This window comes from Prorops nasuta, unplaced genomic scaffold (genome assembly GCF_024137725.1).
Source record: "Prorops nasuta isolate Cenicafe-Biocafe unplaced genomic scaffold, Cenicafe_Pnas_1.2 PNAS00002, whole genome shotgun sequence".
In the NCBI taxonomy this organism is placed as follows: domain Eukaryota; kingdom Metazoa; phylum Arthropoda; class Insecta; order Hymenoptera; family Bethylidae; genus Prorops; species Prorops nasuta.
The window spans coordinates 11242598-11314686 of NW_027116799.1; positions in this window are offsets into that span (position 1 = coordinate 11242598).

The following is a 72089-nucleotide window of genomic DNA, read 5'->3' on the forward strand; positions in this document are numbered from 1 at the left end:
TATATCAGACTGTCCGTGTCGGTATACATCGCTCTACATTTACCGCCGAATGTAGGAAGCATATAGTCATAGTGAAATTCGTACAAGCAAATTTTTGAAATATCTAAAATACTCATTCCCACGTAAATGGGTTTATCAAATTTCGCGGACAATTTCGACAATTGAATCGCGACCAAAGTCTCGTTGAAAATCGCGAGACTGTGAAAATTCGGTTTGAAAATCAGGCTTTCCGCCCCGTATCTTCCCTCCCACTTGGTTGCGAGCCTCACGTCAACTCTATTCCTCACGTTCTCCATTGTTTTACCGAAAACCGCGTTGTTCATCAACTTGAAGAGTTTCCTCTCCAATTCGTTAGTGGACGCGGTGCGCAAACGCGTGTTCAGCTCGATGTAATCGCGTAGCCAGGTGGACTGCTGAAACTTTAAACCGCGATGTATACGCTTCAGTACCAGTCCATTACGCATACATTGTTGCAGAGCGCGATAATGTATTACGTAACGGGTCTTATCGTTTAAAGTGGCCAGCAGCTTCTCCTGGCTTGCGCCCGGCGGCTTCTCGTGCACCATGCAGAACGGTAGGTCCGCGTGTTTGTCGTGAAGCTCGCGCGGATACTCCAAATCGACCTCCAAAATATAACCCTCGGGATAATCCGTGGGTATAGCGGAGACATCGAGATTGGCAGCGTCCTCCATCCATTGGAATCCATGGGTGGGCAGCGGCTGACACATTGCCCACCCATACAGATTGTTTACGTCGTAATACATGAGATATTTCGACGGTTCCGCCGGATCGTAGTCCCGCATGTACCGATTGTTGGCCCTCTCGTAACGATGGGAGCACTGACTCAAACCACCGCGTATACCGCGCTCCACGAACAGCAACATATCCACGTCCGTGAAAAGCTCCAGCCTGATTCCCGTATGCTTCAACATCACGTCCCAGGTGAAGCCCGGTAGCGTATAATAATGGGCTGGATCCAAGTTATAATTTAGCATGCAACTATCGCGAAAACTTTCGAAAACGTCGGTCAACAATAGGACATCGGTCTTCAGGTACAGGTCACTGTACTCCCCAAGTGTGCGCATCTGGAATTTGGTCCATACCTCTACGGCATGATTGTATGCTTCCTCGCTGATATCGCTGTCGGTCAGTCTGTTGCGAAACGACTGGCTCGGTGGTAAAGCCGTCTCTTCCAATCTAGCCGCGCTATCTATATAGTCGTAAGGAAAAATACCTTTCCTCATAAGCAAGTTGAACTGCTCGACGCTCAATTCCGAAAATTGTGACCTCAAATTTGTCAGCTGAGATTCCGCCAAGTACGAGCTCAATTTGTCCAGACTGGAGGCCATAAATTTGAACGAATCGATAAATCTCAGCCGTATATTATAATTTCGCAAATATTTGGTGAATGAAATGTATTTTTCCTTATGTACAGGCAGCAGATATACCTATCCCTCGTACAAATTAGCGATAGTCTCGAGAATAAAATGCGAATCATAGCCGGAAAAATTGTAGAAAATCACTGGAATGACATGCGAATCTTTAAAATTTAAATTACGATTATTGTGAGCCGGTCCTCTATATCTGCCGGTCAGATGATCGTGATCGCGAATTCGTAGTTGATTCGGAAGAAACGGCTTTTTGCATATATGACAATTGGGGTCATTATAGTGACGCGATCTTTCGGTAAGACTAAGATCACGCATGGGTACGGTAGTGCCCAGTTTCTCGCTCGCGATACGCTCAATGACCTCGAGCTCGCGTACGAACCATTCGATGCAGTCGACACCCCGATAAGCATCGTATCTCGAGAGTGACGCATCGCGAGCACTTTTTAAATAATAAGCTACACTTATAGGTTCATGCTTCTGATAAATATCACTATTGTTCGATTGTTCAACTTTCGATAATATGCACTCGAGATCCGCGTATACGACGAATGGCACTCGCTCCCCATTTTTGATGTTCTTGAAGGAAACCCAGCGATCCTCGGACTCTCTCGGTAGTATCAATCGGAGATTATCGTTGAGCCGCGCGCAATCCTGCTCATGCGAATCCAGCTCCTCCACTGTACAAAAGTAGTGGAGACATCTAAAAATAAATCATATGCAGTTATATTTGTATTATTATTATTAATACATACCGATCGCAATATATAATGTGCAATTTTGCTCTTGGTGAATTGACTTCGCACCAATCTCGACAGATTCCTTATGCACATGAAATGTGCAGCTCCCTGTTCATCGTTGACGAGAAGAAGATTGGCATGCCTCGATCTCTTCTTCTTCGTCACCTGAAGAGGTACGATTTTTGCATCGATATCATTCTCCAAGGTAAAGATGTTGACCGACACGTCATTATCCGTCTCGAATTTCGGGATCTGTTTTAGCGTAGTCGGAAAGGTTATGCTACCGACGTCTAAAACCGTCCGAAAATGTGGATAAGAGGACGTACGATTTGGATGAGCCGTAGATTTTACCGGATAGAGTGCCGCCGTCACGGACCACGCGAAACATGCATTATCGCTGGTTTCTAAATTTATCAGAGCTTTCCTACTTGTGATAGCAGATGGCAGATTAATTCTACAACTCGCGTGCAACGGGTTAAAACGATTAATGTTAACTAATAAATAATTGATTTTTTGTAAAGCCCATCCACTATCACTCTCTTGAAATTCGCTTAATTTTTTCATAATAACGTCTAAAATATTTTTCCTATACCGATCACTAAAATTATCAGTTTTATACAATGTTGCGTTAGTCGTACTGATGTTTTTTTCATCACTATTGTCCTTGGAGATGAATTGTCCGTTAAATACACAATTAACCTTAACACTATTTGCACTAACAAATACCTTATCTATACGCACACGCAATAATACTTCCGCGTCTACTAAAAAATCCTTAGGCTCTATATAATTACTGTTAACTACCATACCGCTGCATATTCGACTTCGAAACGCCGAATCAAGCTCCTCCCAGGTAAGTCCTTGTACGTCATTGCTACAACCAGCGCCTGATTTAATATGATGCAGTTCTCCCTGCGCTCGTAGCAATAGAAACATTATAGACGCGATTTCGGCGAAATTCTTTTGACGCGTTCCAACGGGCAAAGCTCGATCCGCGTTGCTCAATCGTCGAATATGCTCGCGACAATCCAGTACCCACGTATCGTACTCATTTGCGCTATTAATTGTAAAAAATTTTCTTCGCAATTCAGTCGACATTTTGTGTGTGTTTCTTAAAGAAATGACTCTGTCATACGGTGAACAACAACAACAATAAATTAATAATTGCGAATGCGTCTCTCGCGAAGAGTAACGCTTATATATATATCGAATAGAGAATGGAAGTAGGGGTATCTACACATCCCATTGTTTCGTCCGAGATGCATACTGACATTGATATACATTGTTTATTCAGAAGTCTTTTATTCCTTTATATATTGATCATATACAGATTTCATAAAGTAGACATTTTGCAGTGAACATATACCATAATGATTCATACACTTGGGTAACGGTGGTTCGAAATTTTTACTCCATCCAAGACTAAATTTACCCCACTCACACTCCTTCGCATTGTATATATTTTCTAAGTTGCAAATTTTTCTCAACCAATCATATTTCTCCCGTCCTTTCACGAAAATCCAATCCTCCTCCTCGTATGACGTTACATGCTTTCTTATTACATCTTTATACTTGTAATAAGGTGAATGACCGTCGGTCCAATTGAATCCATGGCGATTAAAATAAAGCCAACTTTAAAAAGAAAAAAAAATACTTACTCATTCTGTTTTCTCTCGAGATCTTTCAACCAAGCTTCTTGAAATGGTGGTGAAAATACATTGTGATACACTTCATTATCACGCAACACCGCAAATTCTTTAACTATAAAACTTTTGTCGTTCAATACAAAACCTTGAAAATCAACGAATGTCGGTGCCATTATCGTCGTCAGTCGCTCCATGCAATACTGAACGATCTTTTTTTTTTATCGCATTTAAGAAATTTCTTTTCCCCCTCCATCAGGGGAACCAATATGCTAAACGTATTAAAATTCAATGTTTTGGAGGGGATAATTTCTAAGATTTTTTCCCATTGTAATTAAGAAACAATGGACTCCTTATCAAATGTAACTTTATATTTTAAAGAAACGATAAAGTCTTTCTCTCGACGAAGACATTTCTTCGGATGCTTCATTTCAGTTCTTTTCTTCGTCGAAAATAGCGCGAGCGCAACGATGCATAGAATAACTCACATAATGGATATAGAAGCTTTCTTAGTTTATAAAAAAGAACTTAAATATAAAGATATAGCTATAATTGATTTAAAAAGTAACCAAATTTCTTACGCATCTTTTCGTTTGCGTGACACTATGAAGAACCTTAGTGAGAAAGAGAAAAAACCGTGTGGTATTTGCTCAATATGGTGCATGGTATAAAATACAGTGATACGGGATTCGAGAAATACGAGCAGGAGGATGTAGAAGATTTTATTGGAGATTGCTTAACCTGCGAGAATCCCGTAGTAGCCTACAAGGGAGGGAATATTGAAAGAAATATATTGAATAGGATGAATGTGGAAAATATCAATTTAGAAGTGTATGGTTGTCCTAAGTTTAAGGATTTAATTAAATTATATGATTTTGAAAAAACACCGTGTAATTTACACGTTCGAGAAACGAACTTGGACAATGAACGTATCCACTGTCCTTACGAGGAGGTGTCAGTTTTTGCCAAGTGGATAAAAGCAAATATGTGATTCTTTGAAAACTATTTAGAGAAATAAAGAGGAGAACACAAGTCCTCAAATCTTCATTCAATCTTATACCGTTGTCGGTGCTGCACACAGGAAAAAAAAATGAGCTGCGAAAAGTGTAAATTAATCATGATTCAAGAGGATATTGTTCCTCTTTCACCCACTCTTCCCAGAGAATTGACAGAGGAATACGTCAATCGAATTAACGATTTTTTCAATCGTTACTTCGAAGAGTATGAACGGAAACTGCATCTTTATTTGCATAAAAACTGTAAGTATTTATTTTTTACATTTTTTCATAATTATTGTTTGTTTGTTTTTTTTTTTTTAATAAAGTGAAGAAAGACGAAGAGAAACAGGCTGAGGAAAAAGATATTGAGTCAAAGGACACGAAGAAGGAAGAGGAGGAGGAGGAAAAAGATATTGAGTCAAAGCAAACGAAGAAGGAAGAAGAGGAAGAGGAGAAAAAAGTAGAGGAGGAGGATATTGAGTCAAAGCAGACTAAGAGGGAAGAAGAAGAGGAACAACCACATTTCTATTTCTTTTACTATTAAATTTTGTGTATAATATTTAAAAAAAAAACATGAGAGAAAAAGTAGAGGTTAAATAAAATATTATTGAAAAAATATTATTGTAAATATTCCCCTTCCTATTTCATCAGGAGTAAACGGAAAGAAATCTAATACGTTTTGATTAAGAGATGTAACTCAATCTAGAGTAGAGATAGATAAGGATTATTCGTACTGGAGAGCAATCTCGACTTCAGTAGTGTTTCTGACAGTAGACGAAATGGATTCAAACAAAAAAAAAATCAGTTTGCCAGACAAAAAAATGACATTATTGGATTATCAAGAAACAGGAAAGCCTGTAGCCATCGTAAAGCCATTTAGGATTGTACAACAGCCAATACCGCAGTTAGTTGTACCAAATAGATGGAGACTTCTGCAGCAGCATCAACCACTTCGTAGACCTTTAAATGCACCGCTGCAGCCTGATGCTGCTGGTGCTGCTGGTGATACCGATCATCAACCTATACCACGTATTGTAAGCTGTGCAATATGTGGTCTACGTGAGCATAGGGGTCGTGATTGCATTTAACAGCCACAATCACGAATCGGTAAGAAAAGTTTAAACTCTTCTAACATTAAGTACTTCACGAAATTAAAATTTAAGACTAATAATAAATCATTTTCAATTTTTTAATCGCAGATTCTGCTGCTGGTGCTGCTGCTGCTGCTACAGTTTAGGAGCAATATTATTATGTGTATAATATTATTATTATTATTTTAAAATTATATAAGTTTTAATTAAAAACTCCAACGATCGTTCAACTCGTAACCCCCATCTCCCTGCTCCTCACCCTTGAAATCACGCGAAAAATGATAAAACAATATTATTATTATTAACATTCGTCGTATCAGAATGCTAGTTAAAATATTGAGATCATCCAAAGTATGGACGAGGTAGTGGAAGATAGTAGTGAGATGGAAGAGGAGGAAAATAACGTGTTGATAGCTATTGTGAGGTGGCGAAAGCTAATACGTATTGATAGAGAAAATAATAATACGTATTGTTAATATATTTCGTATTGAGCTTACATCTCTTCCATTCTCAGTCTACCGAGTTTGCTTAACGTGATAGTTCCTACAAAAAAAAAAAAAAAAAATGGGTGTAATTAAATTGTACAGATTATTTACTGAACAAAATATTGATAACATTCTAAATATGGAAGAATCAGTGGAGGAAGAAGAAGAAGAAGAAGTAGATTTGGAAGGAGATTGGGGTGAAATTGAAGACGAGGATAACAACGTGTTGACCGCAATTGTGAAAATGTTGAGGAAGAAGCTTCAGCGGCAACAATCCTCACAGTCCGATGGGAATAATGACGATAATGATGATGATCGTCTATCAGATTTTAGTAGTGAAATGGAGTGGGAGGGTATTGATATGGAACAAGAACTATATCCAGAAAACGTAATACGGTTCGACGAGGATGCAGACGTTCTCCAGCTACTGTCCGATTCATCTACGGAGACCACCCACAATCGGTAAGAATCGATGAAAGAAAATAAAAATTTTTTTGGCATCGAGTGCTTGGATAAGTAGTATAATAAATATTTTTCCTTACTTTTTTCTCGTAGATGATACCGCTCCTACTGCTACTGTCACTACCATCTGCCGCTATTTACTTAAAATAACCAATCAATAATGATGTCAACATTTTTTCCCAGTATTTATTTATTGTATAAATAAAACCTTCAAAATAAAAAATTATACTTCCTTTTTTTTTTATCAACCTTACAAATTAGAATTTGCATTTAGAGGTACAAATAAAAATATACGAGGATGCTAGTAGGTCTCTATTGACATTCTCTTTGACTGCGTTCCACTTCTCGGAAAGGAAGCTAATACGTTTTGATAAAGAGAAGACTAATATGTATTGATAAAGAGGAAAGAAAGGCATCAGATTAACTAAAAAATACGTGCGTAATCGGTCAGTTCATATTTCATTGGAAGATCGTTTTGCATCTGAGCGACTAGTGACGAAAAATCTTGAGATCATTTTAACGCTAGCGATCAAAGTGTAAAGAACAATGTTGTGTGACATACCGAAAAAGCAAGAAAATGATTTGTGGGAGAATGTGGAGGTGGTGCAGGTCATTGATGATGACCCAGATTTTGCCGCCTTAGTTGAACAACTTATGGAGATAATTAATGAAATGGAGGAACAAATGGAGCAAGAGGAGCAAGAGGAGGAAAAGGAGCAAGAGGAGGAAGAGGAGCAAGAAGAGAAAAGAGATGAAGAGGCGGCGTAAACCTAAAAATCGCGTGCTGAATTTTTGTAAGTATACTTACTTTGTTAAAAAAAATAGAGCTATTACTATGCGAAAAGTAACAACATGATTTCAATTATGTCTAAGGTGAGAAATATTGGCTACGCGATCGGAGTCTTTCGTCACGGGAACACAAGCTGCGCGCAAATGGAGCCTGAGGTAGACCTTACTTCGACGAGGCAAAGTGAACCATTTTGATTTTAGATGGAAGAACTACTCAAAAACGCAGAGCCCAGCTATCTCGCTGCAGAATATCAGAAAAAAAAAACAACGAAGTACTAAATCCATCAATTTCAACGATCGATTAATTTTCTATGATTTTTCAATGTGTACTGCAAAGATTGTGAAAAATATATATATTTTAAATAATAAAGTGCGTTTTTTATGCTACAAGGCTGTTTCACCAAAATCTACGTATATTTATACGTTCCCTCAATTCCTTTCATAATAAATTAATTTTACAATATGTGTTCTCTCTCTCTCTCTCTCTCTCTCTTATATCTTTCGCGTAAAGGGCTGGGACGTTTGGCGGACCCGTTGCGAACACCGGCTGGAATTTTTTATTTGAAATTAGGCATACCAATGGATGAAATAACAAAATAGGCAGATAGGCGCGCGATGTACTACTTAGATTCGCAAACTTCTTATAAAATTATACCACGTTATCAGTTCCAAGAGATCTAACGATATAAATAAACCTTTTTGTTAAAGGCTAAACAGTTGGAGTGTCACGTGATTTATTTTCCCCCACCACCGGGGTGTCACGTGATTATTTTTCCCCCACCACCGGGTTTCCCCCACCACCCTGGAGTGGGGGCAATCCCCCTCCGCTAAGAAGTGGGGGTATTTCCCCTACCTCCCCTTCCCCCGCGAAACCCTGACCCCCTCGCCACCCGGTCCCAGAATCCCTATAGCCACACTACTTACCGAATTCCTTTAGAAACTGTCGGCAGCTGGCCTGACCCATACTTCTCATCCTGGAAACATTGACCTCCACAGGACAATGTTTCATCTAAGGGGGGAGGTGTAACGTAGGGGTCAGCCACCTCGCCGGACCAAAGTAGATCGCACACGTCCGTGTGCAATACCGGTGGTATTGCACATTGCTTACACCCGGAGTTCTTTTCCGGAAATGCGTTAAACCTTGGGCATCGGCCGTGGATGTGGAGACTTTTTGGTCGTCATGTGTCGAAAGATTATGGCGTTACTGACGACACATGACTTATTAAGCCTCCTACATATATGCGAGTTCCGCGACCCTCAAGTCGAGTCTTATTCTGTGCAAGCTTAGCCGCTGCCGCATCATCCGCGTTCCAAGGTCGTAACTCTAGTGTTCGTTACACGGGAGCAGAGTACTCCACCATATTCTAACAAATCTCTTGCCCAGTCGCCGTGTACTGGTAGTTAAGTCTAGTATAATTCAATCCGAAACAAGTCGTGTGGAAATTGTCGCGAGTGTACATCTTTCAGTCGTGCCTAACACGTACCGTTCTGGAAGACAAGCACAACTACTACGAACTGATCATAATTAATTAAGTGCGAGAAATCCACAACCATCGGAGAGTCTAGTCTCTCCAATAGGTGTGACAATTAGTAAATAATCCTGCGAATGCTGATCCAGCATTATTAGCGTTTACTGTAAGTATAATTGTAATACCTGAAAATACATAGTCTTGTGTCAAAACTGCTGTTCCAACGTATGTTTTGTAACGTTGTGTTCCCGCAGCGTTACAATAGCTGCCATCTAGCGCTTTGCTAATCTCAAGCGCTAGATAGGCGGGTCGCGTGCGAACTAGGGAGTTATCAACCGATAAGTATTGATCTAGGATCGATAACTTGTCGGCTTCCTAGTGTCGCGCGATGGGTGTAGCGGGGCAGCGGCGGGACAGGCGCAGGGCCTTACCTGCTCCCGCGAACTGCCCCGACACACGTAGTTTAGAAGTCAAAGGTGACACATAGTGCCTAGAAGTGCCCCGCCGCCGACAAAAGTGCGACCCCCAACGACAGCCGCCACACAGGGCCCAAAAAAAAGAGGAGAGGTACAGCGACTGCCAGGGAGCCGCGAACCCATATCGGACGACGGGACACCCCCAGCCCTTCGGGCCAGCTACCAAGGGCGAGAGCGAGAGAAAGACAGAAGAGAGCCTGCCTATCGTAAGCAGACATTTGGGTGATTATTCGTTTTGTAATAAAGTCCAGTGACGTCCCGGGGTGTGCTAGGGCTTTAGGGCTCGTAGCACCGACCGGTTGTATAGGGAACCGCTGGCCCTGCTCACCTGTCACGGGTAAGCGGGCAACCTAGCGGAGTGGTCATTCCGTCGGACTGGTAACGAACATCTTATTGTGTACAGGCGCGAATTAGTAAAAGTGTTCGCGATTGCATCGATTAGTTGTGAGTTGACCGTTGACGGGAACGTTCCCGTAATTCGTTTCAAGGCCGCGGACTTAGTATAATCCCCGTGAGGACTAGTGACCTTAGAGTCCTCGACGTAAACAATCCGGGTCGTTGTTGTGTTTGAGTACGCGGGAACGGAGTCAGTGCGAATAACCGTCGGGTGACGCGCACGCGCGGGGATAGGGACCCATCCGCGTAACGTCGCGTCGTGGTTAGCCTACGAATCCGCCGGAGGCGCGCGAGTACCGCGCGACTCGGCGGGACCGCCGCGAACGCCAGCTAGTGGCTCGAGCGCGGGGCTAACTACTACGTCATCGGGGCTTCAGCCGCGTTCGCACGACTTAGGCCGCGCCCACATTTAGGACCTCGCGTAACACCGTTATACCACGTGCGAAGGATCGGGTATTGTATTAAGCACCGATTTTATAATAAAGAGAGTTCAATCGAAATTAGCGAGTTAGTGTATTAGCACCCCACCCCCTATATTCGCGTACGAGGGTTAGAACCCCCTCTGTACCAATAAATATTCGGGAATTATTAAATAATTACATCGAAGGCGCCCGGGTCTTATAGGAAGTCGCCTATTGGGACGCGAACGCAAGCGGTGGGGGGAATCACTCCTCCCTCCCCGCCTACACCATCCCTTGGATTAGACAGTAGCGTCACAGTTTATACATACTATCATTCACCCCGAATCTTGCCAATTCATTACATTCTTACCGCTCGGAGTGTAATACTATAGTTCATTGTACTGATAGTCGAAAAGCTCAATCGACGTTTCTACTGACCCAGACTGTAGTGTCGAGACAGCGCGAAACTCGACCGAAAGGCGGCCACGACTACCCAGTACGTAACAGCGGTGACATCGCTGCGTACGATGGACGCTTCGTCTCCGGAACAGCTACCGCTGTCTCCCGTTGGGCCTCCCTGGCCCGTTTACGCTCTACTCGGGAGAGCTTTCGGACAGGGGTGTCAACGCAGGTGCCTCGGCCACCTCGACCGCTGCCACGACTTCGTGGTAGAGGTCCAGGTCCGCTCGGAAGAGAGCAGCCAGCAACTCAACTAGACAACGTCTAGGAAGACCCTGATTCCTCCTGTTACGTACTGGATAGTCGTGGCCGCCTATCGGTCGAGTTTCTGCTGACTTGACACTACAGTCTGGGTCAGTAGAAACAACGATTGTGCTTTGCGACTCACAGTAAAATGAACTAAAATATTACACTTCGAGCGGTAAGAATGTAATGAATTGGCAAGATTCGGGGTGAATGATAGTATGTATAAACATACGTTGGAACAGCAGATTTGACACAAAACTAAGTATTTTCAGGTATTACAATTGTACTTACAGTAAACACTAGTTATGCTGCAACAGCTTTCGCAGACTTATTTACTATTCGTCACAACTACTGGAGAGACTAGACTCTCTTATGGTTTTGAGTTACTCGCACTAATTAACTATGTTCAGTTCGTAGTAGTTATTGTTATCCTTCAGAACGGTACGTGTTAGGCACGCCTGAAAGATGCACACTCGCGATGATTACGATTTGGTTCGGATTGAATATTACTAGACTTAACTACCAGTACACGGCGACTGGGCAAGAGATTTACTAAACTATGGTGGAGTACTCTGCTCCCGTGGAACGAACACTAGAGTTACGACCTTGGAACGCGGATGATGCGGTAGCGGCTAAGCTTGCACAGAATAAGACTCAAGTTGAGGGTCGCGGAACTCGCATATATGTAGGAAGCTTAATAGGTCATGTGTCGTCAGTAGCGCCATGATCTTTCGACACATGACAACCAAAAAGTCTTCACATCCACGGCCGACGCCCAAGGTTTGACGCATTTCCGGAAAAGAAGTCCGGGCGTCAGCATTGTGCAATACTACCGGTATTGCACACGGACGTGTGCGATCTACTTTGGTTCGGCAAGGTGGCTGACCCCTACGTTACACCGGTAGTATCCCATATGGCCGAACAGTATTATGGTCGAAAGTTATTATGGCCGAAAGGTATTATGGCCGAAAAAGTGCTATAGTTAGATCAGACAATCTGTCGTAAGATTGTTACCGACAGAACAACATTTCTGTAGGTAACTTGACAGTTAGGGCCGGTGTCGGTAGTAATCAGGCAAGCCTCATATCCAACATAAGAAGTAAAAATCTGAAAAACTGCCAATCAAAATGTGTACTTTCAGATTTTTGCAGTTATGTTGGTTATGAGGCTTGCCTGCTTTTCGTACTGACACCGGCCCTTAGCCGGAGAATAAGTATATGATACAGGCTGTTCAAAAAGTATGTACGGGTGATTCTCTAACGGCGGGACATAGCCTATCTCCCGCCGTTAGAGAATCACCCGTACATACTTTTTGAACAGCCTGTATCACATACTTATTTTCCGGCTAACTGTCAAGTTACCTACAGAAATGTTGTTCTGTCGGTAACAATCTTACGACAGATTGTCTGATCTAACTATAGCACTTTTTCGGCCATAATACCTTTCGGCTATAATACCTTTCGGCCATAATACTGTTCGGCTATATGGGATACTACCGTTACACCTGCAAGATTTTTTTGATGCGTTTAGGAACCATACCTCCCCATTGATTTTTCCCCGCCTGGACTAGCTTCTACATTGAGTGACTGGAAAGAGTATAGGATATGTATGATAGGCTATGCTTTTTTAAATGCCTTAAGGGGGTTGTCGTGGTACTGCCGCATCAATAATTATGCCGACAGCGGTAATCGTATTCTTATGCTCCTACTTCTTTCTTCGAAACAAAATTTTTGGTAGGAATTGTACACGCACACACAGCTGCGCCTTGTCTGTGCATACGTACACTAGTTTATATAGGATAGTACAGCGGTTTGGCAACGTTGCATTTTTACCTAGCCTTACGAGCAACTGTTAGTACTTAGTAGTATCCAAACCAAATTTACCATTTATTATTATTAATTTATTGTTATCCTTTATCCATTTTCAATTTTATAAAATTATAAGATTTTATTCATTCTTTTTCTTAAATTATTATGTATTGTACTCTTAATGCACATTCAAAACTTATGATCTTCGCGCTGATATTTCGAACGTACGGCGTTGCCAAGTCTCCGTTCTGACTTCCCACCCATGTCTTACGCACGATGATAATTTTACGAAAGGGTACTCTTTCGAAGGACATATCTCGCAAACTATGAAGGCACATGTTTCCATTTTGAAACATGTTATTCTACTCAACTTTCTCAACATAATGTCGATTTTTGAAACAAATGGTAAGAAAACTTTTGCTATTATTAATGAAACTCTAACTTTCACAACGGTTTGTCCATAAGATGCAATGTATAAGCGTGTAACTTTATGAATTTTTTTCTCAAAAACTATGAAGCCTACCTTCTTGAAATTTTAACATGGGGTAGATATTAATGAAATAAACCAATATAAATTTTTTCAAAGAATTCTTAAGAAAACGATATATTGCGACAACCCCCTTAAAGAGAAAGAGAGAACCTTATATCGCGTTCAACGTGATTTCTTCAGGCCTTCGTTTCTTATTTTCCTATCTCGGACGTCGCCATTGCTCTTCTCTCTCTAACTCATGGATTTCTATCTGCGTCTTCGTCTAAAAGAATTCTACGCCACTGGGTGATTTTTTGGTGAGTCTATACCACCGGACCTATCTGTGAGACTTGTAAGAGTAGTGAAAAGTGCAGAAATGTCAGTCTGACAGCGCGGATTTTTAATCAAACGAGTGTTAGTGTAAATTGTTAAAGACTTTCAATTTGTTGGAAAATATTAATCAGTTATACTGAAGTTATAAAATTTTTAAAGGCTTTTCTGGATTATCGTAAAAAACAGGTATAATAAATTTTTTATACTTCTAAAATTTTATATTACGTATTAAGGAAAAATGTAATATAATTCTTGTCAAAATTAACTTAATATATAAATGTATCAAACAAATAGATTCATAAATTTATATAAGAAATACATAATAAAAAATATTTTTGTAATTTTTTAAATTAAATGCAGATCCTTGTGTATTTATTATCAAATATAGTTAATTGGTAAAATTAGTGCTAATTATAATGTCTCTTTTTCCCAGGTGTAAAGGTTCTACGGAAGATCCTACCAAGAGTAAAATGCATACGTCATGCTGATTTCAACCAGAGGAATTAGAGGAGACCGGGGCTAAAAGATTGATTTTCGGAATTATATGGATATTTGTTAATTTATTAAAATTGATATACCTTTTTCGTCATTTTTAAAATTTGTTAAATATTCTACAATAATTTATTAATTTGTCAAAAATCATGACATCGATGGACATGTAAGAAAATAAATAAGTTACTGAAATAAGAGTATTGCTTAACCTTAACTTACAAATTGCTCGTTTAGCCCCAAAATGGGGTTTCATGAACTCGATAAGGGGCTACATGAACCAATGGAAAATATACTATTGGGGCTAAATGGAAAAACTATAAACGATCTTGATTAATTACTATATATATATTTATAAATGTAAATAAGGAAAAAAAAAACAACATTCATTGTTATTATATACTCATATATATAGAAAACTTTATTTAAATAAATCCAAATTTTTAACATTTATAAAACTTTAGCATAATTTTATAAAAATACAAACACTTAATATATATAAATTAATACTTCAATATATACTTTATAAAAAATAAAGACTAACGTCTATGCAATTATAAACTGAATGGGTTCATCATAAACTGTTTGTGTATGTGGAATAATGATCGATTGCACTTCTTGATCTTGTATTATAGTCCAGTCGGATTAGACTTAAAAAGGCCTGTTTTGGGAAAAAATTAGAAGAGGGCAAAAAAAAATTGGAAAATGTTCGGAAGGGTGTCAGGATATGAGGATAATAGTTTGCGGTCAGTTTCCGATTGTGGAACATTGTTTAAAAAATCGAAGAAAGTGGAAAAATCAGTTTTTTACGTATAACTTTTAAACCATACATGCTATTGAAAAAAAGTTTGATTCGTTTTTTAAGTACTAAAAGTACCTACAATTGTCATAAGTTTCATTGAAATCCGTTTATTTGTTTATTTGCAAAATTCAAAAAACTGCCGATTTTAGCTTTTTTTTAAATTTTCCCTAACAAATTTAGTTTTGCTTCTAGAAAGACTTAACTCAAGATTTTTGAAGATCTTTATACACTTTATAAGTGGTAAAAATTTTGACTCAAAATATTAATTAGTTTTTGCTAAAGTCTATTTTGCATCTAAGAAAGGCTCTCGCTAGATTGTACATAACTTTTTTTTGAGACGTCGTAGAGAGTTCGCCGTGTGTTCATTTTACTCGTAAAGAGTTCTGCTACAACGCACAATAAAGTAAAAGTTGATTACTGAAGTGTAATTTGTTTAAACATTCAGTTGAAAATTAAGTGTTTTAAATGTTAAAAGTTAAAAGGTAAATTTTTTTAGATGATATTTTCATATCGATTACTCTATTACTACGATTTTTCTGCAAACTTTAAGCCGTTATTTATTGCTCTACGATGATTTGGAGCTGAGATAAATTTTTTTTTCGATAAATCATTGTAGCTGTGTTTATTAACATTAAGAGCTAAGATTTATCGGGTACTGTAGAGTAAGAGTTTAACTATGATATCTAATATTTGAGCAACCGTGAATATGAATATTTTAGACATTTTATTGACAAAGGCGGCAGCGCGTTTTCGTGCATGGGCCGTGGCGCGGCCGAGGAATGGGGGGCACGCGCACGGCGGTCGCGCGACTAAGCGCGTCCGAGCGTCTTATATTTGAAGAGGCAACAAAAATTTGCTTTTTCTCGGGAACTAATAATCCGATTTTAATGATTCTTTTTTTAATTCGGGGTACAATGAAAAAATAATTACAACCACCGGGTTAGTTTTTAGAATAAAACATTATTTCATCGAAAATTTTAATATAACTTAAGTTTTGGCATTTTTATTTTATTTTTGCGATCGTATAGATATTGTTTATGCGACGGCAATTAAAGAAAATCCAAAGTATTGTCTACACTGTTGAATTCAAGTATACCTTGTGATTTATTGGGCTCACAACGTATTCCCCAAATTTTGTCTGCTAATTTATACATGAACGGTGCCAGATATACGAACGGAGCAGGTATACAATCGAATATTAGCAGACAAAATTTGGGGAATACGTTGTGAGCCCAATAAATCACAAGGTATACTTGAATTCAACAGTGTAGACAATACTTTGGATTTTCTTTAATTGCCGTCGCATAAACAATATCTATACGATCGCAAAAATAAAATAAAAATGCCAAAACTTAAGTTATATTAAAATTTTCGATGAAATAATGTTTTATTCTAAAAACTAACCCGGTGGTTGTAATTATTTTTTCATTGTACCCCGAATTAAAAAAAGAATCATTAAAATCGGATTATTAGTTCCCGAGAAAAAGCAAATTTTTGTTGCCTCTTCAAATATAAGACGCTCGGACGCGCTTAGTCGCGCGACCGCCGTGCGCGTGCCCCCCATTCCTCGGCCGCGCCACGGCCCATGCACGAAAACGCGCTGCCGCCTTTGTCAATAAAATGTCTAAAATATTCATATTCACGGTTGCTCAAATATTAGATATCATAGTTAAACTCTTACTCTACAGTACCCGATAAATTTTAGCTCTTAATGTTAATAAACACAGCTACTATGATTTATCGAAAACAAAAAATTATCTCAGCTGCAAATCATCGTAGAGCAATAAATAACGGCTTAAAATTTGCAGAAAAATCGTAGTAATAGAGTAATCGATATGAAAATATCATCTAAAAAAAATTTACCTTTTAACTTTAACATTTAAAACACTCAATTTTCAACTGAATGTTTAAACAAATTACACTTCAGTAATCAACTTTTACTTTATTTTGCGTTGTAGCAGAACTCTTTATGAGTAAAATGAACACACGGCGAACTCTCTACGACGTCTCAAAAAAAAGTTATGTACAATCTAGCGAGAGCCTTTCTTAGATGTAAAATAGACTTTAGCAAAATCTAATTAATATTTTGAGTCAAAATTTTTACCACTTATAAAGTGTATAAAGATCTTCAAAAATCTTGAGTTAAGTCTTTCTAGAAGCAAAACTAAATTTGTTAGGGAAATTTAAAAAAAAAGCTAAAATCGGCAGTTTTTTGAATTTTGCAAATAAACAAATAAACGGATTTCAATGAAACTTATGACAATTGTAGGTACTTTTAGTACTTAAAAAACGAATCAAACTTTTTTTCAATAGCATGTATGGTTTAAAAGTTATACGAAAAAAACTGATTTTTCCACTTTCTTCGATTTTTTAAACAATGTTCCACAATCGGAAACTGACCGCAAACTATTATCCTCATATCCTGACACCCTTCCGAACATTTTCCAATTTTTTTTGCCCTCTTCTAATTTTTTCCCGGAAAAAGTCTAATCCGACTGGACTATTATCTGAAAAGGCAATTCTACTTCATTATTACAAGTTACGCTATTATATAGAAATGTATCATTTGTTAAATCTGCTAAAGGAGCTGCTTTTCTTTTTCTTAATATAGATGGCACTTTTCTTACAGTCTTGTTACTCTTAAGCTTTAATAAGTTATCTTTGTGTTCTTTAGAAGTAACAATTAAAGCTTTTCCTTTTTTACTTCTCTTTAATGAATTTTCATCAATGCAGTGACCCGTTGAAGCTTGTACAATTTCCTGGTTTCTATTAGCAGCATCCAATTCTGGTTCCATGTCTTCTGAATTGTCTTGAGCTTTTTTAATATTTATTGAAAGTAAGAACGTATTTATGGTAACATCTTTTCTTATTTACATTCCTACTTCGTCTAGAATTTTTTCAATTGAGGCTCAAATTCTATAAATAAATATTAATGATTAAATCACGATAATAATGATATAACAAACTTGTTGAAACAATAGCTAATTACCTCTTTGTTCATTGCTTGAAGTAAATGAACTACTAGTAGAAGGCGTAGTAGCAGCAATAAAATCAAACTCATTAAAAACATCTTTATTCAAGGGATAAATTCCACATTTTTTAAATCCATTAATAGCAGTTTCCATAGTAGCAGCTTTAGTGAATGCTTTACCAAATAAAGAGAAAACTTCCTTTGAAGTAACAGTACAATTTGCATGCATACGCATCCACTGATTTACTTCTGTAGTATAATAAGTGCTTAAAGGCTTCATAAATGAGACATCAAGTGGTTGCATACGATGGGTACAATGAGGAGGAAAGCACAATATAACAACTCCATTTTCTTCAGCTATTTCAATTACATTAATGTTTTTTACATGAGTAGCATGGCCATCCAAAAGCAGACGTACTGGATTTTCCTTTGAAGCATTTGAAAATTCTATAAATTTGATTAGCCATTTTTCAAAAATATTATTTGTAATCCATCCAGATTGTTCGAATTCAGCCCAAGCTCCTGGGGGTGCTCCTATTAACAGATTATTATCAACTGTTTTTCTTGGAAAAATTAATAAAGGTGGCATGTATTTTCCATCTGCAGAAAAACAAATTTCTGCTGCAATATTTTTACCCCTTTCTGCAGAAGTTTTAATTCCTACTTGGCACCTGCCTTTTAATGAAACAATTTTTGTGGAAGTACTTTTTGGTACGATAGAAATCCCAGATTCATCTACATTATATATATTATTTGGCTGAAAATTATGCTGCAGATATAATTGTTCTAATAGTTTAAAAAACTCGTTTACCTTTTCCCTGCAAAAACTATTTGCTCGGGCAGCAAAGGTTGGTTCACTTTTGCGTAATGAAAGTTGGGGATGTCTTTTTAAAAACCATGTGAACCAATCTTGACCAGCTGCACCTACACCAAATATTAACATAAAAATTTCAAAACATAATTTTAATTAAGAGGGACATAATCATTAAATTAAAATAAATACTGTTAATATTATTAAAATTCTTGGGTAAACCCAATTTCTTAGCTACATTAAAAACATATTTCCTGATTTCTAATGCTGTCAAACTATGCATTCGTTGCTTCAAACTTATGATTCTTTTCATTATTGCCTCTTCTTGTTCCATGTAAAAACACAGGAGTGTCCAAGAGCTAGATATAATTAGATTAATTATTATATTATGAAATGGAAAAAAAACTTTATCAATAACCCACAAATTCTAAAAATGTTAAAATTATTATTTTATATTATAATTGTACAAAAGTTGAGACACGTTTTTTATAAATAATTGTTTCCTTACAATCACTGCTTCGGTATTCTTGGACTTTTCGTTTTAAAGTGGTTATTGGCACTTTGAAATTTTTCGATGCATTTGCATATTTTTCATTTTTATTACAAACGGCTTCCACTCCATTTTTCATGCTAATTTTTAACTAATTTTGTCTGTTAGATTTTCTTTTATAAGTACGTACCATATTTATCAATAATTTATACAATTTTTCTATAATTTGTAACAAAGTTCCCCGTTACGTTTACGAGATACCGAATAAAGAATATAAAAGCTACCGAACAGAGGATATTATTAATCCCTACGTTACCGACTCGTGAGATAGGCTCATGAGTGGATTATAGCTAACGTCAAAGATAGACCCCGTTGACAGGCAGAGGCCCGTATGAAAAGACCGGCGCTCCAAGAAACGATGTCCAGGTTGTCCTGAGAAGTAAGGCAGGGCCATGCCAAACAACCCAGGCAACCTGAGATAAGGAGAAGCGGCCTCGGGGAGTCCTAAAAAGAATGACCGTGTCTATAAGTCCCCACGAGGAGGGGAGATAGAACATCGAATCTGGCTTGAACGCTGGTTACGCGCTTCAAGCAGACTGCGCGAATATCGTGCGCAGACTGCCATAACAGGCAGTCGGAAAGCGACCGTAGGACTGTGCTGATGTGTCCGTACGTGCTGGTGAGCGCGTCACGCGGCACTCGAAGACAGCCATGCGTCCGTTCGCGTACATGAGGCGTGTGCTATAGGCCAGCCTGCACGTACGCCACGACTGGATACCGGCCAATGTATAGTGGGTTGTGCAAGGGGGTAGTTAGCCCGTTGGAATGTGTCCCGGTGCCCTCCGTAATCCCATAGGCTTGCGCTATGACTGGACGGGCTGCGAACATTGCCTCCGTGGTGGTCCGCTTTTGGCAAACTCTATGCTTGGCAATGATACCGCATGTTCCCGCACTCCTCACCACCACCTGTGTGTGGGTGGTGAGGGATAGATGTATGCCCCCCAGCAGATAGGTCTGCGAGGCTCGGACTTCCGCAAGGAACCCTCCCCTCTCTCCACGACCTAGCATACTGAGCGACCCTGGCTACCGCTACCGTCCAAGTGCATGGCCGTAGGGCCATATGAAATGCATATGAAAGGGAGTCGAAAGACTCACAAGATAACGTAGGGTTGTTGGCCACCCAACTGACCAACTGGCGCCCTGATATTGATGAATAAGAACCGGCGAAGGTAATGGAAGATCCGCAGTGTGAGTGGCCCCTCACACTGACGGGAATAACGTTACAAATTATACATATAATATCTCCAGTACTGCATTCTGTCTGAACCAATTTCGTAGGACCAACCTGACCAAAGCAAAGTGAGGTTAACTTGGTCAAAACTGCATGGTTAGAAAGGGTTCATAAAGCCCCATTTTCCACATCCATTAAACCCCAAATGTAATACATTTTTATAAGATTCTTTTCAGGCTTAATATTTACAATATATAAAAAAAAAGTTTATTGAAAGGAAAAAGCTTAATCTTTAATTAAACACAAATGTAAAAAGTGGAAAAAATAATTATTTATATTTTTTTAACATAAAATACATGAGAAATCAATTCTTCAACGGAGATTAAATCAGTAATTAATTTTAATTTAGTAGTAAATCAATTAACCCTTTTTTTTAATTTCTTAGATTTTATTCTTAAGTTGGTAATTTTCGTTAAATTGATCATTATTATAGCATATCTAATAAATTATTTGTTCAAATCCACACAGCCCCGTCATCATTTAGCCCCGATGTCCCCTAAGCAACGCTAAGTAATGGAACACAGATTCAGTTAGTGTAATGTAGCATGCTCTCCATATCTATAATAAGCCAACCTGTTTTCTTAGATAAATAATATTATTGATAACCATATATAAAATGTATTCAAATATGATCCTTTGTGGTTTCTCTTATGTTTCGCAGGTCAAATTTTCTAACAAATTTGATGAGCTACATCCAATCGATGAATAAAAAAGAAGCCAGGCTATGTGTCAATTCTGCTGCTTCGAATTTGGAATCGCCATGCAGGAATGAAATGATAATATTAAAAAAAGATTTGTTATTCAGGTATTATTTAAATATGATCTACCTCTTAGGGTTGCCAAACTACACGCACTTAAAGGAGAGCCTATCTTTTTGACAATTTTACCAAGTGGTCCTAAACTTTTGGCCTGCAGTGTATATGTCAATTAAATAATAAATATAACGATAACATCATCTATATAGAAGCGAAACAATGAAAATAAGTAATCATTTTAATATTTTTCATGCGATAGAACATACAGTGAATAAATTTGGGAAACTGAAAGCAGTATATTTAAAAATAGAAGGCTTCCATTGCATTAATTTGTCTATTTTCTAGTTTATATCACTGAAAAGAAAATACAAATGGCACTAATTTACTTGAAAAAAAGCCCTGATTCATAGTTGAAATGGGGATGAATTTCAAAGCAAATCCTTGAAAGTGAAGGGCTTGTAGGTGATTTTAGGCATAAAATGTTAGAAATATAAATCAAATAGTTAATGAAAATTATAATAAAATCATGTAGATGTGTAAATATGAATATAATTCATGATTTCAATCATTTACATGTGATGGGGCATACAGTGAATAAATTTAGGAGACTGAAAGCTGTACATCCATGAAGAGAAGATTCTATTGCATTAATTGGTGTAATTCCTAAGTTATATAAATGAAAATAAAATATAAATGGCACTATTCTGTTGAAGAAAATACCATAATTCAAAGTTGATATTGAGAGTAACAACTAAAAAAATGATGGATAAATATCAAGAGACACGGTAGTGTCTCGACGGCAAGTACACATATATATAGTTGAGCGCTACTGTGTAACTTATACAGTAAGTTTAGCCGTCCCAATTTTTAAATCGACGCATCTCTGTAAATTATGCATTGTCACGATTTAACCATAGCATATCTGAATAAGGTTTTCAAAGAGCTTTCGAATGAGACCTCGGACATTAAAAACGGTACGCGCAATCCAGAGATCTCGTACTCTATTGTCTATATATATACCGAAATATTACGATTCTTCTTTTTCTCCTTCAATCCTCGGCAGATGCCTTCGCCCTGAATTTAGTCACTTTGACGTCATTTTTCTACTACTGCTCTGCCAACCAATTTTTGACTTTGACAGTTTTGCTCTCTTTAATGATAATGAGGTTGTATTTAGTATTGTCTCGGTCGAGTTTTGATCTGACGTATTGTCAACTGTGTGTGTATCTAATTAACCTGACGCAGTGAGGCTAGTTTGTGGTTAAAAGTGACAATTTAGCAAATCCACGAAAACCTCCAATTAATTATAATAAGAGGAACCAATAATTAGATAAGTATAGCATTCTATTTTACAATATAGAATGCAATAAGTTTTGTGGTACTTTGTGAAGTTTCTTTTTCAGATTAAATGAAAATAAAACAGCCCTTTTTTCATTGCGGAGGATAGAACTGACTGGATAACCTGATATTTATATTCATAACTTTGCTAATGAAAAGTTTACTTTAAATATTAATGTGCATCAATCAGTATCAGGATTATATTAATAGGTAGAAATTGTTAAGGTATTCGAAAATCATATATGCTATACTTTAAGGCATTAAAATCAATAACGAAATGCATGTTTCAATGTTTCTTTTTTTTAAATTGATATGGATACCAAATGTCCAAAAGATTATATCCTACATTTGAACAATTTTCCTGGAGACAATAAAACTTTCTTATTACTATATACGATTAGAGAAAAGTAGATAAATATTTGCTTAACGTTTTATTTAATATTCAATGATAATATAAAAGAATATTGAAACCAAATATTTACCTCTACGCCTCTCTAATTAAAGTAAAAAGAAATTATTATCGTCTCCAAAATATTGTATAAATTTGATATATGTTCTTTCAGCAAAATAGTATGAATATGTTATTAATAAATAATAATCTAGCATTCCCGAATTTATAAAATAAATAGTAGAGTCTGTATTTTCATGAAAAGAAGTCTTTTGCAAAAGAACTGTAGTCCATTAATAAGCACAGTTAACTCTACGTATAATTTTCAAAAGATGATAAATATATATAATAGTGTCAGCAATATCGCATAAGCCAAGAAAATTAAATAGTACAGCTAGTAAAATATTTAAGATTAAAGAATATAAACTGTAGAAATAGCTGTTCATCTATTACCAAAATTAAATTAAATGGTTGCGAAATTAACAGGGTATTTGCAAATATCACATACTGTACACCATCTTAAACACATCTAACTATCAAGTTGGATAAAAAGTAATAAAAATGGCTTTTGCATTATGTATGGTGTATAAGGTAACAATAAAAACATCTTTGAGTTGACTTTAAAAAATTTTAACGAATAATATGTAATAAGTTCAACAGATTTCAGAAAATATATTAAATAAAATATTTAATAACTAGCAAAATTCTACTAGATATTAGGCTATAAATTTCTATGGACAAGTAACGTAGTGTATTTCTTTCATTTCTTATCTAGCTTGTGCAATTATTAAATTCTGTATTGAAGTATACCAAATCCCACAAAAAAAGCTTCGCTCTTAAAAAAAGGACAGCAAGTACATAAGTCGTATCTAGCATGATTAATATATAATGATATAAAACATTTTAATTAAAAAAAATAGTGAAATCCAAATGTTAGGCAAGTATAAATTTTTACCATGGCGAAAATTGAAATTTGGAAAAAAGTAAATAGTAATACAAAAATTACTTGCCGGGCCCGTAATATTCATGTGTAAGTCGTTATCTTGCTATACAGGGTTAGCCAGATAATTCGCCCCAGAAGGAGAGGACCCGCTTGAACCGCGTGGTGAGGGCAACGCGTAGGATTGGCCGGTGAGAGAAAGAGAGCGGATGAGTGAGCAGAGCGAGACATCAATAGTGCTCACGTCGCTTCTCTGTCACTTCTAGCAGTCTCTCTTTCTAGACGCCAGGTCGGCTTGATCCATTGGCTGCTAGAGAGAGAGGCTAATAGAAGCGAGCGAGAAACATCGACGCAGCAGGCGTGTGTGTTAACATAGCAAAAGCATCCTCCTCTCTTTCTCTCTCCCTCTCTCTCTCCCATTTCTCTTCCATTTATAAAACACCACGTACGATGCTCAAAATCGCGTACAATCTCAATGTTTCATGTGCATGCGTTTCCCAATTTTTATGATTTAAATATTGAAAAGCGTAACATGTTTCGTCGAGGACAATTACTTTTATTTTAAATTTTTAACTTGTTTAGTAATTTTGGTAGAGGGATGATCTTTTATCGATATAATGTTTATCCCATGAGAATAATTTACGTCTATTGAAATTTGCTGCTTTTCTGCACTATCTGTCAGTGTAAAATAGTCTAGCATGATTTTGAGCATCTACGAGTTACTTAAGCGACATTCTCAGTTAAGCATTGTTGCAAAGATTTAAGATTTTCGTCATATTAAGTAAATAAAATCGTGAGAGAATAAAGGGTAGAGGTAGAGGTAGAGAGAGAGAGAGAGAGGAAGAGAGGGAGTATCGTCTTTTCTAAATTTTATTCAATCAATTTTTTACACTGATATTTTAAAGACGAGTACTGCTCTTGCCTAAGCTGTCATTTCCACACCACCTTGCGGTAAATAGCATGGCGCGTTTTTTTTCTACACTCAGAAAACTATTTCAACCTATTATCAGTTATACACTAAAATAATAAATGTAATTTATTGTTGTAATGAATAACTGCTAATGGACTGAAATGTTTTTCTGAGTGTCAGTGGTTTCCCCGGTAGGCCTAATCCACTAGTCAAGTGACAACCTTAAAGTTGTTTGAAATGCTTTCCCCTGTTTTCAACACAGAGATTGGCTCTTCGAACAATATCTCGCGTTGCTCGATGCACCATGTCCGGCGTGAGTGATTCGAAAGCCACAACAATTGCATTGCGAACCTCCATTTCAGTACCCTCACGCCAGTTTTCCACCGGACGCTTGATGTGTCCTCACAAGAAGTAGTCCAGCGGATTTAAATCAGGTGATCGAGGCGGCCAGGTGATCGGGCCACAATGACCCATCCACCTGTCCGGGAGTCGCGCATTTAATATCGTACGCACGTTTCTGTGAAAATGTGCAGAAGCTCCGTCGTGCTGGAAAATCATATTTTCCCGCACGATCAGTGGCACATTATCGAGCAGCAATGGTAATTGCTCCTCGAGAAAGCGAGTGTACTTGGAACCGTCGAGTGTATGCGGCAGAAAGAATGGTCCAATCTGGAAGCAGAACACATAAAATTACAAAAATATTGATTTCATCATTTTAGATTTTCATTTATTCGATAATTTCATAAGATATTATCTTACCACTCTATCACCAATGAGACCAGCCCATACATTTATACTCCATCGATATTGGAAGGCAACGACTCGAATATCGTGTGGATTCTCCTTAGCCCAATGTATATAGTTTCTGCTGTTGAAAACTCCATTGGGAGTAAACGTAGATTGGTCTGACCACAGTATCAAATCAGGGAACCCACTGTCTCGCCTGCATTGAGCTAAGTATCCTTAAAAAATGAAAAGAAATAAATGAAAGAATAATATTTCAACGTTTAACGCACTATGTAGTAATATAAAAAATCACCTTCACAAAAATTCACCCTTGGTTGAAAATCTCGGGGCAGAAGCTGATGAACACGCTGCAGGTGATACGCATGATATGCGTGTCGACGCAAAATGCACCGCACTGTTGATGCACCTATTTTCAGTTCATGCGCAATTTTGTTCGTGCTAGTGCGCGGATTATCCGCAATCAACTCTAGGACCCTTGACTCTATCTCAGGGTCTCTTTCACGCACCCTTTTAAAAACTGACACTGACCCCGTGCCCTCGAATCTCTTTACTACGCACAAAATGGCCTTGTGGTCAGGGTGTCGCGAATGTGGATACCTCGTCTTGTAAATATCCACGGCTTTTCGCGCGTTTCGGTTTGCTTGCACTGTAAAAATTTTTTGTGTAAATTTACACCGACTGTCATTGGCAACTTTACTACCTACGTCAGTCAGTGTAATTTTCCACCGAATTGGAAAAATACATTGTAGATGTAAAAGTATCGTTTCCTTTGGTAAAATTCCACTTTAAGTGGAAATTATAATTCACTTGTGTATGTTCACAAAAGATTTTGTTAATTTTTTCAATTACAATTGTAAACTTACATTTACATGTGTACTTTTGCAATGATAACTTGTAATATTCTAAAGAGCAATGTAACATCACGTATTGGGTGTGTACTTTTCCACTAATGCTTTGAACTATCCCAAATAACATCGTAACATTACACATATACAGTATGTACTCTTACAATGATGACTGTAAATTGTCTACTGAAAATTATAAAATTACATACGATGTGTGTATTTCTACAAACAATGATTTGAAATATTCTAAAGAGAATCCTAAAGTTACACATGACAAATATGCTTTTACAATAAAAATGTGTAATTTTTGTTTTTTAATGTTAAATTACAAAACAATTTTATATTTTTACTGGTAAATCTTGAGAAATTTTGAGAGAAAATTGTAAAAATATAAATTGAATGTCTATTATTACAAAGACAATTGGAAATATTACACAAGAAAATGTAAAATTACAATTCTCTTCTGATATTTTTACCAATTTCAACGCGAATTATTCAAAATATAAATGTGTAATTTCCAATTAGCAGGTGTATATTTACTAATGAAATTTTGAAAAATTTTATGGAAATATGAAATATTACACACCTGGTTTTTAATTTTAGTAGCAAATTCTTTCACATTCGATCAGTAATAGTCACATAATTGTCAAGGCGAAATACTCAAGCGGATTAATATTTTAAGAAGATAAAATATTATTAAAGTTTGTAACATTGTTAATATTTTCCAAAGTATACAAGGACGTGTTTATAACGGATTGAATGTAGGCTATTCACCTATACACATTGACAGGTAACTCGGTAGATATTAACAATGTAATAACATTTTTTTTTTAGGATCGCCGCAACACTTGCCCGAGTATTTCGGTTTAGCCAACTGATTGCTCACATTACTGATCGACCTAAAAGAATTAGCTTGTTAAATTAAGAAATAGGTTTGCAATACTTTATATTTACTTAAAATTATTCAAATCTACGTTCGTAAATGTACACGTATAGTATTTGAAAGCTGTTAAAGTGAGGAAGAAATAAATAAATATCAATAACATATTTGTTTCATAAGACAATATATATTCAGTTTAAAACACTACAAGTATTGGGATCTGACATAGTTGAAGCGCTCCAAGCGGTAAAAAATGAAAGCAGAGGAAGCCCGGGTTTTACATTGATTCTTATGGATATTTTTCAATAAATTGCAATTTATTATTGAAAACCTTAAAACTTTTGAATTTGGGAGAAAAGTTTGTACAGATATTCTCCATCGAAATCATTATAACCCTCCTGTAATTTCAATAGACATTTAGACACTTAGGCACTTCTGCGCCATATTGAATTTTCTATATATCTATATATATTGACTCCGCCCACGTGTCAGATCCCAATAATAATTTGTGCTTATAAAACAGGACTTGTTTATACCGCAAAAAGTATCACACTACAATCAATCACCTCATTCAGACGTAGTTATATCACAATAAACTTGAACTTTAGAAAAGATATTGAGACTTTGAGGTAATCTTTATTTTTTCTTACATAGAACCATCAATTTATTACTAAGAATATACTTGTAGATAATCTCTGAAACTTTTCGAAAAGCTGTATTGCTGTGCCATTTCAATGAAGCATTAGCGAGGTATTTCGATTAATACTCAAAGTTGTGAATTAAATTTAAATGGTACATTGCTGCATCACTGCACTACATTATTTCATGAGATTAGAGGCAAGAATATACAATAAAAAATTGATGTATCTGTATAAAATATAAAGATTATCTTGAAATCTCTATGCCTCTATGAATATAACAATTATTTATATTACAGTAAAACCCTTTCTTCACGAAAAAAGTTTCATATAAAATATTAGTTCATGCTGTCTTAAATAAAGGATATACTTAAGATGGATTAAGTTTTTTGTCCCAATCCGTATACATACTATAATTGTGGAGCAGTTAACAAAATAAGATAAGTGGATTCTAGTAATTTTGACTATCACAAATAACTATGGTCTGTAATAGAGTAATATTTCACAAAAAGTTGACGAGTATATCTAATAAAGCTCCGTTATAATTTATCAAACCATTAATTATGTCGTTTTCGAATCTGCTTTCATACGAATTATTAAGAAAAAATTAAACCAACTTATCTAGTGTTATTTCATTCAATGGATTTATCGGATACCATTTAACTGCTTCACAATTGTTGTATGAAATAAATGAAACAGTTTTTACTGAAATTAAATTTGAAAATAATTATAGACAACATTTTTGTGATAAAATATTAAACATAAACGCAGTTCTAAATTTTATCTTTCATAAAACAATATTAAAAAAAAATCATTTGTGTTCAACTATACTTTTTTAACTAACTTAACATGTTTAAAATTATTTCGGTTAAAAAATTATATGTGTAAGATGCTAAATGAATAAGTTTTGTTACTGGCAGTATAAAAAAAAAATACTGTTTAAATATTTGTATTTCAATATATCGAATAATCCCGTTAAGGTAGCCGATGTATTTACCACTTATATTTAAAGGTAAACGCAAAAATGGCTTAAACCAAATTTTTTTAGCTAAAAGGGATGTAAGATAATGTGATTGATTTAATCTTGAAAAATAATTTGAAGACTATATTAAGATCATCTCCAAGTTTTTCAGTGGACACCCATATTTTTAAGTACATCTTTTAGCTAACCTTGAAAGCTTTTTAAAACATGGTATGTAACAAATTTACTTTTTGCAAAGTAATTTTGAAACTATTATGATTTGGGGTGATATACATGATCTGGATAACGATGAAACTGGCAGAGTCTTGGAAACGAAAGGAGTAATATGTCAGTTCTACATTCACTGCTTTCATTTTAATTTGTTTATCTAACGTTAAATCATAGCGTCTTTAGAACTGTTTGTATTAGTATGTTACCCTTATCGTTTCAATAGTCCAGAAAATATTATCTATGTTATTCTGTTAGAAAGTATAAATTTCAATTTTAATGACTTCGAAAATACTTAAAAAAAAATAAAACTTCGTTACATTCAGTGCCTTACAAAGCTCATCAGGTAAGCTGCAGACTATGTAATGAAAAATAGAGATGTTCAAAGAATAAACTTAAGTTAACCTTTTTATTGCCGTCAAATGAATTTTCAAAGCCAGATAAACGACATTTTATTATGCTCTCCTTTGATATTTAAAAATTATCTAAACTATTTTTGCATTTAGCTTTGTACACTACCGGTAAATGTATCGTTCTTTTTAGCGAAATTGGGCGAATAAGAGGAGCCTGACAATAAGAATTTGAAGTAGATGAAAAGGACATGGATAAGGAATTGGATGTTTTACAGTTCTGACAAAATATGTCTACATAATTATACATAAAATTCAAATGCAGTAATATGCAGCAGAAAGAACGACGTTTTGTACATATTATACACATGTTAATCCGAAGAGATCGAGAAAGAAGACATGGATAGGGGTAAGGAAGTGGATAATTTATCATTATAATATATATGGGGCGTTCCACGCCAAATCGAACACCCTTGGACTTTTGCATTTTTGATTTTTTCGATAATTTTTTTCCTGCTAGTATGGGCTAAGGTTAGGCTCCATGAATTTTTTCAAATTTTTTCATGAAGCCATGCGGGAGATTTGAATTTTGGAAAAATTATGGTTTTCGTCAAGACTTTTTTTAAATACTGATAACTCCGCGAATTATTATCGAAATTGATTGTATTTTTTTTAATATCTTCGTTTTAAACGTACTTTTTAGTAAAATTATTTAAAAATTGGAAGATCGAACGAGCTTCGCGAAGCGAAGCGAAGCGAAGCGAAGTTCGATCGAAATTATACGAAAGCTTCGTATGAGAAGATTACAATGTAGTATCACTCTATCCCACTAGATGTCGCGACCATTCAGAGCCTAAAACTTAAAAATTTCTATAGATTACCCATCTATACACCCTTAATGACCAACCCCAACAGCTTCACTTATTTTAGAGCCTAATTTTTTATAAAATAGGGATGGGAAAAATAGTAGGGAGGGTAAAGGATTGTAATCTTCTCATACGAAGCTTTCGTATAATTTCGATCGAACTTCGCTTCGCTTCGCGAAGCTCGTTCGATCTTCCAATTACACTTCAAGCCTCGTATTTCGAGATTACAATGTAGCTGTTTAGAGTGTTTTAATAACTAAAATGCATTGTATGAAATATAATTTTATTTCCTCTAAAAACAGCAGTATATAAAAATATATGTTCTTCTTTTAACAGTCAACTTAAATATAATATGAATTTTACTTATAACTATTAATCACTTTTTAATACTGAAGACATAAAATTTTTATCATGAACCGATTTAATCGGTCTATTATAAAACCTCTGAAATGTCTTTGATCCTTCAGACCAACCTGCCATTTTTCGTATTGATTCAACATCTATTCCTCTAGCTAATGCTGATGATGTTGACGCATGTCTAGTCGAATGTGCTTTAAATATTGATATATCTACTCCACATTTTGCTAATGATAACTTAATCCACCTACTAATCGTCTGACTAGAAGCTTGCTTAAATGGTTTTTTACAAGTTATAAAAAACTCTTTAATCTCTCCTCTAAAAACACTTGTTACCTCTAAGTACTTTACAATACAACTAGCTACGCAAAGTTCAGGATTATTAAAATAAAAGGGTAAAGTTATTAATGGTTGAAGTTTACCAGGAGCAGATGTTTTCAATAATTTCGGAATTCTGATAACTACCTCTTTACTACTAATTTTGACATTATCAATATTAATGGCAGCAAGAGTTTGTACTCTGTGACCTGATGCTAATGCTAATAATAACACAACTTTCTCTGTTAAATCTTGAACTGATAAATCTTCTAAAGGAAACCATTCTTTCAACTTCTCTAATACCTCAGACACATCCCAAATATACTCATATCTTGCTTTACATGGTCTTAACTTATATACGCCTTTCATAAATCTCGACAAAACATTGTTTACTGATAACTTATTACCTAAAATAAAAGATATCGCTGATCTGTGTGTATTTAACGTCCCAAAAGATGCACCTTTATTAAATTCTTCTGTAAGGAATTTCAGTATATCTGTCGTAGATTCTTTGAACGGATTCTTGCCATTCCTGATACAGAATTCTCTCCATTTTTTAAGACTGGTATCATATTGTCTTCTAGTTCCGTCTGCTAACGAAGCGAACAATATATTTACCGTATCTGATCCTATGTTATCATTTAAAAACGATCTCCTGATACCTTCGAGACAATTAACCTCATCGATTTCGATAATGGGTGTGTTTTCGATCTGAAAGGAGACAATAATATGTTATTGTTCGGACCCCAAATCTCATATTCCTGTCTTATAGCTAAAAACAATGGATACCAATTTTGACTTGGCCAAAAAGGAATAATTATAATTCCTTTCGCTTTATCACTTATAATTTTCACGAGCATTCTTAAAATCATTGAAAATGGAGGGAATGCATAAAAATATAAATGTTTCCATGAGATGGTAAAAGCATCTATCGCAACTGCATTTTCCTCTGGATACCACGCACAATACTGTTCACATTTTGTATTCCTTTCCGACGCAAATAAATCTATATCTGGATATCCAAAAATATTTACTAATCTTCCAAAATAAGTATCTGATAGTTCCCATTCTATATCCACGTTTGACACTCTAGATAACCTATCTGCTACTGTATTTTCCTTGGAAGGAATGTAAGAAGCGAACATCCAAACTTGATTATATTCTGCCCATTTCCAAAGCTTTCTAGCTAACATATTTAAATCTTTAAATTTCACACCGCCCATTTTATTAATATAGGCAATAGCTGTTCTATTATCTATCCTTAATAATACATTTTTTGAACTAACCAAAGAAACCATTTTTGAAAGAACTTTATAAACTGCTAATAATTCCAGATAATTTATATGATATCTTCGTTCATCATCTGACCAAATTCCATGTATTTGCTCGCCATTACAATCTGCTCCCCAACCAGAGAGAGAAGCATCTGTAAAAACTACAATGTCAAACTTGTCTCTTATCATAGAATTTGAAGCCTGCATAATTTTTGTTTGCCACCATTGTAAATCCTCTTTAACATAAGTAGGAACATACATTAATTTGTCATAGTTCTGATTATTTTTTAATAGTTCTAAATATTTTGTTCTTTCTAAACTTTTAATGTAAACCCAAGCATATTTAACTGCTTGACTGGCTGCTACCAACAAACCTAATAAGTGTGCAAATTCCCTAATCGAACACTGACTTTTTTGTATATAATTTTTAGTTAACTCTTTAATTTTTAGTTTTTTCTCTTCCGTTAATTCCAATTGCATGGAAGAAGAGTTCAGAAAAAATCCTAGAAACTTGCATCGCTGTGTTGGTTGTAAAGCACTTTTTTTATAATTTACACTAAATCCTAAACTTTCTGCAAGATTAATTGTTTCTCTAACATTTTTAATACAATTAATCTCATCTTTACCAATACACAAAATGTCGTCTAAATAAATAACTGACATAAATTCTTTTTCTCTTAATCTAGCTATTACCGGTTTCATAATTTTAGTGAATATAAATGGTGCTGTACATAATCCAAAAGGAAGACACACAAATTCAAATAACATGCCTTGAAATTGAAAACGTAAAAACTTCCTAGACTCTTCATGTATTGGCACAGTATAATAAGCGTCTTTTAGATCTATAGCACTCATAAAGTAGTTTACATTCACTAATCTTATTGCTGCTCTGACGTCTTCCATTTTGAAATGTTCTGGATCCATAAAGTTATTTAATTTTTTCAAATTAAGTATAAATCTTTTTCCTCCACTCGCCTTAGGTACTACAAAATAACTTGACAGAAATTGGCCTTCACAAAAATTACATTGGATTATTACACCTTTGTCAATTAGAGACGTTATAGCAGTTTTAATTTCTTCGCTTTCTAATTCTGATCTTTTAGGTTCTAAAAAATTTTCATAACCAATAGGTGGTTTAACAAAATTAAGTTTATATCCTTCGATATAAGATAAAATAACCGGATCTGATGTAAGGCATCTCCATTTATCACTGCAAAATTTTAATCTACCTGCTGTAACTCTTACATTTAATTTGTATTGTTGAAGTGAGTCTTCTGAGGTGTCCTGTTCTTGTTGAAATGTTTGTTTTGATTGTTCTGGAATCTCTGCAATGAGGGGTGAAACCTGTTCCAATTCCAGCCCGTTTGACCTTCGTTTCTCCTTGCAAACGGGCCTTTGAAGTTTAAATTTCCTCTAAACGATTGATGAAATGGTTTCTTATATGTATTTTGGCCTCTTAACTTTTGAGTAAGGGTTTCCATCGCTTTAGCTTCTTTTACATTATCAGCTAACTTCTCACCAAATAACCACTCGTCTGTTTTCTTTTCCGTTAAAAGTACTTTTAAATTTTTATTCAACCCTGGAGTTATAAAAGCTTTCCTAGCTTTAGCTAATTCAAAATGTAGATTACTCAAAATCTTTCCCGCATCGCTCAATCTTTCTAATAGAACTAGTTTATCTAGTTGATCCTCGTCTTTTAGAAGTTGAGTTAAGGCTAAACCTAAAGAAGCTAGAGCTGTTCCAACTTGATTTTGTTGGTCAGAAAAATATTTATCCTTTTTTAAATTATGATCCTTTAATACTGCCATAATTTCCCTATTCAACTTAGGGGCTTCGAAAGGAGATTTTCTTTCATTTGAATCTTTTCCTAATCTCCTAATTTTTCTCTTTATTTTTTCATATTTGTCCAATAGCTTTCTTTCTTCTTCATTTTCTAACATAATTCTTTCTCTTTTCTTAGCCATTGTACTTATTTGCACTCAATTACACTTTTTTACACTTCTTCACATCTAGCGCGACAAAATGAAAGTGAAGCTGTTGGGGTTGGTCATTAAGGGTGTATAGATGGGTAATCTATAGAAATTTTTAAGTTTTAGGCTCTGAATGGTCGCGACATCTAGTGGGATAGAGTGATACTACATTGTAATCTCGAAATACGAGGCTTGAAGTGTAATTAATTTCTTCAATATTACTATGATATTTTCCCGTATAAACGTAATATTTTCATTTTTAACAATGTTTGTATCGATCGATTTTTTTCAAACTTTTTTATAAAAACTATTTTTTTTTTACAAATTTTAAGACTAGTCTCATAATGGGCAAACTTTGAGAACAATTTTTTTTTCAAATTTTTAATTTTTATTTTTCAATTATTCATGCTGATAAATACCTGTAAATAGAATTTTATATTGAGCAACTATTATTAATAATCATTTTTCTAACCCCTAGTGATTCTCAATTATTTATAGTGATTTGGGATAAAAGATGTACAAAAATAAAGCATTTATTATACTTCATTGAGCCTTTTTTATTAAATATTATGACATTTTCTACAAATTTATATAAATAGTCAATTCGAAATTCAAAGGATACAGTAGGAGGAGCAATATAAGTCTATTATATGAGGCAGTATTGTCTTTCATGATCGGTAATCAAATTTGAATTTAAATTGATGTAACTACAGTGATGCAACCAACGCTGGTGGAAAGGAAAAATTCCGTAGATATGAAACTGAACTATGTGTGGGAGATTAACTTAAGTTTTATTCAATATTGTTTATAGATTAATCTGTAAAGATTACTGTACAAAACTTAAGTTAAAGTCGCACAAATAGGTCAATTTCAAATCTAGGGAATTTTCCATTCCACCAGCGTTGGTTGCATCACTGTAGTTACATCAATTTAAATTCAAATTTGATTACCGATCATGAAAGACAATACTGACTCATATAATACATTCATATTGCTCCTCCTACTGTATCCTTTGAATTTCGAATTGACTATTTATATAAATTTGTAGAAAATGTCATAATATTTAATAAAAAAGACTCAACGAAGTATAATAAATGCTTTAATTTTGTACATCTTTTATCCCAAATCACTATAAATAATTGATAACCACTAGGGATTAGAAAAATGATTATTAATAATAGTTGCTCAGTATAAAATTCTATTTTCAGGTATTTATCAGCACGAATAATTGAAAAATAAAAATTAATAATTTGAAAAAAAAAATACAGTTTTTGATAAAAAAGTTTGAAAAAAATCGATCGATACAAACATTGTTAAAAATGGAAATATTACGTTTATACGGGAAAATTTTATAGTAATATTGAAGAAATTAATTTTTAAATAATTTTACTAAAAAGTACATTTAAAACCGAAGATATTAAAAAAAATACAATCAATTTCGATAATAATTCGCGGAGTTATCAGTATTTAAAAAAAAAGTGTTGACGAAAACCATAATTTTTCCAAAATTCAAATCTCCCGCATGGCTTCATGAAAAAATTTGAAAAAAATCATGGATGCTAACCTTAACCCATACTAGCAGGAAAAAAATTATCGAAAAAATCAAAAATGCAAAAGTCCAAGGGTGTTCGATTTGGCGTAGAACGCCCCATATATATATATATATATATATTGAATAAAATTATTATATGTTAAATCTTTTGAATATTGAATAAAAATTACTGTAAGCATATTATAAGTGAATAGATTATTCATTACATCTTCCTGTAAGCATGCTCTACATGTCACATAGTTAACAGACATTATTTTTCCTTTTGCGAAACAATGGGGAGTGAAATTCTAGGGACCACCCAATGTTCCTCCTATGAGCTTTCCCAGGGCTCTCTAAAACTGACCCGATACCTTCTGCCCATATTTTACCCTCTCAACCAGTCTCTAGCTATTTTTTTCGAGACTTTTCTCACAAACAGGTCAGACAAATGAGCCCACGTGCTAAACAGAGTCACAGTGTGAAGTAAGATTGTCAAGAAGCCATTGATTCGCTCGATTCTTTCTGACCATATTTTACCCTCTAAACCAGCCTTTCGCTATTTTTTCGTGACTTTTCCTCCCTCAAGCAGACCAGACAAATCATTCAGCCTCTAGCTATTTTTTCCTCAAGAATTTTCTCACAAGCAGAGCAGACAAATGATCCCACGTGCTAAACAGAGTCACAGTATGACGTAAGATTGTCGAAAAGCCATTGATTCGCTCGTAAATTTTAAGCTGCACTCAGGATATGTCCTTAAGATGCTAGTATTCCCAACCCAAGTAATAATGAACGTATATTTCACGACTCGTTTCTAAATAATGAAAAGTTTATATTTTAAACTGTCATTACTTTATCTGAGGAACGTGACTATCTGCACCATCTAGTACGTGTTATGACACGTTTGAATTAAATATATTTGTTTTAGATGACAGTTATTTGATCGGAAGAACGTGTATCTCACGACTTGCTTTTAAACAATGAAAAGTTTATATTCTAGACTGATGTCACTTGATATAAGGAACGTGTATATAATTAAATGGATTTATTTATTTTAATTAACAACTACTTGATCTAAAGAATACATGTATCAACAGGTTTAAAATAATGAATACTCTTTGAAATCTACAATCATGAGTGAGTAACCCATCAAAAATGTCGTTCGCCTGCAACAATCCATCCACTCTCAATTTCCAATAAGTGTGTATATCTTATCCCTTCCTACGATATTATTCAAAGCCACCCAAGTTTCGTTTGCCTGCAACACTTCCCCTACTCTCAATTTCCAAGTGTGTATATCTTATTCCCTCCTAGGATATTATTCAAAGTCACCCACGCTAGCAATTAGGAAATTTCATTCAGTCTCGATTAGAAGCGTGAAGCAGTCGAAAGTTCAAGTCTGTAACGCTGCAGTCATAATATTTTATTGTGGTGTAATAGCAGTATTGAAGCTTCAAGCAGTGCAAAGTACCAGTTTCACGTTGCAGATAGAATATTTTTTTATTGTCACGTAATTGTCGTAGACAATCTTTAGAAGGTAAGAATTATTTTTTCTTTTTACGTTATTCTCTATTCTTAATATTATTTTATTATTATAGAAATGGATTTAACTAAGATTAATGAACTCGCAACTGTAGAACCAAAAACTTTTATAAAACTGAATACTTTGGAGATTGGGGGGTCATACCGAATAACTGAATTATCGAAAATTAAAACCAAATATGGAGAGAGAATAATAGCAAAGCTGCTTACGAAGGAATGGTTCTTCTTGCCTGCGAGGATGATGGCATTACTGGAAAAACCAGAACAATTCAAGAATTTTCAAGATGCAGCTTCAAATGAAATATTAACATTCACGTATCATGGTGGAAATTACAATAATATGACATTTGCAATTGTTAGTCAAATTTCAAAAGATTAATTTAGAAAACATTTGTAAGGAATGATTTAAACACAAATAAGTGATTATTATATCTTATTTATTATTTTATTCCTTCATTATAATGATAAGCTTAACTATAGTCTATTAGCGATTAACATACATTTCTAACTATTAGCGATTAACTTACATTTCAAACTATTAACGATTAACTTACATTTCTAACAATACTTGTAAGCGGGTTATATTCAACAATTTTATCATGTATAATTAAACAATACGCAGTAGTATTACTTGCAATATTTTTAGAACAATCGATCTCTATTTTAACGTCAACTGTGCCAGATTTAATAGATTCGTTTTGATGCGAACAATCAATGACAAAGAGAGGGCCATATTCTAAGAAATTGTTGTAATCAAGCATTGGTTTCGACGGTTTTTCTACAACATAATAGGATTGGATAAATTTAACATACATATCATATAGTACAGAAAATCGTGATTTTTCAGCATCAGTATCAAGTCGATCATACGGATAAAATTCAGAATTAAGATAGACTTTAATATCACGAACAAAACTATCATCGAAGTCAAGCACCTTCATCTGCTGCGTATTCTTCTTATTTCTTCCAAATGCTAGAATAACGTATCGAGGCTTCTCCAATTGTGTTGCAGCTTTTACAGCCCACGTATGCCTCTGTGTTTCTGGTAGAAGCGGGTATTCGTAGAGTTCCCAGGATCGAAAAGCTATGGTGAAGCTTTTGTTTTGGTCGATAATACGTAGAAATTGAAGTTTTGTGTATTCATTCAATGATATATGAGGAATTCTCCATTGCACTTTTTGAACATCAATTTTGGAGTCGGTGATTTTCGTTGAAGAATATATCGAATTCGTATCATTACGCGCTCGAATGAGAACGAGCTCATGACGTGCATTTATTATGACTCTTCTATAGTCTTCACAAAAACCCAACAGCATTTTCAGTGGTACGCAAAAATTGAAATATTTCGTAGGCTTATAATCTGATAGAAACCATCCTGAATGGTGTAGACTCGTACTCTCCTCCCCAGTCAGGGAAATGAGATTCTTCATGGAACTAGTAATACCCACATTCTTACTGCGGTCAATCTCAATACCATTCAATTCATAGCGAATTTCATCGAACAAGAATGCCATGGAATTGCAGTCAAGTCCCACTGTATCTTGAGCTGTTGCACCCTGAGCACGAGTGCCCTCGATTAATTTTCCCTCTATGTATAGGTAACTCTCACATGGTAGAAGAATTAAATCTTGCTGTTGTATTGGAATTCGAATTTCGTCGCTATTTCCCAATGATGCATTTACATACGGATTGTAAGCATGTATTTTCATTTTAGTAATGCGATTGTCATACACAGGTTGTGCGGTTACGCCCAACAGGTCCATTTTTATTTCTGACCTTGAAACCCAGTGATTGAAGAAAGGTTATATTTTTTCTTGTTAGCGGTCTTCTAACGTAATCCCCACCCAATGTATCTGCTCCTGCAGCAACTGTTGGACTGATGATAGGCTCATCTGGTATCGGTGATTTATAAGTATTCTTGCAAATTAGCATTATCTAATGTGTAATCGAATTGTAATTTCTTCCCCACCGAAATTTACTAGACGGTTTTCCTGATCGAGAATGCGCAAAGTAAGACGGTCAATTACTTTCACAATGACTGGCAAGTAAATGACGTTTTTCGGTGTTTCCGAGATTTTATAGCCTGGTGGCACGCTTGGAAAAAATTCATGTATAACATGTTGAGGTTTGCCGTTTGTATATGCACCAGCAGTAATATTACATTCAATTCGTAAAATATTGACCCTTATAATGTTTACGGGCTGGTCTGATTCGGCTAGAGTGTTCGGCTGAATAATTCGATCTGACGAAAAACCCAATAAAGAGCTTATATTATTAGGTTTTGTAAAATCGATCAGATATTTATACTTTATTTCACTTTTCAACGTATTATTATTAGCACATAGAATAATGACATCTTCATTATCCGCCTCATGCATCAATGTACGCAAAAGATCATTTATAGCACTCAATTCATAACAACCTGTAGGTATAGTCAGATCTTCAGTATCGTAGTAAAACTTATTGTTCGACTCATCAACATTAGCGATTGAATTGAAGCTCTGAAAGTCTACGAGACCAAGTTCATATTGCTCCTCCCGAAGATTGATCGGTGGGAAAAAATCTGCCTCTAATATGGACTCGCGGTCAGACAGCGTAACCGTTAAAGACATTGTTCACGTAGAAACTTGACACACAACTGACCGCATATGCTTGTATCATACGATTGATATTGATCGTGGTTGTAGTAGATTATAGCAGAAGGACCAAAATAATCTAAAAGTTCAATTGGAGGTTTCAAATTTCCGAAGGAGTCGAAATACTTTACGTAATTATTACGTTTAACGTAGGCAACCCATTGTGTACCAGAACCTTTATCTTCATCAAGATTCACGATTGCACACTCATTGCATAGTACGGTTTGTGGTAGAGATGTGCGCATAAAGACTCCTCGAAAATGTGGTATATCCTGACATGCATGTAATAATTGAATATTACTAGTAGCTCCAGATTTCGGGAGGTTGCTTATTTTTTTTGCGAGGTTTTTTTCCTCCTTTTCAAACCCTCCCCCTTTCGTCCGTAAGGGGTTAGGTATAAACCATGTCCACGCCTGCCTTCTATTACACGATTGTGACGCTGTATCTCTTCCAATTGTCTCTTGGATGCTTTCGCATCGTTTACAGCTTTTGTTATACCTGCTGCGCCCCCAGCAGTAGAGTAGCTGTAAGGATTCTGGGACCGGGTGGCGAGGAAGTCGGGGTCCCGCGGGGGTAGGGGAAGTAGGGGAATTGCCCCCTCTCCTCGTGTGGTTGTGCGCATGCGGTTGTGCGCATTATCGCGTTCCCCCGACGTTAAACTCGTAGGGTACACAAGTGGCCTCCCCCCCTCTTACGTTAAGCAGTGAACGCAGAGAAGGAGAGAAGGAGAGAAAGAGAAAGAGAAGGAGAAATAGAATTTTGAGGTTATAAAATGAACGATATTTGGAATTTTTAATAAAAATTTATAAATATATTTTTAATAATATACACATAAAAATTATAATTGAATATAATAATATATATTTTTTGCTTTTTTTAAAAGTTTTTCATACATTCTATAGCATGATGAATGTATGTTTTGCAGATTGAACACCACTCTGGAAGTGGACAATTAATGTGTAGGTGACCATAATTTTTGCAATTTGTACACCAATAATGTGGCGTTAGATCTATCGCAGGTTCCATTTGCGTAGCCTCTGTTATTACGGAAATAGGTTCCGTTTGTGTACCACTATTTTTCACCTGGGACATATTTGAAAACATTTTGTTATTTTTCTATATTGTAATAACTATTTTGCAAAGCAAGTATACTTACAAAAATCACCTCCTCCTCCATCTCCTCTTCTTCTTCTTCTTCTTCCTCCTCCCTCTCCTCTTCTTTCTCTCTCTCCTCCTCTTCCTCCCTCTCCTCTAAATCAATGGCTGGTATAAAATAAAATAAAAAAATTAATTTTTTTTCGTTATTCTTCGTTTTGAATAAAAAACAATTGGTCAAATAGTGAGATAGTTAGAAGTTTTCAAAAATATGTGTCGTAAAATTCTTTTATGATTCTATTTATTGACATTATCTCTGGGTTTTTTTCTTTAAAAGAAATAAAAATAATTACTTACGGTTCAATTGCATATTATGATGAAGCATCTCTTCATATTCTTCAAAATAACGATTATGAGAATCGTTAATTCTTTTGATGTATTCCTGCATCGATTCTGCAGGATTTTCATCCTCCTCTACTAGATTTTTTTTCACAAAACCCCGTTCACTTTCCATTTTTTTTTTTTTTTTTTTTTAATTTTCTATTGTACAATCTGTACTGATGGTGGTTCGAAGACTGAATGAAGCCTCTGAAGAAATTTCGTCAAGAGAAACTCTTTATCGTTCAATTTATAAATATAAAGTTACATTTGATAACACTTAGGAGTCCATTCTTTCTTCATCGAGAAGGGATACACTATACCCTCTGAATAATCACCGTATTGTGATATTTTTTTCCTATTGTGTTATATTGTGATAAACCTATAGGTCAATCACAACGGAAATTCATCGCAAGTAAGAAAAAACAAAAATTACCCCTTCCAAATATTGCAATTAAATACGCTTAATATACGATAATATCGTTCATATAAAAAGTCAGTCTGTTAAACGAGAGCTGCATAGTCGTACCACGCGTGCTTGAACTATTAAGAAAAAATAAGTGTGTGATTAAACACATTAAAAAGAAACTTGTTTGTTACATAAAAAAAGGTAAGGATATTTTTTTTTCATTCGATTAGTACATGCATTATTTAATTGAGTTTTTAACTTTAATGAGACTAATCATTTTTTTTTTTTTTTTTTTTTTTCATAGAGATAAAAATGAATTTCAATAAAATCAATGAATTGGGAAGCGTCATTCCAAAAAATTTTGTGAAATTAAATAGCTTGACGGAAAATCAAGAGTACGATATTTCCGAAGTGGACAAAATTATGACAAAATATGGAATGAAAATCATTGTAAAGCTGTCAACAACCGATTGGGTATTCTTGCCAGGGAGAATGGCAAAATTGGCGGAAGATACGGAGCAATTGCAGCACCTACAAAAGGCTGCAGCAGCCAATAATTTAATAATGTTATATAAAGGAGGAAAATATCACAACGTGGAATTTAAGTTTAAAGTTTGATAGGTATTTTGTATCAAAAAATAATGAATAAATTTGTTGTTTATTATATATTTATTTAATAATAATTGTTTTCTTATTTTTTTTAACTTACATTTCTAACAATATTCGTAAGAGGATTATATTGTACAATTTTATCGTGTATAATTAGACAATAGGCTGTAGTATTATCCGGAATGATTTCCATACACTCGATCTCGAGTTTGACGTCGACCGTGCCGGTTTTTATGGACTCGTTCTGATGCGAGCAGTCGATGACGAAGAGCGGCCCGTACGTCAAAAAGTCCGTATAGTCGAGCATGGGTCTCGCGAGTTTCTCACCAGCGTAATAGGAGGTGAAAAACTTTACATACATGTCGTAGAGGACGGAGTAGCGGGATTTCGTGAAATCAGTGTCGAGACGATCGTACGGATAAGATTCGGAATTCAGATAGAGTTTGACATCGAGTACTTTGCAATGACTGAATTTGAGCACATCCTCGTGCTGATTACTCTTCTTGTTCGTTCTGAACGCCAGAATGACGTATCGCGGCTTCTCCAATTGCGTGGACGCTTTCACGGACCACGTGTGTCGCTGCGACTTGGGCAGAAGCGGATACTCGTAAAGTTCCCAGGCGCGAAAAGCGAGTGACAGACTCTTGTCCTGCTCGACGATACTGAGAAATTGGAGCTTCGTAATTTCGTTCAGGGTCACATGGGGTATTCTCCATTGCACTCGTAGCAGCTTGATCGACGAATCGGTGATTTTCACCGATGAGTAAATGGCGTTTGTATCGTCGCGCGCGCGAATGAGAACGAGCTCGTGACGCGCGTTAACGACGACTCGCCAATAATCATCGCAGAATCCCAGCAGCATTTTCAGGGGCATGCAAAAGCTGAAATTCTTAACAGCCGCCTCCTTTTTCAGCCGGTCTTTGCCCGTTGCGACGAACCATCCGGAATGACGTAGACTGGCGCTCTCCTCGGTGCTCAGGGAAACGAGATTCTTCAGAGTGCTGGTAATACCGACGTTTCTGCATCGGTCGATCTCGATACCGTTCAATTCATAACGGATCTCGTCGAAGAGAAAAGCCGCGGAATTGCAGTCGAGCGTAACTATATCCTCGTTGTTGGCGCTCGCGTCACGCGTGCCCTCCACCAGCTGACCCTCGACGTAGAGATAACTCTCGCACGGCAGGAGTATCAAATCTTGCTGCTGTATGGGAATGCGAATCTCGTCGCTGTTCGCCAACGAGGCGTTCGCATACGGATTGTAGGTATGCATCTCCATTTTGGTGATGCGATTGTCGTAGGTCAGCGGTGCGGTGACGTTCAAGAGATCTGCCATTGTTCCACTATGTACCTTCGCCCAATCTCTTCACGGTGAATCCCAATGATTGTAAAAATTCTATATTTCTTCTCGTTAGCAAGAAGCTCCTCTTGTCGCGATTTTCACTCCGATGAACCGGTGTATTCGACTCCACGTAGGACGAACGACTAGCGAACGTTTCATCCAGTTTCACCGCTTTATAATCCTCGTTACTTTTGTAAATTAACATTTTTCTTAATGTGCAATCTTATGGTAATTTCTTCACGTCCAAAGTCTACGAGACGATCGTCCTGATCGAGGATACGTAACGTGAAACGGTCGATTACTCTGACGATGACCGGTAGATAAATGACGGTTTTCGGTGTCTCCGAGATTTTATAGCCCGGTGGTACGCTGGGAAAGAACTCGTGAATAATGTGTCGGGGTCTACCGTTGGTGTACGCACCACCCGCAATGTTGCACTCGATGCGTAGAATATTTGTTTTCACAATGTTCACGGTTTCGTCGGATTCAGCCTGGGCGTTCGGTTCGATCACGCGATTCGACGAGAAGCCCAGTAGTGAGCCAATGTTATTCGGTTTTCCAAAGTCAATCGAATATTTACAGAATATTTCACTCTTCAGTGTATTGTTATTCGCTCGTAGAAGAATAACGCTGTCAATGTCGTCTTGAATTTCGTGTCTCGCAGAAATTTGAGCCTGCAAATACTCATTTATCGCACTCAATTCGTAACAGCCTCTGGGTATCGTCAGTACCTTATCGTTATCGTAGTAGAACTTATTATTCGTCTCGTCCACATTGGCTATCGAGTTGTACGTTTGCATGTCCACGAGACCGATCTCGTACCGATCGTCTTGCAGATTGATCGGGGGAAAGAAATCTGAATTTAATACTGATTTACGATCCGATAATGTCACGGTGAAAGACATTTTTTTTTTTTTTTTTTTCAATGTATCTGTTCTCGCAGGAATTTTACGCACAACTGACCGCAATTGCTTTTATCGTACGATTGATATCGATCATGATTGTAGTAGATTGTAACGTTAGGACCAAAGTAACGCACACATTCTTTCGGCGGTTTCAAATTTCCAAAGGAATCGAAATATACGACGATGTCGTTACGCTTGACGTAGGCTACCCAGTGGGTACCAGGGCCGCATTGATCGTCGAGATTCACGATCGCGCATTCGTTGCACCGCGGCCCGTCGAGCGGCAGAGATGTGCGCATAAAGACTCCACGGAAGTATGGTATGCGTCGGCAGATGCGTGCCAATTGTATGTTACTAGTAGCACCAGAATCCGGAAGGAGAGCTTCTACATTGCGACGAAATTTCCCCTCATTCATTTTCTTCCTCTTATCCGACCGTTATTTTTGTTGTTTTTTTTTTCCACCTCCACGGTTTCCCTCTCCGACGACTCGCTTGTAAGGTCTCAGATAAAGACCTCGGCCTGTCTCGCGCGACGCTTCCATCGCGCGATTGTGACGTTGCATTTCCCGCAATCGTTCTCTCTCAGCTTTTGCATGGTTTACAGCCGTCGCTATACCCGATGCTCCACCTGCCAGTGCTCCGACTGCACCTAGCAGTGGGAGTATAGGTATTATACCGCCCCGTTTCCTCGGCACTCGAATTCTTCTCTTCCTCGTAGTAGTACCAATTTTTTTCTTGTTGTTGTTGTTGTTCTTTTTTTTAGCCGCTACTGCTTTCTTCATCGCGACAATATTATGTAATCCCAAGCCAAGTTTACGCTTAGCATTCATCGATGCCCATACGGCTGTGGCGACCGCGCGTTCACCCAAGGTTGCGTCTCTTGCGGTAATACGTTCACGCGCTCTCCTCGCTAGCACTTTATCTGCCTGATGACGCTCCGGTAGATCCTCGTTGTGCCAATATGCTAAGTCGTGATCGAGGCAGGCCTCGTCCAGCGGATTTATACCACGATCGCCGCGCTCCAATCTTTCGCGAAGTCGAGTACCGGGCCCGAAATAATTGTAACCGGGCACGTGCAGCTCAAATGGCAATTTTTTCAAGACTTTATTGAAGAACGATCCAGACATTTAGAGCAACTGCTTCTCTTGCTGACAAACGTAAGTCTTTCATCCGTCTCGGTGGTCCGTCGTGGTGAGTGGTATTAGGTAGATTGTAGTGTTGCAAGCAATATTGATATTGCTGCACATCAGAGTCCGCGCGAATGTGCCGAGGTAATCTTTCCCACACACTCGCGATACTGTCTGGAAAGTACTCCAGCAATACGATCTTCGGTATGTGTTCGAGCTGATGATTCGTCAAGTTCTGCAGGGAATCGACGACGACTAGCATGAACGCCATCGCAATGGCAACTGACCGAATATTTCCGTAAATCGTGAAATATAAATGAACGATACAGCTGTTCCCGAAGGTTAATAGCGAGGATGCATTTCGTGAAGCACGTGCCGACTATTCGCGTGACAAATTTGGATGCTCACGATGCTACCACGCAAATAAGAAAACGCCACGGATCGCTATTATCATCTACGATACGCTGCATAGTTTGCGGACCGTCGAATTGCGGTAAGACAAACGTGTTGCTGAGCCTCATAGAGAGTCCGCACGGTGTGAGATTCGAGAACCTGTACGTCTACTCGAAGTCGCTGCAGCAACCGAAGTATCGATATCTGGAGCAGCTTCTGCAGGACACGGAGGAAATTGGTTACTTTCCATTTTCAAACAATTGCGAGGTTGTGAACGTCGCGGATGCACAGCCGAACTCCATTTTCATATTCGACGATGTGGCCAACGACAAGCAGGACAATATAAGGGACTACTTTTGCATGGGTAGACATTCCAACATCGATTGCTTCTACCTCTGTCAGACTTATGCGAAAATACCAAAGCATCTGATACGAGATAACGCAAACTTGCTAATAATATTTAAGCAGGATGGAACTAATCTGAAGCATATTTTCAACGATCACGTCAACAGTGATATGTCGTATGAGAAATTTCTCACATTGTGTTCGACCTGTTGGAGTCGTGATTACGGTTTCTTAGTAATAGACAAGGATAGCTCTCTGAAGAACGGTCGATATCGCAAAGGTTTCAACGAGTACGCCACGATCGAGTGAACGGCCTTGCGAGTGTCAGGCCGGTAAGGTTTCACGATCACGGCATTGAGTGTTAGTTTGATAGTGGAGTGCAGGCCGTTCGGATCACCGTGTCAGGTCGGTTAAAACCCGTGTCGGTTCGGGGAAAGCTGTTGTATACAGCATCGCAACAGGTCGGTTAAAAACCATTCAATTCGAGGAAAGCTGTTGTATACAGCATCGCGATGGATGAAAAATCGCTTCTGAAGAGGATCGCCAAGTCGAGCGAGGTCATTCGCGACAAGCATCGTGCCTTGAAATCGGAGAAGGCGATAATGGAGAGCAGTTTGAACGAGACATTCAAGCCGATAGTCGATCCATTGAAGAAACTCGTTTCTCAAACGGAGAATAACACAAATAATAATAATAATTCGTTTGTCAACGATAAATTGAAGAGGGGAGCCTACTTCACATCGACACCGTATAAACGAGCAAAGAATCTTAGTAGTAGTAGTGAAACTATTACGAATCCATTGGATTTCATGACCGACGACGACGACGACGAGTCTTCTATAACCGATCAAACGTCGCCCGATTCGAAAAAAAATTTGCTAGAAAAATAAAAAATTGATGAAAAAAATGAACCAGGCTTGTTTGAACATGTCTTTCAACATATTCGATTTCATCCGATCCCTGGCAAGTAAGTAGAGGAGCTATGCGGTTCCGATGACAGGGAGTGGGGGAAGCTGTTTTGTGGTGTGGAAGGGGGATGGGTGGGGATAAGACTCTCTTAGTATGGTAGTGGTGGGGATGAGGAAGGAAAGGGTCTTATAGTGGGATCGCGTTTGGTTAGGGAGGGTGGGGGTATTTTTCACCCTATGTCACAGTTGGAAGGTCTTATAGTGGGACCGAGTTTGGTTAGGTAGGGGGTATTTTTCACCCTATGTCACAGTTGGAAGGTCTTATAGTGGGACCGGGTTTGGTTAGGGAGGTGGTATTTTTCACCCTATGGTACCGTTGGTTAGTTATCCTACGGGGACCTAAGTTATCCTACGGGGCCCTAGTTGAGGGAAGGTTTTTTCACCCTTCGAAGTCGATGGTTAGTTACCTTACGTAGCCTAACTATTTCCGACTCTGCTACACAGATAAACCAGGTTGAGTTAATTGCTAGTTCCAGTAGTCACCGCTAGGTGACTGCCTTCCTTAATCTTCTTTCGCGCTAATGGTATTTTAATATTACGTAATTACACACACGGGTGAACTAGTTCAATTTAATTGATAGTACCAGTAATTGCCGCTAGGTGGCTACCGCAATCCCCCCTTTTCTCGTTAGTTAAATTGTAGATAGCTATTGTGATAAGTTGCTGATATCGTGCAAGGAATTAACTTTCCATCGAGCATGGAATTATAACTTTGCATGGCTTTAACTAAACCTATGCAGCGGATAACAAAATATCCTCTAAATGAAAGGGCATAGTTTGAATAGTCTCCCCTATTGGGGAGAATAACAATTTAACATCAATTTCAGGAATATTAATATTTTGATAGGGCAACTTATTAAGTCCTAGCTGTTACTATACCCAGGTCAGGTTCACCAATTTATTAGGCCTTACAGCTCCTCACTTATAGTATGTCCTTAGAGGGTACTATTTGACCATTCAGAACCAATCCTAGATCCTCCCACTATTCTCTCCTTCTATGGACCCTCTCTAGACTTTCATTCAAGAAATCATTTACCTTTCTACGAGCGAATTAGTTAAAGTGATAAAAAGATGTTTGACTAAAATTATGCATTCGCGGTACCACGGGATACGGCTATAGAGAAGCTAACCTTCAAGAGGAGGATGTGGATGAAAAAGGAGGAGGAGGAGGAGGATGAGACATGGAGACTGGATGAGTAACTGATAGTAAAACTTTAGTTATTGAAAAAAAAAACAGTTTTAAGAAATTTTATAGCCTTCCCTGACTTATCTTTTAGCCATTTTTAGCTTTTCAGGTAAGCATATCATACGATCCATCTAACAAGCAGGCTAGGTATTAGAAAGGGAAAGAGTTGTCAGTGCACTTCATTTTTTTTGAAGGGTAAAGCAAAACATAACTTTTACCTAGACATTAAGAAGCTGTATTGGCACCATTCTAGCGATTGGAGAACTGATTGCTGAGTGTGCTGATATCTTCTAGAACGGATATGCTCGAGTACCTGACGCCTGAGATCATGTCATGTCATGACTTGTTACTTGATTTATGACCTTTTAAAACCTCGATTTTTTCATATTCTCTCAATTTTTTATATGCCTAGCTATCGAGAGGAATGTGCTCGTAAATTTTACCGTTTCACTTAAGAAAAGTCTGCAACACGTTTATGCAATTAAAAGAATTCTGGAGAAACCACTGGTAACGTGTCATGACCTGTTTGACGCAAATTTTCCCCAGTTCACTTTAGAAAAGTCTACAACATGATTATGCAATTAAAAGAATTCAGGAGAAACCGCTTGTAACGTGTTACGACTTGTTTGACGCAAATTTCGTAGGTGGGAAAGAATACCCAACCACCCAAATATTAACTTCCAATAAGAATGCATCTCATCCCCTTCCATGAATGCATCTCATCCCTTCCACTATTTTTAAAACCCTTGTTGTCAGCAATCGGGAAATTTCAGTCAGTCAGTTTTCATTAGAAGCTTCAAGGAGGTGAAAGATCTAGTGCAAAGCTATATTCCGAATATTTTCCTTGCTGTACCACAGAAATTCTTTTGGGTGGTAAGAATTATTCTTTTATTATTATTCTCTTTTCTTGCTATTCTATTTCAATATTTTTCTTTTCTCAATTTCTATGTTTTTTCACAGAAAAATGGATTTAACCAAGATCAATGCACTTGCAAGTGTAACTTACGAACCTAAGACTTTCGTAAAGCTGAATACTTTTGAGGAGAATAAGGAGTATCAAATCACTGAATTAGTGAAAATTAAGACCAAATATGGAGAGAAATTAATAGCGAAGCTGGCTACCGACGAATGGTTCTTCCTACCCTCAAGGATGATGAAATTACTGGAGTCGCCTGAACTAATCAAAGAACTTCAAAATTATGCATCAGCGAATACATTAAAAATCTTATATGTTGGAGGACGATACAATAATTTAGAATTTAAAGTTACCCAATGATAATCATAAGATAAATTTTGGAAATGTTTGTAAGGAATATTTTTAAGGAATGACATCAATAAATGTTTATTATATCTTATTTATTTATTTTTTCTTTATCCCTCACTACATTAGTAAGATACATATAAATCTAGTCTATTAACTTACATTTCTAACAATACTAGTAAGCGGGTTATATTCAACGATTTTATCATGTATAATTAAACAAAACGCAGTAGTATTACTTGGAATATTTCTAGTACAATCAATCTCAATTTTAACATCAACAGTGCCTGACTTTATAGATTCATTTTGATGCGAACAATCGATGACGAAGAGAGGACCGTATTCCACAAAGTTTTTGTAATTAAGCATTGGTTTCGACTGTTTTTCTCCTGCATAATATGAATGGATAAATTTAACATACATATCATATAGTACAGAATAACGGTTTTTTTCGCTATCACTATCAATTCGGTCATATGGATAAAATTCTGAATTCAGATAGACTTTAACATCACGAACAGAACTGTCATTGAATCTAAGCACCTCCATATGCTGCGTACTCTTCTTATTTTGTCTAAATGCTAGTATAACATATCGAGGTTTCTCCACTTGTGTTGCAGCTTTTACGGCCCATGTATGCCTCTGTGTTTCAGGTAGAAGTGGATATTCGTAGAGTTCCCAGGAACGAAAAGCCATGGTTAAACTTTTGTTTTGCTCAATCAAACGTAGAAATTTAAGTTTTGTATAATCATTCAGTGATACATGAGGAATCCTCCATTGCACTTTTTGCAAATCAATTTTGGAGTTGATGATTTTTCTCGAAGAATGTAGTGAATTTATATCATCACGTGCTCGAATAAGAACGAGTTCATGACGTGCATTTATTATAACTCTTCTGTAGTCTTCACAAAAACCCAACAGCATTTGCAATGGTACACAAAAGTTGAAATGATTCGTAGACCTGTGATCTGTTAGAAACCATCCTGAATGACGTAGACTTGCACTTTCCTCAGCAGTTAAGGAGATGAGATTCTTCATAGAGCTAGTAATACCCACATTCTTACAGCGATCAATCTCAATACCATTCAATTCATAACGAATTTCATCAAACAAGAATGCCATGGAATTACAGTCAAGTCCTACGACATCTTGGGCTGTTGCATCTGGAGCACGGGTTCCAACGATTATCTTTCCCTCAATGTAGAGATAACTTTCACAGGGTAGAAGAATTAAATCTTGCTGTTGTATAGGAATTCGAATTTCATCACTATTTCCCAATGAGGCATTTGCATAAGGATTGTATGCATGCATTTCCATTTTAGTGATGCGATTGTCGAACACCGGTTGAGCGGTTACATCTAATGGATCCATTTTTATTTCTAACGTTGAAACCCAGTGATTGTAGAAAGGTGATATTTCTTCTTGTTAATGATGCGCCAACGTTACCTTCGCTCAATGTATTTTGTCCTCCAGCGTTACCTTCACTCAATGTATTCTGTCCTGCTGCAGCAGTTGGACTGATAGGCTCATCGAGTATCGGTGATTTATAAGTATTCTTGTAAATCAACATTTTCTAATATGTAAACGAATTGTGATTTCTTCACCTCCGAAATTTACTATACGATCTTCCTGATCGAGAATACGCAAGGTGAGACGGTCAATTACTTTCGCAATGACTGGCAAGTAAATGACGTTCTTCGGTGTTTCTGCGATTTTATAACCTGGCGGAACACTCGGAAAAAATTCATGTATAACATGTCGAGGTCTACCGTTTGTGTACGCACCAGCTGTAATGTTGCATTCAATTCGTAGAATATTTACTCTTATAATGTTTACGGGCTCGTCTGATTCAGCTAGTGTGTTCGGTGGAATAACACGATCTGATGAAAAACCCAACAAAGAGCCTATATTGTTAGGTTGTGTAAAATCAATCTGATATTTACACTTTATTTCACTTTTTAATGTATTATTATTAGCACGTAGAAAAATTACTTCTTCTTCATCACCTTCGAACATCTGAGCACGTAAAAAGTCATTTATAGCATTGAGCTCATAACAACCTGTAGGTATAGTTAGCTCCTGATCATCAACGTAAAATATATTGTTTGTCTCATCAACATTAGAGATTGAATTGAAGCTCTGAAAGTCTACGAGACCGAGTTCATAATGTCCATCTCGAAGATCGATCGGGGGGAAAAAATCTGACCCCAATACCGAGTCACGGCCAGAGAGTGTAACTGTTAAAGACATTGTTCACGTAGAAACTTGACACACAACTGACCACATATGCTTGAATCATACGATTGATATTGGTCGTGGTTGTAGTAGATTATAGCAGAAGGTCCAAAATATTCCACAAATTCAATTGGTGGTTTTAAATTTCCGAAGGAATCGAAATACTTAACGTGCTTATTACGTTTAACGTAAGTGACCAAAGTGTTCCAGGACCTTGTTCGTCATCAAGATTCACAATTGCGCACTCATTGCGTTGCGCATTTTGAGGTAGAGATGTACGCATAAAGACTCCCCGAAAATGCGGTATTTTAGGGCAGACGTTTGATAATTGCATATTACTAGTAGGTCCAGATTTTGGAAGTCCATTTATTTTCTTTTCCTTTTCCTTTTCACTCCCTCTCCTATTCGACTGTATGGTGCGAGGTATAAACCTTGTCCCCGTCTCGCTTCCATTAAGCGATTGTGTCGATGCATTTCTTCCAATTGTTTTTTGGCTGCTTTGGTGTCGTTTACAGCCTTTGCTATACCTGCTGCACCGCCAGCTAATGCGCCCACCGCACTCAGCAGCGGAAGCAATGGTAATAAACCCCCCCCCGTTTTGTTTTAGTAAGTGACTTTTTCCTCAATAAACCACCTCGTTTTTTCGGTACACGAATTTTTCTTTTCTTCGTACTTTTTCTAGGCACTCGCAGTCCTAAGCCGAGTTTCCGTTTTGCATTCATTGATACCCAGACAGCAGTCGCTGTCGCTCGTTCACCTACGGATGAGTCACTAGCTATGATACGTTTTCGTGCACGGCGTGCAAGTACTTTATCAGCATGATGACGCGAGGGCAGGTCCTTATATACTGAATATGCGATATCATGCTCACGGCAAGCATCATCCAGAGGGTTTATTCCTCGATCACCACGTGCTAACCGTTCATGAAGGCGAGTACCTGGACCGCAATAATTGTAGCCAGGTACATGCAGCTCGAAGGGTAGTTTATTTAGCAGCTTATTGAAAAAAGATCCACAACCATATCTCATCATGTCATGCTTTCCTAACGGGTTCGTTGGCACATCCAGCAATTTTTTATTGAAGGCGGTATTCCATCAAACTGATCTTGATTAGGTAAATTATAATGTTCCGTACAGGCACGATATTGTTGCACTTCAGGATCTGCACGAATGTGCTCAGGTAATTTACACCAAACAAGTCGAATACTGTTTGGAAAGCGCTTCAATAGTAAAATTTTTGGAATGTATTCAAGCTGCTCAATAGTTAAATCCTCCAAACGTAGCACATCTAACATTAACAACGACATAATGAGAACTGATGAGATAATCTGCTTCGAGCCTATAAATAGCTTGCATGATCATAGAGTTTTACAGTTATGGATTTCGTAAAGCAACCACTGCACATTCGTGTCTCCAACGCCGATCGTTTTATTGTCGGTGGGGGTTGTGGAGGAAGGAGTAAACGTCATGGATCCCTACTTCCATCTACAATTCGTAGTATAATTTGCGGACCCTCGAATTGCGGTAAAACAAACGTACTGCTTAGTCTCGTAGAAAGTCCTAACGGTGTGAGATTTGAAAATATTTATGTATACTCAAAGTCGCTTCAACAACCCAAGTATCAATACCTTGAACGGTTATTAAAAGGACTAAAAGGTATTGGATATTTTAAATTTTCAAACAATAGCGACGTTGTAAAGGTAACTGAGGCGTTACCCAATTCTATTTTCATATTTGATGATGTTGCTAACGATAAGCAGGATAATATCAGAGACTACTTCTCCATGGGTAGACATTCAAATATTGACTGCTTCTACCTCTGCCAGACTTATGCTAAAATTCCTAAACACATGATTCGTGATAATGCAAACCTTCTCATAATCTTTAAGCAAGATGGTACTAATTTAAAACATATTTATAACGATCATGTAAACACGGATATGTCATTTGAAAAATTCAATGAATTGTGTTCAAAGTGCTGGCACCATGATTATGGATTTCTAGTGATCGACAAGGATAGTACAATTCAAAATGGTAGATATCGGAAAGGTTTCGATGAGTATGCTAAGATTAAATAGTATACCGTTTGCTTAAGATTGTTCAGTTTAGAGCTAAGTGTCCATCAAAACACACACATCAAATGAGCATGGAATAAACCTAGTATAAACGTGGAAATAAAAACGTGGACTGAATCTAAATTGAACGTGGATTGAACGTGGATTGAACGTGGATTGAACATGGAAAGCAGGAAAATGGAAGAAAAGATGCTGCTAAAGAAGATTGCCGCGAAAAGTAAAGTAATTCGTGAAAAATATCGTGCACTCAAATCAGGAAGAGAAATGATGGAAACCAATATAAATGAAACTTTTAAACCAATTGTTGAGCCATTGAAGAAGCTCACTGAACATAATGAGATGACCTTCGTGTCCCCGAAATATGAGTATAAACAGGAACCGCTACAGAAGACTACTGTAAGCGATAATTCTTTGATTATTCCATCGGAACGTAAAAGAACTTATTTCTCATCGACTCCACAACGTAAATATTTCGCAGACAACTCTAGAATTAAAATTCCAACCCCTTCATCTGATGATGATGATGATGAGCAAGGAAATTCACGACCTAATGAAACATTATACCTTTCTCTGGAAGAGGATGGGGAGGAGGAGGAGGAGGAGGAGGAGGAGGAGGGAGTGAAAGTGGAAAAGGATGTTAATGATTTAGCAATACCATCACCAATGCAAGCAGAAACTCCATCATCACCATTGCAAAGATCCTTAGATTTAAATAGTTCTTTGTCAGAATATGCACCAATTGGACGTAAATATATAGAGATGTTTCTGCGTAAAAATAAGGATTTAATTGATGATAATTTTGGAATTGAACGAGATGTTAGACTTAAGAAAATGAGACTTGGAAAATGTTCTTTTAAAGTAAATCGTAAAGATTTTATTATTATTGATGATGAGTATTATCAGGGTACTATTGGTCTATTTGAATTGATCTTCATGAAAGAGCCACATGATTATACTGAAGATGATTTAAAAACATATAAGAATATTCTTTCTCAAACTAATGTACGCAGAGCAGATTACAGTAGCGAGGGAAAGCTTCGTGGGAATAAGGGTCATAAATGGAAGAAAATAATTAGCCCATTATTTTCTCCAAAGAATCTTGTAAAAGGTAGCGGTTATATGTGTGTTAATGATAAACCAGTGAACTATGTACATTGGAATGATCCGAACGAATTAGTTGAACGTTTGAGACTTTTGATTGCATCATCTGCTGCAGGACATACGAATCATCATAATGAGATACAATCAATAATTGAGGAGCTTCATGAAGAACGTATTATCCTATAAAAGAGATTACACTTTCCATAATTTCCCAATTGATTGTGTTACTTCACAATGTCGATAAATAAATTTGGAGGTATTTCCACTGCCAGTAATGTGAGAAAATATTTCCGCAAAACTGAAGATGAAACATTAAAATTTGATAAACGTATGAATGCATTTAATGCTAAGGGGAATATTATTTCAAATTTAGGATTTGATGCTACTGATGAGAAATGTGCTGTGAATATGCGTGTTCTGCTGGATAATATGAATGCTGTACGTGAGAACCTTAAAAATGAAATGCAAGAAAACAGTGATATTTTACGAAGTATTGCGTTAAGACTGGATGAAACCGAGTTAAGGCTGAATGATTTTCAAGTGAAATTGAGTAATTTCATGCAGAAACATGCTGAAGATAATGCAGATTTAAAGAAATATGTATCAATTTTCATGGAGAATCAGACTAAAGAGGATGCTGAATCAAAGAAACATATAATGAAGATAATGCGGAATTAAAAAAAAAAAAAAAGTGCTATTTTTCATGGGGAGAATCATGCTAAGGAGAATTCTTCTTGAAATAATTCGACAAAGAGTTTTATTAGGAAAAAGAAAGTTTTACTACCATCAGTGCTCGTTGTACCCCTGTAAACCCAACACATACCTGAAGAGTTATGGATAGTGAAGAAAAGAAAAAATTGGTCGAAGAACTGCATGTACCTGCAAGACGGAATTTTCAACGTAGAAGAGTTATAATACGAGGCTTCGATGACCTCTGGCAAGCAGATCTGGTTGATATGAAGAATTATACTGACGGAGGTTACCACTATATTCTCACAGTTATTGATGCATTGTCGAAATTTGGATGGGCAGTAGCACTAAAAACCAAAACTGGCAAAGAAGTGACAGACGCATTTACGAAGATTCTGAAAAGTGGGAGATGTCCCAAAAATTTGCAGACAGATGATGGCAAGGAGTTTTATAATAGTGATTTCAAATCGCTTATAAAAAAACGTAGAATAAATCATTACTCAACATACAGCGTATTGAAAGCTACGATAGTTGAGCGCTGGAATCGCACGCTGAAGACTGAAATGTGGAAACGATTTACGTTGAATGGAAATTATAAGTGGCGAGGCATACTGCAGCGACTAGTTGAAGACTACAACGCAAGAAAACATTGTACTATAGGAATGCGACCAGTTGATGTGACGCCAGATCATGCTAATATGCTCCTGACTACAGTATACAATAATATAAAGATTGTTGGTCGTGCCAAGTTCAAAGTAGGTGATTTTGTACGAATCAGTAAATACAAGTATGTATTCGCAAAGGGATACACACCAAATTGGACAACTGAAATATTTGAAATTATAAAAGTGCAGAAAACAAATCCTGTTACATATTTACTTAGAGACTCTAGTGGTACTGATATATACGGAGGATTCTACGAATATGAACTTTTAAAAACTGCTAATCCTAATGTATATCTAGTGGAGAAGGTATTACGTAAGAAGGGTGATAAGGTCTTTGTGAAGTGGTTAGGATTCGATAATAAACATAATTCATGGATAAATAAAGATAATATTTTGTAAAAACAATATTTATTAATAAAATTATTCAATTTAAATATAATTAATTTATTCTATAATGACCCCATGGTAGAGTCGGTACAGTTCCGTGCACGATATAACGCTTATCATCGTATGGGCTGAGAGCTACTTTCCGTTGCGTAATCGAATAAACATTATGCAATTTTGAGCGAATTAAATTTTGATTGCGAACTTGTACAGTAAAATTTGTTAAACAGTCCTTATAGTCCTCGAAGGTTATGTTTCTAGCAACAATGTAAGTCTTAATACCTTTAGCTTTTTTGATAATTTTATTTTGTACTTTAAATGTGTACATTTTTGATCTCAGTCCAATAAACTCTGTCATTATCTGCCCATTATTCTCATCTTTCATCAGCCCAGGGACTTTTTTATTTACTAGAGGTAAATTGTACTGATTGTTGGGAGAATAATCGCTTGTATCGAATCTAGCAAGATTCTCCCTCATAATAGTGTAAATATCATCACACTCAATGCTGTATATTAGACTATCCGTATCGGTATATAACGCTTTACATTTGCTACCGAACGTAGGAAGCATATAATCATAATGAAAATCATACAAACATGTTTTCGAAATATCAAGAATGCTCATACCTACGTATATAGGCTTATCGAATTTAGCTGCTAATTTTGTTAATTCAATCGTGACCAAATTCTCACTGAATATAGTGCGACTGTGAAAATTAGGCTTAGCAATCATTGCTTCAGCACCATATCTTCCCTCCCACTTACTCACGAGTCTCACATCAACTCTATTTCTAACATTCTCCATAGTCTTACCGAACACCGCATTGTTCATTAATTTGAAAAGATTTTTCTCAAACTCATTTTTAGATGCTGCACGCAAACTAGTGTTCAAATCGATATATTTACGTAACCAGGTGGACTGCTGAAATCCTAAAACGCGATGAATGTGTTTTAAGACAACACCATTACGCATACATTGCTGTAAAGCACGATAGTGTATAACATAGCGCTTCTTATTTTCTAAAGTTGCAAGTAGCTTCTTCTGACGTGTACCCGGTGGTGCATCATGTACGGGACAAAATGGAAGGTCGGAATGTTTATCGTGAAGCATGCTTGGATACTCTAAGTCAACCTCTAAAATATAACCCTCGGGTGAATCTATCGGTATATTAGAGATATCCAAATTATTAACATTTTCAATCCAGCGAAATCCGTGAGTAGGTAGCGGTTGAGACATTGCCCACCCATACAAATTATTTACATCGTAGTACATTAAATACTTAGAAGGTTCCTCGGGATTGTAGTTTTGCATGTACCGATTGTTAGCCTTTTCATAGCGGTGCGAGCATTGGCTTAAACCACCACGTATGCCTCGTTCTACGAAAAGCAGCATTTCTACGTCAGTAAAAAGTTCTAATCTTATTTCTGTATGTTTGAGCATTGCATCCCAAGCGAAGCCTGGGAGTGTATAATAATGAGCAGGATCCAAATTATAAGTTTGCATGCAGCTATCACGAAAATTTTCGAAAACGTCAGCCAACAATAGTACATCAGTTTTCAAATAGAGATCGCTATACTCCCCAAGTGTTCGTATTTGAAATTTGGTCCATACCTCCTTAGCGTGATTATACGCACCCTCACTAATATCACTATCGGATAATCTATTATAGAATATCTCGCGTGGAGGTAAAGCAGTTTCTTCCAGACGGTTCAGACTATCTATGTAATCGTAAGGAAAAATACCTTTCCTTGTCAGAAGGTTAAATTGTTCTATGTTTAAATATGAGAATTCTGACTCTAAATTTTTTAACTGTGATCTCGTTAAATATGAACTCAATTTGTCTAAACTAGATGCCATAAATTTGAAAGAATCGATAAACCTTAGTTGTATATTATATTTACGGATGAATTTAGTGAATGAAATATACTTCTCCTTATGTACAGGTAACAAGTGTACTGAACCTTCATACAAGTTAGCGATTGTACCGAAAATAAAATGTGCGTCATAACCTGATAAATTATGAAAAATTACAGGTATTACATGCGAATCGTTAAAGTTTAAATTACAATTATTATGAGCAGGTCCCCTATATTTACCAGTTAAATGATCATGATCGCGAACACGTATTTGATCTGGAAGAAACGGCTTTTTACATATATGACAGTTGGGCTCAGTATAATGCCTTGAATTTTCACTAATACTTAGCGTTCTCATAGGCACTACAGTCTTTAGTTTTTCGCTCGCTATGCTAGCAATTTTATCGAGTTCTCGCACAAACCATTCTATACACTCGAGTCCACGATATGATTTGTAAGTTGAGAGCGATGAATCACGAACGCTTTTAAAATAATAACCTATACTAAAAGGTATGTGTTTTTGATAAATACCAATTTCGTCATCCGTTTGCTCAACTTTTTCAAGCAAGTGTTATGTACATAGAATAAACATACATAACTCATTGCTATTATAAGCACTATATAATTAATATTATTAATATTATTATCATTTAAAGATATAATTAATAACTCTAAATCTATCATGATTATATTAAAATATCAATAGCCTCATTGTAAAGGAGAGATACTCCTAAAAGCGACAAATTCCTAAATGTAATACGAAGCGCCAGACGCAGCTCGTTCACACAGTCGCCAAGGCTAAGTCCCGACACGTGGCAAAATGCACTTCGACGGCAGTCGAATGTTCTAGAACAATGACGCATTTGACCATTGGGACCCGCAAATGTTACCATATAAGGTAATGTTTGACGCTGCACTTTGAGGGTAGGAGCCCCAAACGTGCAGCCCCAAAAATCAGTTCGAGTCAAAAGCTAGAAGGAACAAGTCGAGTCTCCTAGGACCTTCAGTCCTCTTATTTCTTAACCTTAACCAGGCAATCCTTTGTCTCTTAAAACTATAATTATCTAGCTCATAGCTCTGGTTATCAATTTGTATAAAAAGAAACATTGTAAATCAAACGTCAATAAACTTTATTATACAAAAGAATTTCGAGTTTGTCGTGAATCAGCGATTGAACCACAACAAACTGGTGGCAGCGGTGGGATCCGTTGACTGGTGAAGATCAAACCTACATAAATCTTCATCCCAAGGAAAATCAAGAAAATTCTATTTCTTCGATCGACCAACCTCTACAAGGACGAACCGACGTGGATGATCATCGATACTCAACGAGACATCCGCCAACTTCGCCTTTCTCAGCAACGGAGCGACAAACCCACAACTTCGAGGTTCACCCCGCATACTACCTCACGACTACAAGAAATCAACGACTGGAAACCAGCAGAACTTGCAGCCAGCCAACCAGTGAAAATGAGCTTTTGGTGAGTACGGTACCAATCATATCAGTAGCAATTTTAATTGTGAACTTTGTAACCGCGAGCCCATAGCGTTCGTAGTACTAAATTTCTTCCATGTACCGTAATCCCGATAATTTAGACCGAACTCAATCTGAACCCAGCTTAACTCCCGCGACACATAGTGTACCTCGACCAAATCGTGTTTCAATCTCCCGAGAGATAGACAGTTGCATCTCTCAATTAGGGAATAGAACTTTGCGTACTCTTAGGGAAACCGACGAAGGAACCCCATTTCGAAACGTAAATACGCGAAGACGGAATAGACTAACTATGGCTCACCGTGGCAACGCGAATAACGACGCCCCAGATTTAGACCATAGTTACACCGCGGAACGTCCCCCTGTCAGAATAGAAGACGCACCAACAAACACGATTCCACTTGACGAAAGCGTACCTCCTAGCGCCATAGATGCTGAAATTAGAAGATTACACCACAGCATAAGGCCCCGCGATATTAGCATAATGGAAGAAGAAAACGCGAGACTGAGAGACGAACTCTCCAGGTTACGACAAAATTTTAATAGGTTCCCCTCGAGGACCTCCACGGCAAGACCGACACAAAGAACATCGTATGTGACTCCATGCGAAAGACCTCGATACGCGCCAGATCTAGACGATGAGGAAGAAGAAGAACCTCACCACGGATATGCTTCCCTACACGTAACTCTTGGAAGAATTCCAAAGTATAAAGGAGACCCAGACGAGCTAGAACCGTTTGTGAATTCCATAATTATGGCAAACCAAAATCTACACCCGTTAGATAGAGACGAATTTCTACGGCAGGTTAGATTCACTATACTAAGAGGCAAAGCTTATACCGAAACTAAGCACAAAGTAATCGAAAATATCGAGCAACTAATACGAGAATTAGAAGAAGCATTCAAACCCCGACGGTCTACCGCGACCCTTCAAAGTAGTTTAAATCGATGCCGACAAGGAAAAGATGAATCGGTACGATCCTATGCTTCTCGACTAGAAGACATATTATCAGGTTTGAAAGAAAGATGCATCACGCCAGCAAATGACCCGGCTAAAAACGAAGCCATAGAAGAATTGTTAACGCAACAAGCGAAACATCAATTCATAAAAGGATTGAATTTTAAACTCCAAGTTATGGTAGCATCTTGCGAGCGTGCAACTCTAAGAGAATCAATTGCTATCGCAATCGATCGTGAATCCTTGACTCGCTCCGACGAAGAGTACAGAACTCAACAGGGCTCGACCCATGGCAGACGCGATAACCAAGGACAACAACGATCCTCCGGACAACGGAATAATTCGCACCTCCATTGCAAACGCTGCGATAGGAAAGGACATGTAGCCGAAAAGTGCTACGCGCGACTTAGCAACGCAAAACGGACTCAGAGTCACTCATCTTCCGTTAACAAAGTATCCACCTCTTGCAATTATTGCAAAAAACCAGGACACACCGTCCAAGAGTGCCGCACATTAAAAGCAAAGCGAGAAAGAGAAGCTCAACAGAATGCAAATAATTCAGAGCAACCAATTAACGAAAACCTGAATCGACCAACACCTGTAGGAAATTTAACCGCTAATATGGTATTGTGTACTCCTATAAAAAATTTAATCGAAGTACAAGCCGCTGAATTCATTCGACCAGCAACCTTACTCTTCGACACTGGAGCCGACGTCTCCATAATTAAAATAAGAGTCCTGCGCAAAGAAACAATAGCTGACAAAACTCCGATTACGCTAACAGGAATAAGTGGAACACCTGTAAAGACACTAGGATCAGTTTACCTACACGTAAAAGTCGGAAAATACACCATAACCCATAAATTTCAAATAGTACCAGATACCTTTTCGCTAATAGCCGACGGACTAATCGGTATGGATTTCTGGAAAAGAAATAGCTTCCATTATGAAAAGGACGTGTCCTTGACGATGCTGGGACACACCTGGCCAATGAAACAAGTAGTATCACGGACGGTATCACTAAAACCGAGATCCCAAACATTAGTAGCCGCGTTAACTGATAGCAAACAAGACGGCATTGTAAATGGACACCAAATACTACCTGGAGTGTATATAGGTAACTGTGCCACTAGGCCAACCAACTCTACCTGCTGCGTCAGCATCTTGAACATCACGGAGAAAGAACTAGAGATACCCTTGCCTACAGTTGTGTTAGAAGATATTCCGAGTCCACCGACTCAGGGCGACGACCCTTCTGTACCCATAACAGTATACGCTGTAAATAATTGCGCCAGCGATCGACTCGCCCGGCTAAAGTCTCAATTAGAACTAAATCATTTAAATCGGGAAGAATTGCGCACTCTAACAGAAATCTGTGAGGAATACAATGATATATTTCACTTAGAAGGTGACAAACTCCTCACTACTGAAGCGGTAAAACACACTATTACCTTGGTAGAAAATACCAAGCCTATCTTCAAGAAACCCTATAGGTTACCTGAAAAGCATAAACAAGAAATTGATAAACAAATTTCCCAGCTAGAAGTCGACGGAATAGTACGGCCGAGCCGAAGCCAGTGGAACGCGCCACTGCTCGTGGTACCCAAGAAACCCGATGCACAAGGAAATATAAAAATGCGCATCGTCGTAGATTTTCGCAAGCTAAACGAAGCTACTATAGGTGATGCCTATCCATTGCCAAACATCACCGAAATATTGGACCAACTAGGCCACTCGAAATATTTCACCACCCTTGACCTAGCCTCTGGATTTCACCAGATAGGCATGGCTGAAGAAGACAAGGAAAAAACAGCCTTCTCCACACCCCTAGGGCACTACGAGTACAACCGCATGCCCTTCGGATTGAAAAACGCGCCAGCTACGTTTCAACGTTTAATGAACACCGTATTATCCGGACTCCAAGGGATCCAATGTTTCGTTTACCTTGACGACATAGTAATTCACGCCCCTACTCTAATAGAGCACAACAAAAGACTGAAACAAGTATTCATTCGACTGCGTGAAAATACTCTAAAGCTGCAACCGGAAAAATGCCGTTTCCTTTGCAAAGAAACTTGCTACCTGGGTCATATAATTACGGACAAAGACATCTCCCCAGACCCAACTAAAATAGAAGCTGTAAAAAATTTTCCAGCACCCAAGAGCGTAAAGGACGTACAATCCTTTTTAGGCCTAGCAGGCTATTACCGAAGGTTCATTGACCATTTTGCTGACCTGTCGAAACCCATGACGAACCTATTAAAGAAAGGAGTGAAGTTCAACTGGACCTCCCTAGAACAATCATCATTTGAAAATCTAAAGGAAAGATTGACTACTGCACCACTTTTACAGTATCCAGACTTTCATCTTCCTTTCATCCTGACCACGGACGCCTCCAATAAAGCAATAGGAGCCGTGTTATCGCAAGGCGAGGTAGGCAAAGACCTCCCCGTTGCTTACGCCAGCAGAACGCTTAACAAGGCCGAAGTAAACTACAGCACCACGGAAAAAGAATTAGCAGCTATAGTTTGGGCTGTACAAAATTTTCGACCTTACTTATATGGTACTAGATTTACCATCATCACCGATCATCAACCACTTACTTGGCTTTTCAATGTAGAAAACCCAGGCTCCAGATTGATGCGTTGGAGATTAAAGTTAGCCGAGTACGATTACGAAATTAGATACAAACCAGGTACTCAGAATACAAACGCAGATGCGCTAAGTCGTATATACGTGACCACGCGCTCAAGAGCACGGCAAGCCGCCCCAAGGCCAACCGACTCAAACGGAGATGCAACCTCAGCTAACTCCGACGCCGAGGAAAAAACAGCTGATGAGAAGCCATCAACCTATACTCCCGCAATGATAAACCAAATCCTTTACGAGTATCACGATACTCCCTTCGGAGGACATGAAGGCGTAAATAGAACCCTGCAGAGAATTAAAATTAGACACGTTTGGCCAAATATGAAAAAGGACATTGAAGAATACATAAAAAAATGTGACAAGTGCCAGCGCAATAAAACAGGCAACGTGAAACGTGCACCAATGCAGATAACAGACACGCCAGTAGAACCCTTCGAAAAGGTCGCCCTAGATATAATAGGACCATACCCTGCGACCAAACAAGGAAATAAGTATGCCTTAACCTTCCAAGACCTTTTCACAAGGTACAGCATAGCCCTACCAATTCAAGACCAGTCAGCCTCTACTGTGGCACGACTATTCGTTGAAAGGATCATTTTTTCTTACGGGTTACCCCAAAAGGTTCTAACTGACCAGGGTACTAACTTTCTAAGTAACCTATTTAAGGACGTCTGTAAGCTATTAAAAATTGACAAAATACAGACCACGGCATACCACCCACAGTCAAATGGTGCGCTAGAACGGTCGCACCGAACATTGGCGTCGTACTTAAAAAACTTTGTCAACGAAGATTTAGATAACTGGGACGAATGGTTACCCTACGCCATGTTCACCTATAACACTACGCCACACACAGCTACAGGCCGAACGCCTTTTTCACTGCTATTCGGACGCGAGGTTGAATTACCGACCACGCTCAAATATCCGCCGCAACCTACGTATACATTTGAAGATTACTATAACGAACTCCGCGAAAGAATTCGCTCAACGGGTAACATAATGAAAGACCAATTAATATGGGAAAAGGAAAAATCGAAGATCTATTACGATCACAATACACAAGAATCAAATTACGAAGTAGGAGACCAAGTATTGTTAAAGCGAGAAATGATTCGCGCTGGAAGACCGAAGAAATTGGAACCCCTATACGACGGTCCTTATACCATAACCGCAAAACTAAGCGAGTTAAATTATGAGTTAGCAGTGGGTAAAAAGAAAATCGTAACCCACGTCAATAGGCTAAAGCCGTATCACGTGTAGTTACCGACTCAACCACCCACACATACCATCCTCTCTCACCTCCTTTTCCCATCACCCTAATCAATTTCCTACTACAATTTACTCTTATAATTACTATTAAAATTAAATCAATTCTATATGCTACTACCACTAGAATTATCTAACCATAATAATTAAATTTTATGAATGATCAACCTTACCAATTTTTTTTTATCAAAATCAACTCTTAAATATTTTCGTTACAATTAATAAGTAAAGCTCGATTCAAAAAAAAAAAAAAAAAAAAGGGGGAAAGAGATAGATATACATAATTTTAATCCCTAAGATATTTTTATAAGTTTTCCCCTCCCTTATTATTATTAGAATTTCTCTAATTTCTCCTTCCTCCCTCTTGCCCTAACTATCTCTAAAACTTAAATATCAGGGAAAGGTACTAAAATTAGAAATTAGACATACATTTAAATAAATTGAAATTTATTCAAGGAATCACCTCACCGTCTCTGACAATTGTTAAACAAAGAATTTTTTTTATATAAATACATTTGTTTGAATTTTAAGATACAAAAAAAAAAAAAATTTTTTTTTTTGGCTAAATTAAGCCATGGTATCGGAGGACATCATTTTCCTCCAAGGGTGGACCCGTCCACCCCTCAACCTGCTGGTTGGGGTACCCCCAACCACGGTAGGGCTCCACCCCGGTGTACTGGAGCCACCTTATCCCAAACAGGTCGAAAACGACCCAAAAACAGTCCTCTAGGCAGTCGTAGTCCCACTCCTGGTCATTTTGGATGCGGTCGGACTTCCGGCACATCCTCCGGAACTGAACTGCACCCACGTTGAAAATTACGACTAAACAAAAAAAAAAGGGGGGATAGAAACTACGAAATCAAAACTAATTAAAACAAAAAAGGAGAGAAAACGAAAATATAAGGATACTCACCATTGTCGAACTTGAGGAAAAGACGACGCCCCTGGCCGTCAATCTCTCCACGGTCGTACATGTCCCTCCGTTTGTAAACTTGGACAGCCATTGCACAATAAACGCAAAGAAACTTTAAAACTTTTTCGGTCGAATCAAGACGAAATGAAATTCCCCGTACGGAAACCACTAATATATAGTGCATTCCCCACTTCACGCAAATTCACGCAAAAACGCTGACCCAATGTCTACGAACTAGACGCACCTTCGCGACCGACTAAAATAACTCCCATGTAGAAATAAAGCTTGTTTAAATTTTACATATTAAAATTCCAAAATTAACCAAACATACCCTTTATTATAGGTGCATGCTGACCCTTATGGTCATAACGATCCACAGAAGCTCCCAGCAAGTCCAAAATATTCCCATCAAAGGTCAACCGGGACTATTCTATGAAAAATTCGGCACGGTCAATTTTTATAAAGAGAAATGGAAATTAGTGATAACTACCGACATAGTAGAATACCGCCAAAGACTCGCGCAACTAAACAAATTCCTATACGACCACGCCCTTTGCTCCACACAAGAAGGAAAAAAAATCTGTAAACACTCCGTCATTGATACCGTCTACAAATTAGAGACAGCCGAAAAAATCCTAGACGAAATAGATGAAGTAACGCTACATCAAGAGAGAAACAGACGAGGACTAGCAAACGGAGTAGGGTCAATCGGAAAAATTTTATTCGGAATAATGGACAGTAACGACGAAGAAGAAATAAATAAACATCTACAAAATTTAGATCAAACAGTAGAAACCAACAGATTAGCACTCCTAAAACAAATACAAATTATCGACCAAACCATAGAAACTTATAATAACACGATACAAAAAATAGATGCGAACGAAAAAATGCTGATGAAAGCAGCACGTGATCTAGAAGCCCAAGCGGACGAGCGAGAAGCTCTATATAACATTAATCTTACATCCGAAGAATTAATGATAGACACAGATCACTTATTAAATTTCGTGATAATGGCGAGCCAAGGAATAATAAACCCGAACATTATTCGATACACAAAAATTATCGAATACCTTAAAGATGCGATTCCTCACATCCCTCCTGGCACGCAATTCCCTTTTCCATTAGAAACACTAAACATCCATTTAATTTCCAAACTAATGCAACCCACAATTTATACCAAAACAAACAAACTAATTGTAGTACTCCATATACCTCTAATAACACCCAAAGAATTCGATCTTTTACAAATATATCCAATCCCAATCCCTATTCAGAATTCTACAACATTACACTCCATAATAGATTTAAGAAAAGATTACATAGCGATAGATAGCATCGCTGAGCGATACACAGAATATACCGAAGACGAACTACGAAAATGTTACACGATAAAAGATAATTATTTCTGTCCAACGGATAAACCATCCAACAAAATAAAGACAATTAATCCATGCGAAATTGCATTATACTTAAAATACATAGATATAAATACGTGCGAGCATAAACTTATACATTTAGTGCAACCGATGCTAATTCCCATGAAAAACCAAGCTTCGTGGATATACTCCACACCGCGATTAGAAATTGTAGAAGTAATCTGCAAACAAAAACCTACTTATAATATAGAATTAATGGGCTCCGGAGTAATTAATTTATATAAAAATTGTATCCTAACAGCTACTGATTTTGTTTTGGAACCCGTACAAACCTCCAAGCCCAACAAACATAAGAACTATATCCCGCACTATAATTTCTCTTTGAGAGCCATAGATCCTGAAAACTACGTAACAGCAATCAACACAACCAAAATTCCCAGGCTGCATAACATCTTGAACAAGGTCAACGACCTCAACACGCTCAGCATCCAGCTAAAACAGCTGAAAAAGGATGTACAAAACGAAGACCTAGGACAACACCACACCTATCAACATATGGCCATCTCATATTCTACTACAACGTTAATCATCATAGGATTAACCATTTACATAATCTGGCGATATCTTCACAGAAGACCAAAACCTAAGCCAAGAATCAGGTCAATACAGGCATTGGCATCCAATGCCATCGTAACAGATGACGTCGCCGCCCCAGCAACAGACAACGTTGTCCCGACGCACATGATTATCGTCACACCTGAGCAAGCGGCAAACATTCAATACGAACCCGATTATTAACCACCTACCCTCTTTTTCCAGGGGGGGAGGGGTGCTATGTACATAGAATAAACATACATAACTCATTGCTATTATAAGCACTATATAATTAATATTATTAATATTATTATCATTTAAAGATATAATTAATAACTCTAAATCTATCATGATTATATTAAAATATCAATAGCCTCATTGTAAAGGAGAGATACTCCTAAAAGCGACAAATTCCTAAATGTAATACGAAGCGCCAGACGCAGCTCGTTCACACAGTCGCCAAGGCTAAGTCCCGACACGTGGCAAAATGCACTTCGACGGCAGTCGAATGTTCTAGAACAATGACGCATTTGACCATTGGGACCCGCAAATGTTACCATATAAGGTAATGTTTGACGCTGCACTTTGAGGGTAGGAGCCCCAAACGTGCAGCCCCAAAAATCAGTTCGAGTCAAAAGCTAGAAGGAACAAGTCGAGTCTCCTAGGACCTTCAGTCCTCTTATTTCTTAACCTTAACCAGGCAATCCTTTGTCTCTTAAAACTATAATTATCTAGCTCATAGCTCTGGTTATCAATTTGTATAAAAAGAAACATTGTAAATCAAACGTCAATAAACTTTATTATACAAAAGAATTTCGAGTTTGTCGTGAATCAGCGATTGAACCACAACACAAGCATTCAATGTCAGCGTATATGACAAATGGCACCCTCTCACTGTTCTTCATGTTATTGAAGGAAACCCAACGGTCCTTGTCAGGTAGCACAATTCTGATGTTTTTATTGAGTTGCGCACAATCACGTTCATGCGATTTTAGTTTCTCATCATTGTGGAAATAGTGTAAGCAACTATAGGAGGGAAAAAGTAATATTAGAATATAGAAGCAGTAATTATATATATATATATATTTTATTCAATCATCTGAAACAGAGAAATCCAGTTAATATTTTACAAATTGTAAGTTTAACATTTGATACTCACATCTATTTGTTGATGTACCCATCGTGCGAAAACGTTTACCTCTTGATATACACAATGTATAGGCTTTCTCGTATGATTGGTGAACATTTTTACGTGTAGTTTACACGGGGTGTTGCAAGGTTTTATAGTGGCTATCAAATTATCAAATTTAGGACAACCAAACATTTCCAAATTTGTATTTGGGATATCCAAGTAATTCAGAACATCCCGTTCTACATGTCCCCCTTTATAAGCTACTAGGGGGTATTCACAATCCAATTTTATGCTATTCACAAATTTGTAAATATCTTCTTGATTATAATGTTCAAATCCTGTGTTGCAATATTTTATCCCGTGAATATTTTTGAAGACGAAATTTACGCTTTTTTGGTCCTTAGTCGATAAACTTTTATACGGCTCATGAACACGAAATGCACCGTAATTCGTATTTCCCGTAGTTAAGTTTTTGATTGCCACTTCTTTATGCACAAACTTTCTGTTTATCATAAACCCGTCAAAATCGATTATATGTGTAATATGAAACAGTGAAGACATTTTTAAAATGGAATGTTATTTGTCGTACGAATCAAACGTTCAAGCAATACTGATGCCTGTCCTACGATTTCTTCGAGCTTTTAAGCACTGTTAGGGAGGTGTCAACAATTTTTTTAATCTACGGTAGGAAGATGCCTATATTACTCTTAGAAAAACGGAAACGTCATTGGCTCTAAGAGAGAATATTTTCTGCCCTATGCTACATGTAGTGGGCGGTAATTCTAAGATGCTTTAAGGGTTGACAAAACTTTTGTCCTACGGTGGGGAAATGACTGACCTGCCACTCTTGGAAGAACGGAAACGTCATTGGTCCTCAAGAAAATATTTATGACCTATGCTACGTATAGTGGGAGATAGTTTTGACCTATGGTGAGGATAGTAGGAGGGATGAAGAACAATTAGCTTGAAGAGAGGGAGAAATTTTTATGACACATTCATATTTAAATAGAATTATTTTAGTATAAAAAACGTAGGCATAATGGCACCATCGTTCGTTGATTTTCAAGGATTCCGTTTGACGGATAAGTCATTTATAATCAAAGAATTTGCTGTTATACAAGAACAAAAAGTGTTCCATATTTTATTTTCACCGCCCTATTCATATTCGTGGCTAAGTGAAGAGGAGCGAAAGCGGACAGAGTAAGTATATGAAAAAGAAAAAATATATATTATTTTTGTTTAATATAATGTTTCTTTTTAGCTGGTTCTTTCTAAATTATCACGGTTTAAATTGGGCGGATGGCTACTCACCCTACTATAAATATAAAGATATTATAAGGAAGTATATTTATGATGATGAGGATGAGATTTTTGTGAAAGGAATTGAAAATACAAATTGGTTAAGAGATATTTGTAATTTAGAAATAACTAATGTAGATAATTTTATGTGGGGGGATTTTGATTTAGAAGATAGCTTGCATAATTCACATCTTCCAGCATGTTTGAATCATGAAGGTGTATGTGCCTTAAAAAATGTCTATTATATGAAATATATGTATGAGCAAAAATCTGGAATATATGTATAACTGAAAAACGCTTGTATCTATTTTCTAACATGTCGATACCTGTCCTCAATGTTCTCTTACCCCCTGAAGTGTTTCAGAGATCCTTTATCTAAAGAGAGCTCAGTTTCCCACCCACTTTTCCTCAGTTCCTGATTAGTCCTCTCGAAGAAAAGAACAAAAGATGTCTCTACGAAATAGAGTTTTGAAAACGCAAGAAGAATATCGCGAGTGGATACGCGAGTGTCGTGAATATATTCATAAACTCAGAATCTCTAATCGCAACGCACCTATAGGCACGCTGCAGAAAAATTTTGCAGAAATTGCACAAATACAGTGTCTTCTACTTAGAGCAGCTAAGGATAAGAGTTATTGTTTGAATCATGCTCTCAAGAATCCTGATTTAGGAAATCAGCATAATTATCATGAGTGGGTACGCAAGTGTCGTGATTATATTCGAAGTTTAAGAGATGCTAATAGATCTGCAGCTCCCGATACAGTACACAAAAATCTGACTGAAATAACAACTATCCAGCGTCTACTTCTGCATGCGGCAAAAAATAAGAAATCAATTGGAGTGAGAAAGCTTATTTGGAAAGATCTCGAGTCTTCATTTAAATCTCGAATATGTAGCGGAATGGTTGTAAATTATAATTATATAGAACCGCGTGATTTTCTAACAGGTGCAAAAGACTTAGTACAGACCTACACAGAAAAAGTGTTTAATAACGTGAACGCAGTTAAGATAAATTGCATCTTTAACGGACAATTTATTTGTAAAGAGTTAAGTGATATTAAACATATCTCAACCCGCAATGCAGTTTTATACAAAACTGATAGTTTTAGTGAATGGTACAATACAAATATAATAGAGAAAATTCTAAAAGAATTGAGTGAGTTTCAAGAGCGTGATAGCGGATGGGCGTTGGAAAAAATTCTGAATTTAATTATAAATATAAATTATTATAACCCGCTGCATATAGGTTGTGCCATCGAGCTTCCAGAATCTATTAAGAATAAACAGGCTGTGATAAACATACACAGTGATGATAATACATGTTTTGCATGGGCTGTAACGGCTGCACTCTATCCGGCAAAACCGAATACTCATCCACAACGAAAATCTTCATATCCTCATTTTA